The sequence below is a fragment of the Protopterus annectens genome, chromosome 4.part0 (genome assembly GCF_019279795.1).
Source record: "Protopterus annectens isolate FY-2018-M chromosome 4.part0, PAN1.0, whole genome shotgun sequence".
Taxonomy (NCBI): Eukaryota; Metazoa; Chordata; order Ceratodontiformes; family Protopteridae; genus Protopterus; species Protopterus annectens.
In genome coordinates this window covers 369,441,623-369,513,711 of record NC_056733.1, presented here as the reverse complement: position 1 = coordinate 369,513,711, position 72,089 = coordinate 369,441,623, and the positions used below count along the sequence as shown (strand labels likewise).

Here is a 72,089-nt window from a genome sequence, read left to right as displayed (position 1 = left end):
AGATGTTCGAGTGTATTCACTGATGCAGTCATCACATTTGGGTTATCTGCTTGCAGTAGCCCTCAGTCGGCCTGATTATCAAAGTTTTAGGTCCTGCGTCGGTTGCTGCCTCATCTTCCATGACATCAGGTAGTCAGGGGTATAAAGCATGCAGCCGATGCCATTACATCAGTTTTTTCTTACCCCAGATGTCAGGAGCCCCCCTAATGGAAATCAATTAAATATATATACAAGGTTACACCTCCAACAAAAAAGCAAATACACCAAAAAGCTTTAAGCATAGTAAAAAGGAATAGAGGTACAGCCAAAAGAAGTCACGGAGCTGGAGGTAGGGTAATCAGGACTGCAACAGAGAATACACTCGAACATCTACATTTATGGTAATGTACACAACTGTACTATGTTCTTCGTGTTTCACTGTCACGGTCATCACATTTGGGTAGATTCCCAAAGCTAAGGATGGGAGGAGGAATTAAGATAGCATTAGGACCAGCTATAAGGCCCTGCAAGACTGCAGTGGCAAAGCCAGCTCTGGATTTAGTGAAAATTGGCAAATGGTAATGCTTGGTGAAAGTATGTACAGAACTCTAGGTAGCTGCTTCTAGGATGTCCCTGGTAGGGACACCTCTGAGAAAGGCTGTAGAGGTAGATGCAGCCTTAGTTGAATGTGGTCTTATCCCCTGTGGGATAGGTTTTCCATGGTGCTTATAGCAGAAATAAATGCAATGGCCTATGAATTTAGAAATGGTTTGCTTTGAAATGGCCTTCCCCTCTGCCCCTGCAGCAAATGCCACCAGCAGCTGTTCAGATTTCCTGAGAGGTTTAGTCCTGTCCAAATAAAATCTAAGTTGTCTGTGCACATCTGAGGAGTGCAGTATACACTTATCCCCTTTGTTCTGTGGATTAGAAAAGAAGGTTGGCAAATGAATGGACTGATTAAGAGCCACACTGGATACTACCTTGGGCATGAAGGAGGGATTGGTCCTGAGGGACACCCTGTCCGCATGAAAGATGATGAAAGGCTCCACTGCCATAAGGGCCTGTAATTAAGACACCCTTCTTGCTGAAGTGATGGCTAAAAGGAAGGCTGTTTTCCAAGAAAGGAATTTCAACTCTGCATTTGCAGCTGGCTCAAAAGGAGGTAGGGTGAGTTTTTCCAATACAAAGTTAAGGTCCCAGGCTGGAGTTGGGGCTCTCCTGGGTGGTCTTACATTTTTGGCCCCTCTGAGGAACTGCTTGAGCAGTGGATGAGAGAAGAGGGGTGGTTTTGTGTTGCAATGAGCTGAAATGGCTGAGGCATGAATTTTGAGGAGGAAAAGGAAAGGCCCTTGTGAAGCATCTCAGTTAAGTATTGAAGAATCTGAGGTAAATTGGGTGCTGCTGTGCCCATCCACTGAGTTTGGTTCCAGGAACAGAATCTTTTCCATTTTTTAGCATAAGATTTTTAGTACTAGGCCTCCTTGCCTCCAGAATGACATCCAAAACTTGCTTACTGAGGGATGGTAACGGAGAGATCATGTAATTAGCCAGGTTGCCAGGTTTAGGGTTTGAAGCTGAGGGTGCATAATCTGTCCCTCCTGCTGGGACAGCAGGATAGGGGTCTGAGGCAGGAACCATGGTGCCAGCAGTGACACACTGCGCAAGGGGGGGGTACCAGTGTTGGCGTGGCCAGTCTGGTGCAATCAGTATTGTCCTTGGTTTGTCCTGTTTAATCTTTAGTAGTATCTTGGAGAGGAGAGGCAGAGGAGTTAAGGCATAAACTGATAGATTTTTCCAGGTGAAGGACAGGGAATCCACTTTCCAAGCTTGTTTGTGGGGAGTCCTTGTGCAGAATTTGTCCAATTGGTAGTTCTGGGGAGGCAAACAGGTCTATCTCTGGGCTCCCCCATTTGTTTATCAACATGTTGAATGTCTTTGATTCCAGTTTCCACTCATGTGGGTCCATGAGATTTCTGCTTGGTTCATCTGCCAGTGTAGCTAGCTTTCCTGGCAGGAATTGAGCCTGTAGGTGCACTTGGTAGCTCAAGGCTGTGTTCCACAGAGCCATGGCTAGTCTGCAGAGAGGCTATGAGTGGGTTTTCCCCTGCTTGTTTATGTACCACATAACAGTGGTGTTGTCCATCTTTACCATTAATTGTCCTTAAAGAATGTGGTCCTTGAAGGCTGTCAGAACATTCTGTATAGCTAACATTTTTTTTGATTGAATGCAGGTGCATTTGACTTGGGTTCCATTTGCCCTGAATGCACTTCCCTGCCAAGTGAGCCCCCCATGCCTAGTCTGATGCATCTGTTGTTAGGGTTTGGGCAGCAGGAAATAGAGTGAATGGCAGTCCCTTGTTTTGGTGCAGGCCTCTGCCCACCAAAGGAACTCTAACTGTAGGCAAGGTATGATAGGCATAATTGCCTCTAGATCCTGAGAATGTTGACACCATAGGCTTTTTAGATAACATTGTAGTTCCTTCATATGCAGTCTTGCAAATAGAATTAGGAGACTACAGGAAGCCATGAACCCCAAGGCTTGCAGTATTTGTTTTGCAGATAGCAGGGTCTTTGTGGCCATTAGTTTGAAATAAACTGTCAAATGAACTTGTTTCTCTGGCATGAGGAAAGCCATCTGGGAAGTTGTGTTCAGGCTTGCTCCCAGGAATACAATTTGTTGGCAGGGTACAAGATGTGATTTCTTTTCGTTTATGGTGCACCCCAGAGAAGTTAACACCTTTTGTACAAATGCCAGATGGTTCAGAAGTATGTCCTGGCTTTCTGCCTGAATTAGACAATCGTCCAGGTATGGGTATATTTGAATATTTCTTTGCCTGCAAAATGCAATGACTAGAGCTAGGCACTTTGTGAATACCCTGGGCACAGTAGATAAGCCAAAGGGCAGTGCAGAGAACTGATTGTGCATGAAGCCTGCTTTGAAGCGTAGGTATCTTCTGCAAGATTTCCTGATTAGGATGTGCAGGTAGGCTTCCTTTAAATCCAGTGTTGCCAAACAGGCATCCTTGCCCAGCATAGGATGCAACTGGTGAAGAGTTAGCATCATGAATTTTGGGATCACCAAAAAAGTGTTTAGGATAGAGAGATCCAGGATAGGATGCCAGGAGTTGTCTTTCCTGGGCACCAGGAAAAGTCTTGAGTAGAAACCTTGTCCCCTTTCCTCTTCTGGGACAGTTTGAATAGCCTTTATACTTAAGAGAGAGAGAGAACTTGCTTTTGAGCCTCTGCCCACTGATTGGGGGTAGATCTGGCCAGCCATTTGGGGTTAGTAAAGTGTGAAAGTGGAATCTGTATCCTTGGGAAACTATATTTAAAACCCATTTATCCTGGGTAATGAGTTCCCAGTTTTTTGCCTGCAGAGCAATCTTTCCCCCTAAAAGAGCAGTCAGTTGAGAAGGGCTTGGAAGTTTTAAAGTTGTCATTGAAACAGTTTACCATAGGGGGAGTCTTACTTCTCCCTGCTTTGGAAGTGGAAGCCCCCCACTGCTTAGTCCTGTGCGTACCTTGGGACTGGAGCCTGGGTGTCCTGCTGGTTCTGGGTTTGGACTGAGAAGGCTTGGAAGAGGCAAGAAAGGAACAGTTCTTAGAGGACCAATGCCTACTAAATCTTGGAGGCTGTACTTGCAGGAAATCTTTAACAGTTTGCATAGATTTAGCTTTTTCCTCCATCTTTTTAAGTACTTCTTCTGCTTTGTTGCCAGGCAGGTGGTCCTGGTTTAAGGGAGCATCCAGCAATTTAGCTTTAACATGATCTGGCAAAGATTGCTCCTTAAGCCAAGCATGTCTTCTAAGTACAGACCCAGTGACAGCAACCCTGCAAGTTGCCTCTAGTGAATCAAAACCACATTGCAAAGTATGTTTTCCAACTTGTTCAGCAGAATGCATTAAATCCTGTAAATCTTTATTTTCAGCACAGTCAGGAATCAACATAATTTTCTGTTTAAGCAATCCAATAATATGCTGCTGATACTTTAACATATGAAACTGGCAGTTTAAGGCCCTAATGTCCAAGGTTGCAGAAGTGTATACCTTCTTACCCCATCTATCCAGTGCCCTGGAATCTCCATCAGAGGGGGTAGGATTTTTCGCAGTAGTAGCCTTAATGCCCTTGGGTCCCTGTGAAATGGTCTCATGATCCGCAGTAGGATTTTTAAAGAGGAACTTGTGAGAGTCAGGAACTCTGTAATATCTATCTGGTTTTCTGGGAGCAGGAGGTAAAGAGTCAGGGGCCAAGCTAGGTTCTGAAAAGGCATCAACAACAATGTCCAGTACAGGGGGGATAGCTAAAGGCCTGTGTTGGGGCAGGAGTAAGAAATCCATAAGCCTCCTTTTAGAATCAGAGTGATCCTGGCTTTCCCAGCGAAAATGCTCCCTAAGAGTATGCAAGGTTTCACCAAAAGATAAATCCTCTGGAGGGGAAGCAGAGGGAATAGAGTCCTCTGCATCAGAATCCTCATAAGTAGATAAGGGTAAATTCTGGTCATCAGAGGAAACAGAAATTTCAGAATCCTGATCAGAAGAATCATAAGCAAATTCAGTCCTAGGTCTCTTAGAGGGGGAAGGCTGGCTTCCCTTGATTAAACTAATAACATCTTCAGCCATTCTTATCATTTGTTTTTTAGGCATAGAGACCTGACCATGCGGTCTGGGCGTCGTGTTTTTAGGCATGGATCGAGTTTTAGGCCTTGAAGAAGAAGATGGTGTCGGTTTAATATGCAAGTCAGTAGGCCTGAATACACCCTCAGAAGCCGGTGCCTGCACAGCAGCTCTGGACCCATCCAAGTTATAGAAATCCACAGGTTCCACAGTTGAAGCATCTCTCGGCATACCGGACTCCAAATGGGACTCAGTAGAGGCCTGCAAATCTGAAGTAGCGGGTATCAGGAGCTGCAAAAACGCCTCACTGAGTACCGGCGAACTGTTGACTCACTTAGGAAAAGCGTCGTCAGCAGCTTTGGACCTAGGCGGCCTGTCTCTGTCTTTATCTTTGCGTTTTTTCAAAATGTCAGTAGTTGGGTGGCTTACTGAAGCCATATCTGGATAATTGAACTGAGTACCAAAATATTTAGAAGCGTAAATATACTGACGACGAATAGTTTGTTGTTTAAATAAGGCACAAAACCGACAGCAAGGTACGTCATGGTCAGGGCCTAGGCAAGGAATACAGTACAAATGAAAATCTTTGAGGTATTTGTTTTCCACAAGCACAATTACTGACTTTTACTGACATTGGTTTAGAGCAAGAAAATGTTTCCCCAACGGGATACTTAGCTTTAGTTGAAGACTTTGGTTCTGAAACTTGAAAATGAAAATTTCAGGAGTCGGCCGACCGGCATTTGTGAACTGCTTCTGCTTCAGGCACCGCACGGCAAGAAAGACTGGGGTAATGGCGTAGCCTGTATTATACCCATGACTACCTGACGTCATGGAAGATGAGACAGCAACCAACGCAGGACCCAAGACTTTGATAATCAGGCCGACTGAGGGCTACTGCAAGCAGATAACCCAAATGCGATAACTGCAACAATGAAACATGAAAAACATCTGGTCTGGGCTGTGTTTGGAGACAAATAAACTAATAAAAGTGTTTTTCATCTAAGGCGTGCTGGACTTCATACATGCACATACATGCATATCACAGGTGTAGCTGACTATCAAGAAAGGGATCTAGTATGTCAACAAGAACCTGCCTTCACTTCTTACAGATCTATTTGGGGTGGATAAGACCATCTGAAATATTAATAATGGCATGCATCCTCACTTTTCTCCAATCTTATTTAATATGCATCATTACAGTAAAAACACCCATAATCTAACAATCTGTATTGAAAGGATGTAACCAAAGGCTACATAAAAAATTAAAATAATTGTAACTACAGCAACTCAAAATATCTGCACTGTACAAATGCGAGTTTATAGAAGATGTATAAATTAACCATGTTGTGAAACTTGGCTCTAGGTGATGGTTAGTGTTGATATGACACCCCAATCCCACATACAAAACAGGGGAAAGGGGGTTAATGCTGATGTCAATTGCTGATTTTAGCATCATTCTCTTGTGACAGTTTGCAAATTTGTTACCTTACCAGTGATTTTATTATGAGTAGTATCAGCTTTAACTATTAATTTTATTTGGTTTCCAGAACATGACTGTTAAAAACAGAATATGATGGAGTCTTTTAAATAGACAATTTTCATTGTGCCAGTAATGCTTGTTTTAACATTCTTACAGCACTGTTACATGTAGAATTTATGCAATGACCAGTTATTACCATCTGAATCAATTTCCCTTATCCACATCCCATTTATTTTTAATCCTTATCTATGTATAACCTCTCATCTCATTATCATACCACCCCAACTGTCCAGATTTTTGTCTCATATTTTTGATCTGTTCCTCAAAAAAACTGCTTTTTTCCGAAATCACTGGAATGGTCTAAAGATTAAAGTCACCAAATAAAGGCATGTATTTGAGTTCAGACTTCATACCCTTCAGAAAATGCATGCTAACATAAATCCTATTATTCTAGCAAGTTTATATGTTTATAAAAGCAATATTTAAAATGTGTTCCTATTTTTGGGTCTTTGTCCCCCATTATGTGAAGCTTTTGTCCAGACTTTGAGAGGTATGCTCATGATACTTTTTGGAAAATCCTGTTATACCGCTGGTGACAACAATACGGCATTCTTTAAGGACAATTCAGAATGACCTCTATGATTAGAAACTCCTCATGAAAAAAGAACGTTCCCCCTCCCCCAACGAATAAAATCAAAATTCTTATCTTATGGCTTCTTTTCTATTTTGCCCTTTTATTGTGTAGTGATCTGTAGCTGCATCGTTACCACTAGTTTAAATACTACTGTAATAGTAACTACTACTTTAATAATGATAATACTAATGATAATATTAATAATAACAATAATCACTTTAACTTTTCTTGTGTAGTATATTCAAATAAATGTTCTACTGCAGAGAACTTTGAAAGGAGTGTAACCAGAAACTTCCATTTTGTACTACAGTCTGAAAGAGCTATGTCCACTCTTGCATCTACAAAATAAGTATTTCTCTCCAAATATTGCTGCACGTGTCTTAATGTTTGCACAACTTTTAGCTTCTGGTTCTTACAGCTACAGAAATACTTACCATCCCTAGCTCTGCACAACTTAAGTAGAAACCTGTATTGCTGGTGTTAGTTTCAAGAGCTATAGAAATCTTCTGGCCTCAGTTAACATAGCATTTGGAGAACTGGTAGATAGGCAGTGCCATCTTTAAGCTTGCTGTATACAAATTAGCATTATAAGAATTGATGTAAACAGCAGTAACTTAAATATGCATAATGCTTCAGAGAGGTGCACAGAAAAAAAAATCTGTTTGACTAACAGAGTGCAGAAATGACCAGGCTACACCATCTCTAGATAAGCAGTGTTAACTACATGGCATGGTTTTCAGACAACATGTAAGTGAAAGGCAATCCCCAGTATATCATACTTGTTCATTTATTTACTAACTTATCTATTTATTAATATCTTTGGTTGACTAGTTTAATCCCAATAGGGTCTATACATAGCCGGTTTTAGGCACCAGCGAACCCTGCGGTCGCTGGGGGCCCCCCGTTCCCTTGGGGCCCCCAACCACAGCAAGTTATCTTACCTTGATATTGTGTCACATGTCTGTAAAACCAATGAAAGCTAGTACAGCAGTCTTGTATACTTAATAAACCACAATGGTAATAACTCCTATTTATATCTACCTTAAAATTATGGTTGTAGTAACAGTGTTTTGTCAAGTAACAGGCATCAGAATTCCATTAAATATTTTACCACTAACATAGTGCCCCTGGCTTAGTTAAACCCTGCTTTTGGACATTTTCTACACTAAAACTAACTACATAGCCAGCTTTAGGTCCCTGCAAAACCATGGCTGCAGGGGGGCCCCCTTAATCATCTTTGACATTGTGGGGGCCCCACAAAAGCTGCTGCTGGTTGGGGAAAAATGAGGGAGAAAAAATGTATTGATTTCCTAAGTATGCTCTTTAACACGAACAGGGCCGAGTTATGGCCCTGTTAGGATGAAGATCATAATGAACATGAACAATATAAGCACTAGAGGGATCAGCAGCTCAGAGTAACTTACCTCAGTGAAAACTTTGACTTTAAGAAGAGCTTATGCTTCCGATCATCAGGTATAGTTTCTCTTTTAGGTAGTTTTATAAATAATACCAGAACACCAGATACTATAACTATCAATTTATTTGCTTAAGAATTCAGTACAATCCCAAAAATAATAGACTAAAGGCTCAGAATCAGGAATATGTTTAAATATTACTCTAATGCACCTAAAAGTTACTAGAATAACATATTTTGCATCAACATGTATTTTTGGACAATACGTATAAAACTCAGATACCTGGATTGATTGAATGTTTGTAATTCTGAATGATTTACCAGCAAATCAGACTTTTTACGAAGGCCAAAGCAAAAGTATGAATAAAATCAGGGAAGGTCTGTGAAATCAGGAACAGTGACAGGTATGTGAAATAAGGGACAGTGACAGGTATGTGAAATCAGGGACAGTGACAGGTCTGTGAGAGCAGGGACAGTGACAGGTATGTGAAATCAGGGAAAGTGACAGGTATGTGAAATCAGGGACAGTGACAGGTCTGTGAAAGCAGGGACAGTGACAGGTATGTGAAATCAGGGCCAGTGACAGGTCTGTGAAATCAGGGCCAGTGACAGGTATGTGAAATCAGGGACAGTGACAGGTATGTGAAAGCAGGGACAGTAACAGGTATGCATCAGTCCTCAATGAGATAAATCTTACTCCTTCTGCTGTTTGACGACTGCTAAACAGCAGTGACTGATCTGGTGTGGCAGTACCAGTGTTGCACAATCTGTTGCTGTTTGCTGAAATTAAGTACAAAACTCGTACTGCTGTGGCTTATGTGTGTGTGTGTGTGTGTGTGTGTGTGTGTGTGTGTGTGTGTGTGTGTGTGTGTGTGTGTGTGTGTGTGTGTGTGTGTAAAAAATATCCCTGATTTTTATATGTGCACGCACCCAATAATGCCAGGACACAAACATTATTCTTCTGGGTATCAGTAAAAAATATACCTAACAAGTAATTAGATTTCAAAAGTAAGACATAACATATATCACAGAACATTCAGACACTTACATATTCTTGGGGTCTGGTAGCACCCACTCACCAGACTGTCTAAATGGATAATGGGGACTCCCTTAATCATCACTGAATCTGTGGAGGCCCCCACCAAAGCTGTTGCTTGTTGGAGAAAAATGTATCAATTTTCTGAATACGCTGTTTAACCTGAATGGTGCTGAGATATGACCCTTTTAGGAAAAAGCTGATAACCTCTGTTTACAGCCACACCCATTTTAAAACTAGGTTTACCTTTAAAACCTCGAATCACACTTTTGCGAGTGGTCATATCCTTGCATCGTAAAATCGAAAGTGGAAAAAGTGACAGTTTCTAATGTTTGAAAAGCAGCAAACCGAACAGCCGATTCGCTGTTTTTCGAACATGAATATCAACAACAAAAGTATATGCCGTGTAATGCAGGGGGGCAAGCCCCCCCTTCTTTATTATTCTAACTCCGAGATTGCACTACAGCGGGGAATGGAACCATTTCCAACTCCCCACTATAGTGCACTCTGCCCCTAAATGTCGAATGTGCAATGAGCGACTCTCACTGTGCATTCGCTCATTGCACATTCGAACCGTGGCCTTCCGCTCAAAGTTTTCAGAACTTGAAAACTGTCTTTCAACATTTGACGTCGCCTGTGCACAATACGCACATGTAAAGGTAAACCTTAAAACTAGCCCTGCTTAAATGTGTGTGTACAGAAAGCTGTTACAGGTTATGAGGGGCTGGAGATTGTGTAGTTATTACAACTTTAATTTTCATTACGGTCAAACCTTAGAGGTGTGCACATGAAGTTATTATAGCTTGTGTTTGAGCTGAGGGCAGTGTTTCTCACAAACCTCAGAGGTGTACAAAGAAGGTTACTTTAGCTTGTGTAAGAGAGGTGTACTGTCTAGGAGCAACAAATTTGAATATATTACTGAAATCATTCTCACAATCATGTATTAGGCACATATGTGTCTGCCTTTGAGGGCTAGGGGTGAAGAACATGCTATGTATATGCAAATCAGCAGTCACTTGAAATATATGACAAAGGCAATTTAAATCTCTGCTTTCATCCCAGTCTAACACCAGAGGGATGCATAGGCAGTGACTGTCTTTTGTAGGGGGTTATGGAGGTAGGCAGTATTCCCAGATAAGACTTCTCACAACTACTGGCTTGTTAGTTTACTGTAAACTACAATTTTGTCAGCTTTGAAAATTAAGCCTTGGGCACAACTTACGTCTTCCTTGAAAGAAAAAAAAATAAGACTGAAATTCTTTTTTTTCATGATTTTTGTTTAGGCCACCATTGGAGTAAAATGTTGAGAAAATGCTCTAAAATGCATCCCAGACCATCTATAAACCTGTGGCTTCTTGGGCCCTGGCTTGAGTTATTTCCTAAATGGTTATTACTGGGCTGTCTTGTTCAGGAAAGGTGTGTTGAAAGGATACAAGGAAAACTAAAGCTGAACCACAACAGTGAATTTCTTTCCTTAATCATAATTTCTGTTCAAGCCATTATTGGATGAAAAGGTTGTGTAAAATGCATTTCAGAGCATATAGAAAGTTATGGCTTCTTGAAAAAGCTGAGAGTAAGGCAGAATGTGAGATAAGGAAGAAAAAAGTAACATGCATGGTATGGGGAGCCCAAAAGGAGTGCAAATCAGAGGAGAGGACTGGATTGTGTGTGTGTGTGTGTGTGTGTGTGTGTGTGTGTGTGTGTGTGTGTGTGTGTGTGTGTGTGTGTGTGCATGTGGGGAAATGTCAGCCTAGTCATCATTTCACTTTAAGTCCAGACCTGTACATAGACTTGCTGCAATGTATCATTGTTGCAACTAAGTGCCAGTAACTGTAACTGACCCTTTGTTAGACAGGTCACCATAGTGATAGTGTGGTACATAGGTCTGTTGTAATGTAAGTGCTTGTAGCTGCAGGTCTGTCTGTGGCTACTATTCCTAAAAGTTTGCAGCACGCAATAAAAGGCTGCTTAGGATGGATGGCATTGATAGGATGATACTTATACTGGAAGTGCCTAGGGGGCCCCCAACTTGACATTTGCTGGGGGCCCCCAAAATGCTAACACCGGCCCTGGGTCTATATTAAATTACGGAATGCTTAGAAAAGCGAACGCTAATTCATCTACCCCTTTTAAGCGAAAGCTTAAAATCTCGAACACCCGGAACAGCGAATTTTTTTCCTGGGAAAAAATTTGCTGTTCCAAGAAACACACACACAACACAAGCACACCAAAAAAAAGCAATCCACACTCATACACTTAAAATCCTACATCTACCCTACACTAAACTGTACATACACTACTATCTATGCACTTACCTTAACCCAAACCCTAACCCTAAGGTCTATCACTATCGCACATTCATCTGACCAGCGCCCTAACCCTAACTCACCTACCCTGCCCTAACCCTAATGTCTGTCACTATCACACACTCACCTCACCCTTGCCCTAACCCTAACTCACCTAACTCGCACCTTAACCCTAACGTCCACCCAATCACACACTTACTTGAACACGACCCATAACTTTCCACCACAGTGCTGAAAATAGCGAAGCCACAAAAACGGCCAACCGAATTCTTTCCCTAGGAAAAAATTTGATGTTCTGCAGCTTCGCTATTTTCAGCGTTCACTGTTTTAGGGGCAATATTAGAACATTCAAAAGTTTTAAAACTTTGATGTTCTAATATAGACCCTCCCAATAGGCTAGTGGATTTCTTTTCAGGGCATACCTGATGTGGCATTCATACAGAGTAGGAATTTGATAACTTTTCAGGGCAGACCTGAGGTGTCATTCATAATGAATAGGAATTTGGCCAGGGCACCAAGAAAATCTCATGTTTCATTTTGACAAGTGCTGTGGGATCTTTTACATCTGCATGAGCTACCACTACCTCAGACAGATGGGAACCCAGTTTAATGTTTCATGCGAAGGATGACACCACTCTGGAATGAATGCATTACCTCCTTTATGCTGCACCGCAGTGTTAGTACTGGAAAAAATGAATTCAAGTACATGTGGTGGAAACAGAACCCACAAATTTCTGATCGCTCACACTCAAAGGTGAGTGTGTTACTTGTTGAGCTACTGAAACCGACAAATCTAGGTCATGTACCCACTTCTTGTGTTTCTATTAGAATAGTTTTAAATTAATGCAAAATTCTAAAATACAGCATTGTGAAACAAAGTATAAAATACTGAACGTTAAGACTACACATATTCTGATTGCAAAAATCAACATTAACTATAATTCTAGAATTCAGTTCATGGTCATGCTTGGAAAACTTGGTAGCATAAAATACAGTGCTGTATGTAATTTAAAAATCATTAAGTTTGGTTATAGATATTCAAGGTATTATGTTTATTAACTGCTAAATAAAGAGGAGACTGCTCTGGTATGTATTATAAGACATACATATATCAATAATAGTCAACATCACTGGAAAAGTGGAACATTATATTAAGTTTATGTTGTGTTTGTGTCCAACTTATTGGTCTAGAATGCTCCAGTAACTGATGTGAGTTCTCAGTGTTTTGGAGGTCAAGGTGCCACATTTTCAAAAGAAGCATTCTAGTAATTTTAAAGCAATGAGAGGAAAACCTGCACAAGTGTGTGCTGGGCATGGATGAGTAAAGCCTCATCCGCAGTCCAGATGTCTAAAATTTGACTAACGGCTTGGGTGCTCGACAGTGTTTACTATGAGGAAAGGTGTGCCCATCTTGGGAGGGAGGAATTGTTCCCATCTCACTTGCAATGCAGCTCTGATGACAGTGACATGGAAGTTCATTGTGATGTGGACAACTCATGCCAGGAAGATGATGGTGTGGCTACCAAAACTGGTGATGGTATTATATTTTGATGCAAGTGGGCAATCATGTATCAGCAGACTGTGGAGAGTATAGACTATTGATGTGGTGGACCTTTTCACTTCTATTCCCCATAGAGTTGGCTTAAGAGTTTTTTGAAGAGATTCTAAGGTACGGAAATAATTTTCCTGAAAAAGAGATTTATGTTTTTACTGTCTTAATGGAACTGGTATTAAACAACAATTTTCTCTATTTTGAAGGGGAATTTTTTCGACAGTTAAAGGGAGTTGCCATGGGGGGCCATGTGTGCCCCCACTTATGCAAACCTAGTGATGGCTTGGTGGGAGCAAAGGTGTGTGTTTAATTCAGTATTTAAGGATTGTTGGGCACTATACAAACATCATTGTGTGCTGTGGTGTGCTTTGCTTGCTGTGGAACACATTAAATGTTTTAAGGTGGTTACAGCTTGCTGGTGCTTTTTTCCTGTTTATTGGTTTTGTTTTGGGCACCTCATCCTCCTGGACTTTTTTTTTGTTTTACTAAGAGTATAGACAGACCTTCAAGTGACAAAAATTCCATATCACCAGCAAGGATGGGTTTATGCCATTAAACTGATAAAAGCTTTTGTTGCTGGATATCATTGAGAGAGGAATGTGCTTCCAAGGCTGCCTGGATAACAGCCCCTCTGAGAATGCATATCTGATTAAAGGGGGGGACTGATGCCCAGCAAACAAATGGGCAAAAATGACACAAAAAAGCAAACACTGAACAAAAATAGTCATACCTCAAATGTTTACTTTAATACTGAAGTATAGTCAGTAATTCATTCTAATTTGGTAATACCATGTGCACAAGGAAGACAATAAAGGAGTGGATTTTGAGGGAGCAAATGCAATGTGGATGTTTTTCTTCAGTAAGCAAGCTCAATAATTCTGAAAGTAGAGTGATGTTAGGAGTGTGAATGGTTTATGGATGCTATTTTAAAGCAGATCTTCAATCCTGAAAGCTTTACTAACATTGCAATATTCAAACTTAAATATAATTGTCTAGAACAGTGTTTTAGATTGTGCATACCTCTCAACTGTACACATTTACGCAGAATGTCCAGATTTTTGCATCACATTTTTTGGCTTTTTCCTCATACAATTTGTGGTTTTCTGGAAAAGCATTGGGATGATCTAAGGACGGAAGTCACTATATAATGACATACATTTGAGTTTCAGACTTTATATCCTTCAGAAAGTGCATACTAATATAAATCCTTTTTGTTCTAGCAGCTTTCTAAGTTTATAAGAGTAATATTTAAAATATGTCCTTATTTTTGGGTCTTCATCCCCAAATTTCATCAGGCTTTGTCTAGATTTCTTAAGTTAAGAGGTTGAGAGATATGGATTGCACTATAGAATTATTCTGCACAATTTACTTAGCTACTATATTGTACATTCTGCTTTGTTATACTGTATATTATAATTATCTTGGTTGTGTTTGTAAAAGCAAATGTCAAAACTGGAGAAGTGAAGACCACAGCATGTATATCCAAACGATTTTATTTAAACTGATGATAAAACAAGTAAGCGCTTTCTCAGACTTCATTACCACCACACATCACTTCCTTTTAAATACAATTCATATTAATCATTAACCAATTAAGCAATTTAAAATTTTAATTGAACAATCACAATATTTTATAAAAAATATACATATCGGAAACATTTTACTTAAATGAAACTTTAAAATATTTCAAATTTAAAATCTATATATGAATTACTTGAACTACCTAGCAGCTAAATGTGGTTTTATAGAATCCCTTTCATTGAGCCCAGGTATCTTGTCAGCCTGTAGCTCAATGATCCAAGGTAGCTCACTTTGTTCAGTGATATTCCTCTTGTCACCTAACCGTAAATTTAAGTTTATGCAACAGATAACCAAAAATTGAAATATAGGAGTATTATTCATAACTGTATGTTTAGCCAATGCACTTCTCTCTATGTCTCTATTACGAATGGCTGAGAGGTGTTCTCTTGCCCTGTCTCTAATTGACCTTTTGTTCATTCCCACATAATACGCCTGACAGTCATTACATACTGCTAAGTAAATTAAATCTTTTGTAGTACATGTAGCTTTTACCTTAAATTCATATCTAACTTTTGTTGTTGGATGTACAAATATATTATCAGAACTTAATACATGACATATGTTACATACCCACACGGTGTCAGATAGGTTTTCAATATGTCATTCACAATATGTGTATGGTTACCTGAATTACATAATATTCTCTTCAGGTTCTTCTTATTTTTATGCCTAAAACAGGGTATATCGCCCACTATTTCTCTTATTTGTGCATCAGATTGTAGAATAGACCAAATTCTTTTCACTGTGTTCCTTATTGCAATAACATTGCTAGAATAATGTAAACATAGTGAAACTGTGTTCAAATCAGAGCCATGCCCTCTAGTGTTCTTAGAATTATTCTCTATATTATTTACTCTAGAGCTACTATTGTTAGACATGTATGGCTTAGCTAAAAGAGTGTCTTAAACTCTCTACTTGCTTAAAATTCAGATCTATCTCTTCCAATGAATATTTTCGTTCAAGTAATTTGTTTTTAAAATGGTCCATATCTGTATGGAATGCATCTTCTTCTGTATTTAGTCTGGATATACGCATTCCTTGCCCTTTAATTATATTTTTATAAATATAAGATAGATGCATACTATCCCATGATAAAACATTGTTTCTCCGACATGATTTCCTATATAATCTAGTAGTAAAAACACCATTGCAATCTCTCATTATAGTATCATCCAAGAATTCTACTTTATCCATTGACGCTGTAAAAGTAAACTTTAGAAAACTAGTACTTTCATTTTAAAAAGTGATGAATTTTAGCAATTTATCATAAGAACCAGTCCAAATCATCAAACAATCATCCACAAATCGCTTGTACATAAATATATGCACATTATATTCACTGTTGATTAAAATTTCATTTTCTTCCCATTTCGCTAATACTATATTAGCAAAACTGTTCGCACAAGATGTCCCCATAGCAACACCCACTTGTTGTAAATAGTATTTGTCATTAAACAAAAATGCATTGTTTTCCAAGATAAGTTCAAGTAGCATACATATTAAATCTATCTGCACAATACTCTAAGTACTATTCTTACATAAATATGACTTCACTGCATCTATTCCATGCGCATGAGGTATAACTGTAAACAGAGAACTTATATCTTAACTGACCAACCAACTTTCTTTTAATCTCTGTTGATTCCCTGAAGTAATAAGGGATAGATCATGTAAAAGTTGTTTAGTGTCTCTCAGTACATATTTGGACTTCTCAATTATTGGCTTTAAACATTTTTCAACATACATAGATAGTGGGTGGGTGAACCATCCTCGACCTGACACTATAGGTCTAAGCGGTGGGTTGTTTGAATCCTTGTGCAATTTAGGTTGACCTTGAATTAATGGAATGACTGGATAAGGGACTAAAAAATAGTCCAGAAGTTGTTTAGAAATAATATGACTCATAAAGCAATCATTTAACATATTGAACACATAGCTGCATAATAAATCAATATCAAATGAAGTTATACTTTTATAGACTTGTTCATCATTTAACAAACTTATCATTTCACTCATATAGCATTCGGTGTCTAGTGTAAGGATTCCCCCTCCCTTATCAGCTGGCCTAATACATATTGAATTGTCATTTTGTAGTTCATGCAAGGCTTTGTACTGATTGGCTGTTAAATTATAAAACTTTCCTTTCATGTCTCTACTACTACTAAACAACAAAGAACGAATGTTCATCTCACATACATTACAAAATGTTTCCATTGCTGCGTTCATTTCAGGTAAAAATGTTTCCAAATTTTTAATTGCTTAATTGGTTAATGATTAATATGAATTGTATTTAAAAGGAAGTGATGTGTGGTGGTAATGAAGTCTGAGAAAGCGCTTACTTGTTTTATCATCAGTTTAAATAAAATCGTTTGGATATACATGCTTCACTTCTCCAGTTTTGACATTTTTTTTGGTACTTTTTGCTTTGGAGAGGGTGAAGTTTATCGGCAGTGGCTGCATTTTTTCTATTGATTCTTGTGTTTGTAAAAGTCCAGCTTTCTTATGTATGCACATTTAGGTAAAAAATAAAATTGAAACTTGTATCACAGAATTCAGACGTATAATAATTCCACAATCCTGTCTTACAGAATTAAAACCATTTTTCATCCTGATTCTGGATAAGAAAGTTTATTATTTACATTTGCAGAAGTTTCTGCAAAGCACAGCTATTATTAATCTCTCTGATTTCCATGGATGCAAGATTTTTTTCCATATCTCCTAAAGTGCATAATTGTGTGACAAAACATTAAGGATGAAATCACTAAATGGCATTTTTGACTAGAATTACACATGTTACTTAACAGAAAATGTGTGTTAATACATCTGTTTATTTGTGCAGTTTCTAAGTGAATAATACTAGTAAGAACCTATATCAGAGATTCTGGGCCTCTGTCCTTTACTTTACGCTCAGCCTCTGATTCTTGAGTCAAGAGGCTGACAGCCATTTTGCAGTGCTGACCGAACACCTTCTGCAAACTCCCAAGTTTACTAGGCATTTCCATTCTACCTGTTACACTGGTACACAAAAGCCAACATCCACTATTTTGAAAAACAAGTCCCCCATCCCTGGCTTTACCTAAGCCTCAGTTGATAAGCACTGAACCTTACATTTTCTTTCCTGATATCAGTTTTGCCACCACGTTATGTTCTTGTTTGTGGCAGGATAAGAAGCTGGTGTACTATCGAATCACATGCCTTTATTCATCTGCAGCAGCCATTTGCTACACTGCTGTGCTCTGAGAAATAAAAGGATGAGTAGGTAGCAAACAAAGGGAAAAATATGTACGTCAAATAAGCATAGCTTTTTTATTTCTACAGCAGAGTGCGCCTCCAGGCGTTTCTGCAGTTACCTCCTACTGTGCTTCTAGATGTCAAATACTGCTTGTTCATATTTGCATTAATAATTCCAAACCCATTCTACATACAAGGTATCAGGATATTTTATCTTGAAACATAGATTGTGACAAACATGATTGTACTAATATTTGACCTGTGTCAATGAGTATTTACTAAAACTGTAAGGTGATAACTTCATTTTTAAAGGGTCAAGCCACACCCACTGGGAGTTAAAGGTACAAACTCAAAAGGGCTGTACTGGAAGGAATAAGTCAAGTTTGATTTTTTTTGTTACCAGAAATCGTAGGTTAACTGGAACCTCACAGACTCAATAGATAGTGCGGTATACATAGTATCTCCAAGATGCAGCACACATACGTATGTATGCAGACACACACACACACACACACACACACACACACACACACACACACACACATTGAGATCACTCAAATGCACAGATATATAATAATGATTGCAGTGTGCATCAAACATATATTACATTCTAAGGGTGTGTGATCATCTGTTCTGCACAGAATCCTTCTTGTTACTGCACATACAAATTGGCATTTTTTAACTCATTCAAGTTGTGAAAGGATTGCTATTTTTTGATTTGCACTTATACACGTGCACACACACACACACACACACACACACACACACACACACACACACACACACACATACACACACACACACACACACACACACACACACACACATGCACATGTGCACTCATATCTACTAAGACAAGCATGTGTAAATGTGTGTGTGTTTCTGTATGAGCATACAAAGAAAGAGGAAAAAGAAAAACAAACGATGAAAACGGACAAATCCTAATTTAGGATACTGTCTGGTACTGTGTGTTTCATTTACATATGGGTGGACAATGATTAAATCCTCGTGCTTCATTTGTTTGAAATTAAACCTGCTGAAGATCAGAGCTCCTCAACAGTATTACTGTCAGCAAGTTGTACGACAGTGATGTCCCTTTGGGGAAATGTCCCCCTGCTTTGAGTTGGTGCAACCACAGAGGTGGAGTGTGTGTGTGTGTGTGTGTGTGTGTGTGTGTGTGTGTGTGTGTGTGTGTGTGTGTGTGTGTGTGTGTTTGTAAATATATATATATATATATATAAGTTAAGTGGTGTGAGGTGTGAGGGACTTGCCCACCACATTGGAGAGGTGCAGAGGGGCTTGCTCTCCTGCAAAAATATTCTAAAAAGTTATTTTTGAGGGGGGATTTAGTTTTGGGATTCTGATCCTCAGTGGGTTAACTTTCACCCACTCATAGTAGAAATGGTCTATTTACTTACCCCCACAAAAGAATGAATCCTGATTTGGGACATGGTCTGTTTACTTGCTCAGCCCTCTATCTCAGTCTTGTAGTCACCCTTCACTACACACGCTCAGGGAGCTATATTTAAATGTAACTCTCCAAGGGTATCTTCATTAGTTTTGCGCTCTGTTGTCTTAGTCCTGACGCATCTACTGACCTGAATGGTCATACACAGCACAAACACTACATCTACTATTTTATCTGTTTAAATGTTTACATCATTGGGTCTTTGAATTAAATATTTAAATAAAACTAGCTACTGTGGTATAACACTGAACACACATTAAATTGGAAATCATGAGATTCCTTAGTTAAGTAGGTATTATGAAATGAAATCCTTTGTAAGGCCATTTAGCATTACATATATACCTCCTACATATCTGTTGCTTTCTGAGCGTTTTATTTTACTATATGTAGAATTACATATTGAGTATCATCTAAAACAAAACGGCTCATGTACACAAAAGGGAGAGAACAGAATTACTATACGCATATAGTCAGCGTGAGTGACTGACAGTGAGTAGAGAAAGGGAGTTGAGTGACAAGTCAGTGGTTTGGAAACGACTGACATTCACCTTTCTAAGCAAACAATATTGACTCTCATTCCGGAGTGCTGTGTTGCACATATTTATGTCAACAGGAAACACTTTCAGAGATAGAGTGGCTTACAAACAGTTTACTCAATGAGAACAATACTTGTGAGAGTAATCAGGAAACTAAATCTTGAAAATAAATACTTAAATACTAGGTTTTTGCTTACTGCTGAATCAGAACATACTAAGCACAGATATCCACTTTGTGAGAGTTCTTGGAGCTTTCAGTCTAACAGTGGGTGACCAGACACTGGTGGTAGGAACAGAGATGACTGATACCTCTGGGATTAGGATCACTAAGCAAACCTTTCTAAGGCTGCTAAATGCTGCCCACAGCTGCCAAAGAGCATTTCTTCAGCAGCTATGACCAAAGTAAGGGGAGGTGAGACATAAGATCAAAGGAAAGATGAGAGGAAGCTTGCTGCAGCCAGAAGCTGTACTTATAGATCCCGCATTATGGTGAACATTCATATCTTGCACTTGAAGTCATAGATAACTGGGTACTGAAAAAGACAGGGCGGGGTTCCCATCTCAGTACCTTTTAGTAGCTATAATAAGTGAAAATTCTGTTGATAATTGTAGACCCAAATGAAGAGCCTGACTTAGAAGTCATGTCCAATGTGTAAAGATTTGCAAATTTCTCTGGAAGCACAGATGATCTAGGCTATGAGCCACTAGAGGGCTGATTCCAGTAGTCCAGGGAAATATTCCTTTTGCCTGCTGTGCAACTTTTTAGCAAGTCACTTAGTCCTCTGAAGCAAGGCTGGGCTTCTGAGTGGTCTCCTACACTTCATGTCTAGTCAATAATTATGAACCTATAAGCATATACCCAAGCAGCAACTGTGTAAATGCCTTCCAAGGGGTAATTATGGATGAAGACTATGAATGCAGACACAACTGTGACAGAATGCTCTCTAGGATGGATTTCCAAGATTTTTGCAACATCTATTATAATACAAGGAAGTACAACATGAAATACACTTGAAGCACTGTTTGGTGTCCCTTTTGTCAGTGGAAGTAAAGAGATGATTGCCTTTTTCATTGGGATTTTTACTGTCTGTATTTTACTTTAGCTGTGCGTGTATGTTCATTAAGTAAAGGACATCACATCCCTGGTTGGAGTACTGTGGAAGAAAAAAGTGACAAAAGAAGAGAGGGAATTAAATTGGTCTCTTTAGGGAGGATCAATGTGCAGTGAATCTCTCTTTTTGAAAGATCAGCTAGGGAACTTGAACACACAAGGCGTGTAATTTAAAAATTTGTTCGACTGACATAAATCCCAGCAAAAACAATGTATTCTAAGGCATATATTTCAGGATTAAATCATTTGAATCTGCTAAAACAGTAGGCTGAGGAGTAGAAAACTCATTTCACCATACCAGCATAAAATAAATATCTCAAGGGGGGAATGTGTTCTTAATTATTAGCTTGGGAATGAAAAGTGCTGCAGATAAAGGCCTTACAAGCATTTAAGTGAGGCTAAGGGTTTTACATATTGACAGCTAAATGGACTGTAATAGAACAACAGCCAACAAGACAAACAGAAAGCTCTAGAAGTAAATAAAAGAATAGAGAAATAGAGAAGGCAGGAAGGAAAAGAGATCTATACCTCAGTTGCTAACTGAAACTGAAAATATTTTCCAGTTTCCCTACATGGCGTCTGAGATACATACATCCATGCATACATACAAATATTTCAGGCATGGGCAATAATGCCTTTCTAGCCTGCCAATATACCAAAACACTTGTTCCCATAATAAGTGTCCTGGCTATTCATAAAAATATCTAAACTACTGCTTGCTTTAATGTATGCTTCACCTCAAAAAATCTAGATCCATCAGAGCCTGGAGGGATAGATTCATCACCCAAAGACTCGCTGGCCTTGTTCAAGAGAAATCTTGACCAATGGATGGGAGATCGCAGATATACCCCAGGAATTACCTCAGTGTCACTGCTCGACAGAGGCACAGCAAAATAATGGGTATAGTTCCCCATACTAAAGGGCAGATAGCCTAGTATGAACCTATGAACCTATGAACCTATGTAATTTGGTAGTCTGTTCCATCCATCAGCTACTGTCTCGGAGAACCAGTTAGTACAATTCTCATTCCTATCAAATCTTCTACACAGACATGGTCTGATGATTCTCCACTATTTTCTGATAACCCCAAACATTCCCAGAGGTAGTTGCCCCTAAATACCTTATAAGAATAAGATCTCCTCTTAAATACCTATAAGTGACGCTGTACAAGTTCAGATAGTATCAGTCTTTCTTAACAATTTAAACTTTCACATCCATGGATGCCCTTGGTATATTTCTGCTGTACTCTTTCCAGTCTATTCATGGTTATTTTTAAAAGGTTTCCATGTTGTTATTCCAAACTCAAGTTCGTGTCTAATGTAACTAATAGACAACAGCTTCATAATTTCTGATTTTCTAAGACTTTGGTTAAAAACACAAAAAGAAAAATCTAGCAAAGCTAGAATTTCCACTGTGTGATACCTTAAACCTCTTGAATCAGAGGCAATATGGGACATATGTAAATTACCCTTTAAGGATATCAGGTGTTTCATGGCATTTCTGAATGTTCTTGACTTTTTTCTTTTACTTTTATGTCTTTTTATGGACAATTTCAGGCCAATAAAGCCAAACACCTCTAGCTGTGGACATGAAACACCTGATATCCTTAAAGGATAATTTACATATATCCCTTGTTGCCTCTGATTCAAGAGGTTTAAGGTATCACACAGTGGAAATTCTAGCATTGCAAGATTTTTCTTTTTGTTTTTAACCAATTGGTTTTCCTGCGTGACCTTTTTATTCATTATTTTCTAAGACTTTACAAATCTTTTTATACAACATGTAGTTCTAGTACTCTCATTAACGAATTGGTTGATATTACTGAAAAAATTAAAAGTTGGATCCACCATATACTCTGGTCCTCAAACACATCTACAGTTTCAATCACTGTGTGCTGTAAATATTTACCTTTCAATTTATATATTCCAAATCTGATATGATTAGTTTTTGACATTTATCAGTGCTAAGTGAAATGCCATTAAAGTGAGAATGATAGAAACAGCTGGGTTTACTATCAATTGTGCGACAACAAGCTGTCAGCACGTATGCTGCTAAAAATTAGATTGTCATTTTCACAATGTCAAGTGTATGGGGTAGTTGAACACACTAGTGCATTCCCATAAGTGTGTTCAACAAACTGTACGGAGATCGGGTCTATATTATAACATCGAAGTTCTTAAACATCGAATGTTATAATATCGAACCCCAAACACCAAAATCTGAAAACATCGAACAGTCAGAATAGCGAATTTTTTCCGAGGGAAAAAAATTGCTATTCCGAGAAACATACACACAACACAAACACACACAAAAAATAGCAATCCACACATATACACTTAAAATCCTACACCTAAACCTAAATTAAACTTTACATACACTACTAGCTATCCACTTACCTTAACCCAACCCTAACCCTAAGGTCAGTCACTATCGCACACTCACCTCACCTGTGCCCTAACCCTAACTCACCTAACCCGCCCCCTAACCCTAACCTACACACAACTGCACACTTACCTGACCCGTGCCCTAACCCTAACTTACCTAACCCGCCCCTAACCTACACACAATCGCACACTTACCTGACCCACATCCTAACCCTAACTCACCCAACCCACCCCTAACCCTAACATCCACACAACCACACACTTACCTGTCCCGCTCCCTAACCCTAACTCACCTAACCTGCCCCCTAACCTACACACAATTGCACACTTACCTGAATTTGACCCGTAACGTTCCAACATATTGAATGCTGAAAACAGCAAAGCCACAGCAACGGCTCACCGAATTCTTTCCCTGGGAAAGAATTTGGTGTCCTGCACCTTTGCTGTTTTCAGAGTTTGACATTACGGGTTCGATATTATAACATTCGAAGTTTATAAAATTTGTTGTTATAATATAGACCCATGGAGATCACGGTACAGTAGGGATTGGAAATTCATCCATATCCCCACTATAGTGCAATCACAGAGTTGGAATATATTATTAGAAGGGGGTGTGGGGGGCAGCCCCCCACAGGAGAGGTGCAAGGGGGTTTGCCCTCCTCTTGCAAAAATGTGACATGTCGTATAGGATTTTGATTTACATCAGCTCCTATTCAGATATCACATGTTTTCGGTGACAATGTCGACTCAAATGTGTTGATCATTTGGGTCGACATTGTGTAGTAGTCAAGATTCTGCATTCGGTGATTTACTTCGATATTGTGAATGGAAAATGTTTTGCCTTTCACAATATTGGTAGTAAACCAAACAGCTCTGAATGGAAATTCTCCATACTTGACAACCAGTAGAAATGGTATGGCCCAGCCATAGAGAGTAGTGAGCCAGAGAGAGTAGTGATCCAGATAATTTTTATGAGGCAGGAAATTAAATTTATGGGGTTTGGAGGAATTCTGAAGCAAGGGAAGTCAAACCTGGACAGAGCAAATACTGATGTCAAATTATCACTGCTATTGCCCCTGGGGATAGGAATGAGACAGAAATACCTCTTAACAGCCAGAGATTATGGTAGAGACAAAGAGCATTTCAATTACTGAGGGACTTTGCAACCATTCTACAGTATCAGTATGGTCCTTGCACAGTTTCTCCAGCAGTCAGTTGATTACCCTGGAATTATAAACCACATGAAAGAATTGCTTGTGCTATATGCCTGCACAAAGACTCTCACAGAGTCTTTACAAAATGAAAAGAATGAGTCCTTCACTACTTCCATATGATGTGACAGAAGGAAGATGTAGCCTTGTGGAATCCAGTCTTTCAGGGTTTGAAGAGAAAAGAGGACTGCTGTCATCTCTGAAATACTGAAGATCTGATTATTGATGGGACCAAAGCCATTGTGTTTGTGTGGTACTAGCAGGCCTCTCCCACCCCCTAGAAGAACCATCCATCAAGAGCATAATATTGGGAAGAGAAGTTAAAAGGTTTATTACATAATAGATTGGTTGTGGTAATCTGTCTATGCAGTAATCTCTTGTGTGATGTGAAAATCCTGACTTGTGGGTTTGTGTCTAGTAACCACTGAACAAGATGAATACACTGTTAACACCCTCTGGCAGTATCTCAAATACAACCATAAGAATCAAGACTGCCATTGCCATTAGATGCTAAGTTATAGGCCAGCCTGAAGGCAAGTTGTATTTCAACAAAAATGGAACTGTGAAAAGAGGTTTCACATGCTCTGTAATGGTAAAAATGTCTAACAGGTCTTGAAATTGAGAGATACATGCATAAATGGTAAATGCTGATATTGAATTGGATAACGCATTACAAATTTCACAGCTACTGACAAGAAGTGAGAGGTGTATAGCAGCACCTCTCTGTCAGTTGAGACCACATAAACTGTTGTGAAACAACTTTGCTGTAGACATAGACAGACAACGATTACGTATTTGCTGTTTGTGAGCACACCTGGAGTTGCTGTGAAGCTGCATTATAGATATATAAACTGATAATGGCCGTCCCCTACTCAAAAGTACAAGAATATTCTTGACTACATCTCAGCCTTCATGCACAAGTAAGCACCTAGGAAGATGTAAACAGCCAACCTGCTTCTCCTAAACAGGTGAGGAGAGAGACAGACTGATGAGAGGGTGAAGGGCCACCAATTAAAATGACTTTGGATAAATTTGTGTAATGCTGCTTATGTTTAGCATGGTCCTTCAGCCATGAGTTTTCCCTGGGACTAAAACATGAACTAATACCTGAGCCTTCAGTGATTTTGTTGGACCTCCTCAATGGCTCTTTTCTAAAACAACAATTGTACCTCCTTTCTACTTAACACTTTCTGTCAAAATGGGCACCTAGGAAAGGAAGAGATAGCAATGGGGTGAAGAGAATTTTGTAAGACAGCCCTCGGATATCATGTTACTTACTGATACATTAGTAGTAATGTTAAGAAAAGCTGATGCATGAAAGGAGCACCTCACTTCCCTCGCCTCAACTACCTCCATTTGTAATAGCCAAGATGGAAGTCAGGAATTCCTTCTGGCCACAGTGGGCCTGCCTTTTGCCTCCCTGAAAACACTGAATATGTCAGTCCCCAAACCAGTACCTTGGTAGGGTTCTACATGCCCCGAGGTGCAGTTAAAAAATTTTTTTCCAACATTCTGATCCAATGATGTTTTAAACAAAAATCACAAGTCCATTCAGTCTTACTTCAAGAAAAAAACAAAAGTAAATTCTGTCCAAGACTTAATGTGCAAATCATAGAAGATAGTATTTCTCAGTAAACAGAGAAAACTATGTTTCCAAGGATACGTATATAATGTCTAGGAAAAGTGCCTCCCTCCTTATCCCCTCCCCAAAAAAATTATTGACTTTTGTGTTACTGTCTAGAGAGGGATGGAAGTAAAAAAAAAAATTGTGAATATTGTATTACATGTTCAAACTGCTGATATGGTACTTCATGTTGCTGTTGTCATAAATATACACAGCATGCTTCCTAACAACTGCCATCAAAAGGCAGCCACGTTCTCTATACCTCTCTAATATTAGGCTGGAAATGAAAGTGAAAGAACACATGCTAAAAACCATATATTTCAGCGTGTTGCATTCAGATGTATATATTCAGTATGTCTCCTTATCCCTACCTCAAAAGATACCCACTTGTATACACATATGATTGAGTGTGGGGAAAGTGAAAAAAGTAATGATCACAGCAATGTATTCCAGTTTGTCGTAGAAGTGCGATACTCATTCATATGTTATAGTGCCCTTCTGTGCACATATCTGAGGTTTGATTGTGAGAAAACTTAAATAATGACCATACTATCCTCAGCTTCATACAAGCTTTAGCAATCTTCTCTGCACAACTCTGAGCAGGGATGGTTTTAGACCAGGTGCTGATCAGGGCAGAGGATGAGGACGACAGTCCTTTTTATAAGTCAAAATATCCTTATGCAGTTGGATGTCATGAGGCCATCAGGTCATCAGAAGCTATGAGGATCTAGACGTTCTGCACTGTACTTCATGCCTTGGTGTGAAGGATAATTACTTGTTAACGTTCTTTTTTACTACTAGACAGAAGAGTTATGCATATGCTCCCAAATATTGTGCATGTCCATAGGCACACATATACTGGCACCACTGCCCCTGACAAGCTAGGTAGCCAAGTCTATCACAAGATGCACACATTTGCATACACTCTTTCTCTTGATTTCTCTTTCTCTCTCTCTCTCTAACACATGCAAACACACACATGCACACACACACATATGCACTGCATGCTCACTAACATGCAAATTGCAGGGACACCAGCCTACCTATGACATGTCTTTTGGCTATAAAGAGAAAAGAAACTGAGAACCTGGATAAAACCTACACAGTGACAAGGACAGTATGTAGACTCTGTACAGAAGGAATCACAACCAACAACTCAACCAGAGAAGCAAGCACTGTCAGATGGCATTGTTATTTGTTGTGTCACTGCTCCAGTACTCAGTTGCCAAAACAAGCACTGGATGATGGCATTGTTACTTGTTGTGTCACTACTCCAGTACTCATTTGCCTTTACACATATCTTTCCCGTCCAATAAGGACAACCACTGATCGTGTATAATGATGATGGCTGACCATGATAGAAAGCATAAGATTATTATGTACAACTTGTTACTCTTAGTTAGACTGCAAGCCCCCCAACACACACAAACTAAGCATGCATACATACAGTCATAAGTCATGGCAATGACAGTTTACACCAGTTTAAGCAAATACATTACATTGTGTGACACTTCTCCTGCCAAGCTATATCACTGATTATTTAATTGTGAACAAACAACAATACCTGTAAGTCAGTTTTACACACAGTCAACTACAAAATCCATTGCTTTCAGACAATTTACTGACTGTGCACTCCTCAGATGTGTTATTGTGATTTAAAAAAAATAGCCACATTAAAGTATTACAATTTAATCCACATGAATGCACATTAGTTCTGTAAATCAAGATTGATGACTGTTTAACTTAATCATGACACAAAAGTCACTCATTTTTCCTAGAGACATTTCCCTCACACCCAACAGTTATAGCTCCTTTGCTGACTGTGTACACCTCAGGTACCTGACTGTTGTAAAAAATTAATAATCATAATAATGTCAGGTTTGTTTCTCATAAATACAAGCATGACAGCTACAATAAAGTATTCCAACTTACTTCAGAGATATGCCCACCAGACCAGGAAAACACGATTAATGATGGTTTAACCACAGCAAATGAAAGCAGGACATGCCACATTCATATAGAGACAACTCTTATACCTAGCAGTCACAGTCACTTTGTTGACTGTACACCTTGGATGTATGACTGTGGCAAAAAAAAAGAATGGTCACAGTAATGTATTTCAGATTTGTTTCACATAAGCACATAGTACCCACAATGGAGTACTCCAGCATACTTCACATAAATGTTCACTACTCCTGGAAAGATAGACTAATGGTCCTTTATCCTAAGCAAATGATAACAGGGTCCATCATTTTCATCCCACAACAGTCTTTGTACCCAGCAGTTATAGCCATTTTGTTGAATGCGTATCCATCAGTTATATGATTGTTATAAGAAAATAATGATGAGGGGAATGTATTTCAACTCTGTTTCACAAAAAAAGTAGCCAAAGTAATATTCCTTCACACAAATAAATAATAGACATGCAAAGCCAGTATGCTAATCATTAAGCCTGAGCAAATGACAGAGAAATACAAGTGCTTTTCATTCCAATGCAGCCCATTCCCAGCAACTATGGCTATTTTTTGACTGTGTATCCCTAAGATGTATGGTTGCAATAAAATGAAAACTAAATAAATTAAATAAATAAATAAATAAAATTGTCACAATCCTGTTTCATTACCAGCCACAGGACAGTATTACAAAGTGTTTCACACAAATATACATTAAACCTGCAAAGCCACTTCCACTGTCCATATTAAATTGCCAACTACAATCCAGATCATCCTGAGTGAACTGCACCCTAACCACAGCATTGTTTTTCAGATCCTCATGATGTCATCAACTATATCTCTCACCGAGTTTTTACTGCACCTATCAAATCCACTTCCTTGTTCAATTTTTTGAAACTTCTGTTTCTTTATATCCAACTTTTAATCAACTACTCAAACAGCTCCAAAGGCTCTGGTTGTCATGATCTAGAGTAGGTGAAAGCAGAAAACTATGTTTCATCCGAGGACAGTTTTTTGGTTAACTGGTCTAGCATAAATTCTTGATACTGTATCATGTGAAATTGACAGTTCAAGGCCCTAGCTGAAAGAGTAGCAGAAGTGTAAACTTTTTTACCCCATCTCTCTAAGGATCTGGATTCCCTTTCAGAGGGGAGGGGGTTTTTGGCAGAGGTAGCTGCTACAGCCTTAGGTCCTTGGGAGATAGTCTCTGGATCTGCAAAAGGAGCCTTATACAAGTGGTAATGTGTGTCCGGGACCCTGTAGTATCTATCGGGCTTAGCAGGGGCCAGAGGTAGAGAATCAGGAGCAGTACAAGCATCATTAAATGCATCATCTACAACAGACAGAACTGGAGGTATGGCTAAAGGCCTATGTTGTGGTAAATGCAGAAAAGTTCTAAGCCTTTTTCTGGAATCTGAAAAATCCTGGCCCTGCCACTGAAATTGTTCCCTCATAGCATGCAAGGTTTCCCCAAAAGAAAATTCCTCAGGCGGAGAGGCAGAAGGGATGGACTCTTCAGCATCAGAGTCTTCATAAGGGGAGTAAGGAGCCTCTGGAGGGTCTGTATCATTTGAATCATCAGAGGAATCATCTGTAGACACTGGCTCAGGGGGCTCTGCTCTAGGCCTCTTCTCTGGAGGCGGGTGAGAGGCCCTGTCTGGTTGGGGTTGTATTCTCTGGTTCTGACCGACCGGCACTTGCGAACGGCTTCTGCTTCGGGTGCCACGCGGCAAGAAAGACTGAGGAAGATGGCGTCGGCTGATGCCTTTATACCCGAATAACTGCAGCTATGACGTCGGGTGAAGTGCGACACCAGCCGAGGCCAGACCCAGACTTTGGAATCCGGCCGACCGAAGGGCTGCCTGACGACAGGACAACCCATTTGTAAGGACTGCAGATGCATCTTTGAAGGACATCTATGCCCCAAACAGGGGACCATAGTTGTGGTTGCTTTGATCAAGGGTGCTGTGACATATGCAACAGCATTCTTTCCCTTAAATGTAAACACATAAAAGTAGAAGAAAGTGCCCCTAAAATTAATGGTAAGGCTACTAGGTTTGCTTATCCTTAAGGCCAGTCCTTTGTCAACAAATCATTTCTGTCACAAAATAAGGGAAAATGCATCTCAAATAATGTGGATGTAAGATTTGACATAACTTTACAGATATGTACAGAAAAGACGTATAAAATAAAATTGAGTACATTACTTTCTACTACTCATCTGGACAAGATATGACTTACTGTGTGCTCATCTTTAATTTTTTACTATTTACATATTCTGAGTATTTTTACATGTGCTGCCTATACTTAAAAAAACACTAGCCTCACTTCCACCAGGTAACAAAGACAATACATAATAAGATGCTATACTCAGACATTATTAACATTTATCATGGTTCTGATTGCCTGGTGTAAATGTGATTTTATTTCATGGGAAGATAATATCCAAATAAAGTTAGGCATACCTCTCAACTGTCCAGATTTTCACAGAATGTCCAGATTTTTGACTCAAATTTTTAGTCTGTTCCTAAAATGTGTGGTTTTCTGGCATATCAGTAAGGATTGAAGTCATTGAATAATGGTATACATTTGATTTTCAGACTTTATTCCTTTCAGAAAATGCATGTTAACACAAATCCTGTTATTATAGCAACATTCTATGTTTATAAGAGCAATATTTAAAATCTATCCTGATTTTTTGGCCTTTGTCCCCCCCCCCCACCATTATTTCAGGCTTTGTCCAGATTTCTTGTTCTAAGAGGTTGAGGGGTATGATGTTAGGCGTTCCAACAAGTACAGACCAACACTAAGGGACTCCGGATAACAAAGTTCACAGATGACTGCAAACTGGGAGCCATTATTGAATCCGCAAATGATGTGGATACTCTACAAAAGGGCCTTACAGAAACACAATGCTTGGTGCCAGAGCCATGGGCTCAAGCTCAATGCCAAGAAATGTATAGCGATCCCCTTTGGGAAAAAACATGTACCCGTGAATTATCACATAGGTGGCAGTACACTAAACACCGAAAGTGTGATGAGAGACTACAGGTGGACAGTGGTCTCACCTTCAATAACCACATCACCATAACAGTCAGGAAATCTTTCTATGTGGCACACCTCATCACTAAGGGCTTTTCATCCAGAAAAAAAGGTAATTGTCCCACTGTACTCATCCCTCATTAGACTCATTATAGAGTACAACTCCCCATTTGGTATGTACCTCTCAAGACATCTGCAACAACTGGAAAAGCCACATAAATACCTCACTAAAAGAATCACAGGTCTAAAGCAGCCTGCCTTAAAAAACTCCAGCTATACTCTGTCGCATATCGTCTACTCCGAGGCGATCTCTGCTTAACATACAAGGCCATGTCAAACCCAGAGCTGTTGGACATGCTACACTTAAAGAAATCCCAATCCCTCAGAGCCACATGTTCCAGGGATCTAAATCTTGTCATCACAATAAACAAAACATGCTGGAGGGATAAGTTTCTGACCCACAGATTCCCCAGACTCTGGAATAGACTGCCCATACATGTCAAGCAGAGCGCCTCTTTGTCCCTCTTCAAAAAAAACCTTGATGATTGGATGGGTGAAAGGAAATTCACCCCGGGATCATGTCAGTCGCCCTGCTTGACAGGTGTCCAGTAAACAGTGTGGGAAGAAATAGCCAGGGAATTGTTATGGCTAGGCTTGTGAACCTATGAACAACACCCTTTTCTACCCTTAATCATAGTACTCCACAGATGGTACTCAGAACTGACACTGACTGGCTTCTTTTAGGGATGTTTTAGTCACAACAAACATTTTCCCACATTATCAGTGTGTCACTAATAGGGTGGCCACAGTGGTGCAGCGGTTAGCATTGCCACCTCACAGCAAGAGGTTCTCCAATTCGATCCTTGGCTAGGGTGCCTTCTGTGCAGAGTCTGCATGTCCTCCCTGTGGTCACTTGGGTTTTCTCCGGGTGCTCCGGTTTCCTCCCAAAGACATGCTGTAAGTGGACTGGACACTCTAAATTGGCCCTAGGCGTGATTGTGTGTGTGTGTGTGTGCCTTCTGTGGAAGGTTGGGTGCTGGGCTGGCAACTCAACACTGTAAAACTCCACTGCCAATCATGAGCGGACAGGTGATCTGCTGTGGCAACCCCCTAACTGGGAAAAAAGCCGAAAGAAGAAGATCAGTGTGTCACTATTGCAGTAGCTTTGTTGTAGAAATCCTATATGTTTAAATGCTTCTTACTATAAGTGTATGTCTCTTTCTGTGTGTGCAGTATTTGAAAAATGATGAATTCAGACATGTTCCTCAATACTCTATTTTGTCTGATTCCTCTAGAATATTCTCCAAATCGTACATTATTGTCCAAGAAATGCTACTAGTAACTTTTCTTATCTTTAACATATTGCAAGCAGTCATTTACAGCAGCTTAGAAACATTTTGGTGCCTGAGCATAAAAACGACAGCAGTATCAGAAAAGTTCAGTAATCATTGCACAAAATTATGTCATCCATACTGTGAAAGGTAAAACAATTTGGCAAGACTGCTGCATTGGGGGTTGTGCAAACACTACAGCATACAGATATCTGAAAAGTACCTGTAAATATGAATCATAAAGAATGACTGAAAATGAAGTTATGACCACTCAAGGTCATCCAAGACTAGCAGGTAAGAAAGTAGAAGCAAAAAAAACCAGTAGTTTAAAAAAAGGACTAACATTACATTAAACTTAGAAACAGCTACAACTGCCGATTAACAGTGTCTTGTATATGGAAATATGCAACATCATAAAACACAAGGATATCCATGCAGAAATTACAGCAATTTGGGATAAAGACACCCAGATAGTTCTAATAGTAGTAGGAGCAACAGGGCTAATAAAGAATGTTCGCTGACAATGCACATAACTTAATATGGATCACAGCAGGGGGCATTTTGCTCTGTGGGTGTTCGGAAGTACAGTCTTGGCAAACAACGAGGACCAAAGCTAGACTAAATTTGTGAACTTTAGTCAAGCCCTGACTCTGGAATGGGGTCCATTCCTGCTATAGTATTATAAACACAAAACATTTAAAGAGAATAAAAATGACATGAACAAATGCAGTAACTTTTTTTTAATAACAGTGGACAAGTTTAAGCATCTAGTCATGGAAATGTATGCCTTTTCTCCAGATGGTTTGAGAACCTGTCTGATATAATCAAGGATGCATCTACCAGTTATACTGTTTGTTTAGACAGGGCTATAAAGCAAAGAGCAATGCATTGTATACGAGTCTTTAGAATCCCAATGTTGACCAATTGCCTTCACTTCTTAATCTTAGAGCTTCTGTGATTTAAACTGGATACAACTACTGACAGAAAAAAATCGGCCCCTAATTTTTATTGGTAAAAAAAAGATCAGGGAAATTTCTCCTGTGTCCAGTTGATATTTCCCCTAGTCTGTCTGAAAACCATCCCATGTCTTGTCTAAAACCTAGTACACAAAGTTGAAACAAATCTGCTGTGTCTTTCGGCTTATCCCGGTTAGAGGTCACTACAGATAACAATAATATGCACAGCTTTGAAGCCGAGCATACTGCCTCTTATGACCCATTGGATGCTTTACTTGTGTGAAGATATTCTTAGAATCTGTTTCTTGCTATTAATAAAATAAATTCTGTAAAATTTAAAAAAACAGTAAGAATGTACTTTACACACAACATACCGACTGCTGCAGTTAAACCTATTGGTGTCATTATCTGAGCAAATCATTACTGATTAGTAGCATTAAAATATCACCACTGTCAGTCACAAATTAGCACACAAAGTGAGAAAAGTGTATGGCATTATATTTTGTACCAGGACAAGTTCAAAAGGGTAACAGATAACATTTTCTAGTTATTACATGTTGCGCATCAACAATATTAAAACTGCAACCCCCCCAACCGTCACCACACAATCAACATAAAACACTTCCTTGAGATAATTTCTATATTATTGGATTACCTGCTGACACATCATATGGCATTTCAATACAAATTTATTGAAATTTAAGAACATTTTAAAAACAAAGTAATACAGGAACCAAATGACTTCTGTTTTTTTTAACATAATTTTGGGTACAATTATCTCCTTAAACCCCAGTACAATTTTACAAGCAAGTACCCGCAACAAAATGTGAATTTTTCACACATCATAATAACTGAAGTAGCTATTCAGCAAATTTACGAGTGCCTTAACTTAGTGCTTATTCTCATTTGCACTGGCATTTTGTCGGTTTTGGTTCGATAGCACCATGTCTAACACTGAAACAAAAGTGAAAGCTGTAATGGCACTTTTTTTCACTCCGATATCTCAATTCTCCCTTAGGTAGTCTCTTGAACAAATGCTGGAGTGAACAGTGAACACCAAACCAATGCAAAGGAGCAACAGAACACACTTGAAATGCACTGAAGCACAAGGTATTGGGCTACTTACTATCATATTTACAGAGGTATGTACAATGTCAATAAATTAAACTTTAATTTTCAGTATTCTAACTTCTGATATTTACAAGAGATATCAAATAATTATATAAATACCTTTGTTGCAGCCCTGTTTACACTAATTTCCTTCGTATTTTATTGCATATAGAAGGCAGTGGTGGTAATGAAGTGTACTACCAACCATAGACTGGGGATGAAACAGAACAAATGATGCCAACTTCTTTGCAGCCATGTCTGCAATCAAGACATTACTTACTGCTTTTAGAATAGCAAATCCATAACAAAAAAAGGACTATTAAAGGGCAAACAATTCCTTGCACTGGCATTTCCACATCATCTTAGCTGTCTTTTGATACTTTACTTCCCACCTACCAGCTGCTAATCTTATAACTTCTCAGATATGTAAAGGATATGCTGTACATTTTCATTTTACAAACACAGTTGTTGTAGCAGCTTTGAAATATTCACCTCTAAATTATTTTCTTAAATACTTGTGGTGTTGAAAAAAAGGAACAAAACAACATACAGATGGACAGCTTTTACAAAGTGCACAGAGAAGACAGGTTTTAAAAGTTCATAAAAGAAAGCCAGAGATAAGCTGTTGATATCCAGATGTTAAGGTGAGCTATTGATTGATCTGTCTTGTTTTGAGTCAAGCCCACTGACCAGACGTTGAATGTTTTGCAGTTCATTAGTGGTTTCTTTTTCAGAGCATAGTTTTGGAGACAGAGAAATTGATCCTGAAGAAAAAGTTGAAGATCTGCTGTTCACATCGGATCCAGAGTCCAGAGTAACAGAAATTGGACTGGTTGCCATGGTTCCCATGCCATTCGTCTTGGTTTCAGCTGTGCTGCTGGCCATAGTAGGGAGGGCTGTAGTGAGAAGACTGCTGTTGTCAGGCAAGGACATTGGTATTGAATAGGGGCTATACCTCAGGCGAGGGCGCACTGCATTTAGTAAGGGGTGACGGTGCATGGCTGAAGAGGCGGCAGAAGAGGCTGCAGCTGCTGCTGCCATGTAAGTGTAGGGATAGGGGAACAGACTTCCAAAGGGTGACATCGCCAGACCCTGAAATACACAAAACATAAAACATATCAAACTCTGCTGTTCGTTAAACCCTTCGCAGTTTACTGGCAAACAATTTACAAAATATACAGTGACAAAAATACACTAAAACCTGGCATGAACACCCACAACTGATTTACGCTGAAAACTGGAACAAATACCAATAACTGACTGAACATGCACATGCATATAGACAGGTAGACAGACAGAGATAGATACAGATATATAGATATAAATGTAAAATACATATGTATATAATAAATAAGCGGCTGTGTATAAATATATATATATATATATATATATATATATATATATATATATATATATATATATATATATATACACACATTCACACACACACACACACATATATATATATATATATATATATATATATATATACATACACACACACACACACACACACACACACACACACACACATATATATATATATATATATATATATATATATATATATATATACAAACACACTCATATGTATGTATGTATATAGGTTTGATTATACTAATTATACTATATTTGCTGAACACACTTTTTTATGGAATGTATCCATGCCAATGCATCTCCATTAAAAATAAGCAAAAACCTGGAAATCCTACCTCAAACCAATCACACAATACACACACAACACTTTTTTTAAGTGTTTCTTTCAGGGGGGAAAGCCCCCTGGCTTCCACTTTCTCACAATCCTAACTACGTAGATATATATATATATATATATTATATATTATATATATATATATATATATATATATATATATATATATATATATATATATATATATATATATATATATATATATATTATACACACATATACACACACACACACACACACACACACACACACACACACATATATATATATATATATATATATATATATATATATATATATATATGTGTGTGTGTGTGTGTGTGTGTGATTCACTTTATAATCCTGAAATCCTGAAATACCGAATTTCAGAATTTCAAGATCATAAAGCCGAAACCTGACAATCCCGAAACCCCAGAAGCGCGAATTTTAAAATTGTGAACACTACACTAACTATACACCACACACACACACACACACACACACACACACACACACACACACACACACACACAGCTTCCCCCAACACACAAACACTCAAACTTACACTACATACAAGCAGGGGGGAAAGCCCCCTTGCACTCCCCCTACTTAAATATACCAACTCCACAGTCAAATTACACAGACAAACACACAAAAACACCACCATACAAGCTACATTCCCCTCGCACACACAGATCACAGTAACCGAACACACTGACACACACTAAAGCCTCTAAGCAAATCCCTTAAACATAAACAATTACCTGAACTTCCAGCTATCCCTTCACAGAGAGCAACACCAGAAGCGCTACTTCAAAATATCTGTACTTCGGGATTTTGAAATTTGTGCTTCTGGGGTTTCGAACTTTTGAGCTTTCGGCTTTAAAATCTTGGGATTCTGAAATTCAGTATTTCAGAATTTCGGGATTATAAAGTGATAAAGTGTTCCTATATATATATACATATATATATATATATATATATATATATATATATATATATATATATAAACATCATACAACAGAGGAGTAAGGAGATATGAGATATTACCGACTACCAACAATATGTTATTTTGCTCCCATCAAACACTGTCATTCGACCAACGTGATATTCAAACAAGTTACCATCCTTTGCCAAATTATCTGTGAGTATGCAAAAAACCCTCAAAAATATATATTGAGACAATACATAACTCCACACAGGGAAGGTAAGAAGTCAGTGTGGTGCGAAGACTAAATACCAACAAAGTTCAAGAAAAATAGTTTATTGGTATGTACAGCTCTAAAAACACCACAGAATGGTTTCTTCTCCTGGTCCTATCTTTGTGAAATAAAATATTCAGTCATTTCAACATTAATTCAGTTTAATAAAATGTGTCACTAGCTTAACTAATAAAGACGTAACTACTACAAACATTCATGAGTGAATGGTATGAAACAAATTTCAATGCATACCAAAATATAGCAAAACAAAAAGCATATAATAAAAATAATATGGAAAACAGAAGAGTGATATACTCAAGGGCCATATCTGGTGAACCAAAAGAAAAATGAAAGCTTTTCAATGAAATTATAAATACCCATGTAAACCTAAATTATGTAATGCTTTTACTTTGATACTACGCAGGCATTATATTGCACCTAGTTGATACTTTCTCTGTGTGATGTGTGTAATAAATGTGTCTAAACAAACACACAGTGGTAAAAAACAAAGAACAGGAACCAAACAGGACACAATGTCCAGATAAGCACTTTCATCCTATCACATACTCAGGACTTCATTAGATAATATACAACAGTAAATGTAACCCAATATATCGATCCCAAAAAAATCATATGATAAAAGTACATCCAATCAAAAAACTAGCTTAATTAAAAAGTACTTGCGTATTGCAAGTCAAGGGTAAATAATCCATATTCATATAAACAAATGTATTAAAAAATATATGCATGTGTTTTTAAAAACTATATATATATATATATATATATATATATATATATATATATATATATATATAAATTAAAATTTAAATAGATATAAAACATATAAAACACAGGTTTTAAAAAATCAAACAAACAAAACTAATTAAAAAAAAAACATCATATGAATAACTGTTAAATAACATGGATCTCAATTGCAAGACCCATTCAGTGGTATCTTGTCATTTAACCCCAGGGGGGTGCCACATTGAGCTTAATCTGTCAATACAGTTCTTTGGTTTCAATAATCACACCCAAACAACCACCCCAAGTGGGCATCAGAACTTTCTCAACTACATAAAATAATTTTATTTTTGAAATGCATACAAACAATAGAATGCTTATATAATACACTACATAAATCTTTATTCTTTAATGCATAATAATGTCTATAAATCCTGATCCTTATTTGCCTCATGGCTTTACCAATAAAAAAACTGTCTCAGGAACTACACATAGCAATATAAACTACCCCCAAAGTCTTACAATTACATCTGAAGTTGTTCCCAATACTCCTGGGGTATGAACACTAACACTGTTGTATATATCCCTACATTCCAGACAAAAAACACATTTGGACATACATAATGTTTGTACACCTTACAGGGTCTTTCCGAAACATTTTTTATGTTCATATTTCTCTTGTATAAAAATTTGGGGGTGAAAAGGTACACAACCAATCCCTCCACAAAATGTTCATTTCCATTTCTTTATAATAAACTGTTTAATTTGCTCACTCTGATTCCTATAAGCTAAAATCATGGTTTTTTTCCTATAAGCTAAAATCATGGGTTTACTGAACCCCTCACCAAGAGCTTTTGTCACTGGTAGTGCCCCCAACTGTTCCTTTAAAAATCAGCATATACATATTCCTTTCACTTAACACTCTGTTCTTAATATTATTTACAAGATATTCAGGACACCCCCTTTCTGTAAACATGGCACTTAAATTTGTCAATAAGCTAGCTCATTTTCCTGTGTGGTGGACATTATCTCCTGTTTGGTTTCTAATGAATGGATCTACTTTATCAATGATCAGAAATGCAGTAATAGCATTTTGGTGTACCACTACAGTTTACTTATATTCCTGTGGAATCTCAGATCACTCAAATGAACCACAATATGGTACTTTCAAGGGCTTCCAATTACAAGTATTTTGCTAATATTATAAAGACTTATTTAAACCTGGCATATATAATGCTCCTAAACAGATAATCCAATGGCATTTTCTCATGTCTTCTTCATTCTTGCTATGATGTAATAAACCAAAGGCTATTTTGTCATTGTCCAGAAATGTCAAAACATCATGTTGATGTATCACAACATATTTATATAAGGCACTTATGTAGTAAAGGTATGGCTACTTTCTCAATGCCCAGAAATGTGAAATGGCATTTTGGAATGCCAAAACAAATTTATAACACTTCTACAGTATAACACCTTAGATCATTCACATATGGCTTCCTGCTGGTTTCCTAGTACAGAGAAGCAAACAATATTATCACAAAAAATTGTGATCTACAGTTTGATACCATAACTTGCTCTATACCCCTTCGTGAATGTCTTAAGACAAGATAGTACAAGCTGTAAATCATTCAAAATTAAGAGAAATCAGGTTGCTGATGTACTCAGAGATGAATCCATCCATCCATCCTCAACCCCTTTTCCCATTTTGCCCACATTAAAAAACATATACATGCATCATAAGCTTAATGGTTTATAACAGCCTTTGCTAGTAGCACTTTTAAAATAAAGGAAATGATAAATGAATATTAGCACATACTTAAAATGTTTACATTTTGGAAGGTTGCTATTATGAGAAGATATTTATTTTGCTTTAAGAAAAGTAGAAACATTACTAGATATTTAGCAGGATATAAAACATCCATACAAGACTACAGGCATTCACACTATGTTAGGAATTAAGCCCACTGGCTTTTGTCCCCGTGGGAATTGTTCTTACTTCAGAGCAGTCATATCTGTAAATCAAAAATATATTCTTTGGTGAATATCCCTAAAACAGCTGAAATAAGGGAGTTAATTACTTGTGGTCCAGACTGGGTTATACACATGGTCATATGTACCTGCAGCTCATTTTATACTGGAACTGACAGCATGCCCTTGGAAGCATTGTACTGTGGTGCTGTTACCCGAGAGATAGAAATGCTTTATGACAACATACTTTGACATATCAAAACGCTACTATATTTTTGGGCAGTTACAAAATAGCTATACGTTTACTACAGAGATTACTGTTGAAGCAACATCAGCTAGAGGTGACAGGATTCCTGATTATCAGTTTAAAGTTTAAATGAGTCTATAATTTCAGTGATATGTTTGTAGTTTTCTTTTGGCCACCAGATGGGGCACATGAGTAATTTATCACTCAAGAGCTTGTGAAAAGTATTTCTACTGAATTCTTATACAAACTTTGATTCTTCTGCATTCTTCATTACTTCTTATAATATACTTTTATTTGTACTTTTTGGATATTCAATAAAACTTACATTTTACACTGTTCCTACTACCTGCCTGTTCATTTGTTGAATTGATCAGGTTATTTTCTTGAGCATATAATTTTTGAAGTGATTTAATACTTTATTTCACACACTGACAATCCTGAGAAGAAACTACAATGTGTTGTTTTTAGAAACATACATATTAAAAAGAGTGTTTTTAATCTAAGGAGCACTGGACTTTGTTTTTTTGTATATCAATAAATAAATAAATAAACAAATACATGTGAGTGTGTGTGTGTGTGTGTGTGTGTGTGTGTGTGTGTGTGTGTGTGTGTGTGTGTGTATGTGTATGTTTGCAAACACGGGACACACACAAACGCACACAAACACACACACACACACACACACACACACACACACACACACACACACACACACACACACACACTGCATTACCAAGGCAAGTGTCTAGCAAAATTAAAACCGGATTGTCTCCATGTCGACTGATTTAGATGAGGTTAATATGAAATTTTATTTAGTATGTCTTCACTTTTCTTGGCTCTTGTTTAAAATGCATTACTACACTAGAAAGATTAGTTAGCAAATGTTCTATTTTAAAAGAAGGTAATCCAAAGATTTCCTATAATATATCACTTCTGGTACTCAAAGCACATGTACTGTATTAATGATTGTTTGCAGCAGAAGCACATAATTAAACATTTGAATAAGGAACAGAAAAGTTCACATGAAAAATGTGGAATTAATTCTAGTGAGTTACTGGTGATTTAAGAATCATTCCCTTGTGACAGTCTGTGGTCTTGTTACAGAAATAGTCAGTGGTGTTAGTATGAGTACAAGCAATTTAAGTTATTATTTTTATTCGGTTTCAAAGATATGACTGTTAAAAGCAGAACATACAAGTCCTTTAAATACACACTTTTCATCATCAGTAATGATTGCATTTAATACGTTTGCAGTACTCTTACAAGTACACATTATACAATGACCAGTTATTACCATCTGAACCACGTTCCCCTCATCCACATCCCTTTTATATATATTCCTTACCAATGTAAAATCTCTCATCTCATTATATTTTTAGGGAAATGCAGTCATATCCCTGTGACCAGAGTACAGCACTCCTTCTAGAAAATTCAGCATGACCTCTGTGATTAGAAACTCATAAGAAGAAAAGGAAGCATTTCTGTACAAATTACAGCACCAGGTTTTGTCCATGGGCTGGTTTACCTTAACACTTGGTTATTTGGTTATATCTGGATAATAATAATAATAATAATGATAATAATAATAATGTCACATAAACTCTTCCTGTGTAGGATATTCAAACAAATGTTAACATTGCATCTCGGAAGAACTTTAAAAATTAAGCATGTTTTGAGAAACTTCCATTTTGTATTACAAAGAGTTATCTTCATTCTTGCATTTATAAAATAAATGTTTCTCTCCAAATACTGCAGTACCTGCCTTAATAAATGTGAACACAAATTTTAGCTGCTGGCGCCTACAGCTACAGAAATGCTCACCATTTCCTTTTATATGCAACTTAAGTAGAAATCTGTATTGCTAGAGTTAGCATAAACAGCTGTAGGCATATTCTGACCTCAGCAAACATAACATTTTACTGAGATGGTTGATAGGTAGTCGCATGTTAAGTACATTACCATACAAATTTCTATGATAGGAATTAGTAAAGATAGCTGTAGACATTGTAGCCTAAATTAGCACAATTCTTCTGAGAACTGTACAGAAAAAAAAATCTGTTTGACTGACTGAGCACAAAGGAGGACTACAGAAACCTTACTGCATAACTAATGTTAACTGCATAGGATTAAAACTCTCCAAGATTACAGAGAGCATATACGTGAAAGGGAAATCCCGAGAATAATATTAGGTGGTTGATTTTTAAATCTAGGTCATGTACACTTTTCTACAATTAATGTTAGAACAGTCTTGATTTATGCAAAATTAGACATAAAGGCATTATGAAAAAATGTAAAATTTTCTGCATGAATTCCAGTGGCAAAAGTGAACACTGACTACAATTCTATTCACTTTATGATCACTTTGTTAGCAGAAAAAGGCAGATGTTTAGAAGACTAAAATGAGGTACCATATACAGTGCAAAGGCTGCTAGGCTTCACTGCACATATTTAAAGCACTGTTTAATAACTGCTTCTTTTAACGGGAAACTAGTACTTAACATACAACAAACTGACATTAATACATCAGACTTCTCGAGCAAAGCAGAACATTAGATTAAAGTTGAGTGCGTTTATATCTAACTCAGCTGCATCAAACATTCAGCAGCTATGTGCAATTTCAGCATCTTGCAGGTCAAGACAAGACAGTTTGAAAGAAATCACTTCAGTACTTGTTGAATTGTGTAGAAATGACCGTGTATCAAAATCTTTACTTCAACATCAAAGCATAACCGGCAGTTCATTCCAATCTGGTAATACCACATATACATTTATTATAAAGGATTTTTTTTTTCTTTCAGGAAATAGATAAGACAAAAGGAGTGGGATTTTTAGGAAGTAAATGGGATATAGATGTGATCCAATAATGCTGACTGCTTTGACTGTAGTGCCAAGCTTGGACTAAGACTTGACGCTTAACTGAATGAAGTGTAATTTCATTATAAATTAGACTACACTGTTGAATTACTTGCACACCATAAAGTTAATAAGTTATATATTCTCTTACTTTACTGTACATTACCTTTCCCTTTGGTGCCATTGAAAAAGGCCCAGTGTCGTATGTAGGCACTTCACACTCGTACTAAATAAAATGTGGACCTGAGGCACAGAAGGCAGACATAATAATTCCACTATCATATCCACTGAAATGAAATACATTTTTATCTTGGTTGTGGATGAAATCCTTGCAATTGATCATTTGTTCTTCTTTCTTATTGATGCCAAAATTTACAGTTATCTAGTTGAAATGTGGTTCCTGATTTTGTTACAAAATGTTATTCCAGCTCTCATAAAATTTGTGATTTTGTTACAAAACAATATTAAAATCACTAAATCATTTTTCTGGTTGTAATCAGTCAAATTTTACTTGTATTTTCTTTAAATTCATGTTAATATGAAAGTAAATAATACCAATAAAACATATCCCAGATTTTTGTCTTTGTCACTTATTATTTTAGGCTCTCAGAGTCTGATTACTGGAGTCAGGAGGTTGAATTTTTTTTTTTTTTTTTGCAGTGCTAACCTCATACACTCTGCAAATTCCAAGCGTACTAATCATTTGCACAACATGTAACATTTTACAGCCTGCTACTCTGGCACAAGTATGTTGTCATTCAATATTTTCAATATTGTGTTCAGGCCTACACTGACAGTAAAACAAACACTGTATTTTTCTTTCCTGGCATCAGTAGCTTTATATTCTTGTTTGGACAACATGAGAAGCTAGTGTGCTGTCAAATGTCATGCCTTTTATATATCAAATAATCATTCTGTGCACAACCCAGCATGGTACTGCACTTACAAATGGCATTTTTTTAACTCATTTATATTATATAAGGATTTAATTTTCAGGTCTGCACTAAAAACATTTTACACATTCCCATTAGCAAAACATCATACACACATACACATACAAAATCACACATAGTCATGTACATGCATGCATACACACACATGTGCATGCCTGCATGGGAATTACCGCGCGCGTGTGCGTGCGTGTGTGTGTGTGCGTGTGTGTGTGTGTGTGTGTGTGTGTGTGTGTGTGTGTGTGTGTGTGTGTGTGTGTGTGTGTTTATAGACAAAAACAAAAGCTGAACACAAAGTTAGGACATGATCATCTGGCTATCCACCACCACAAAAATCTTGCAGTTACCCAGTGCTAAACACACTCAGACAACAATGTTTTAAACTTATTTTCATAAGGTTGACCTCATTATTTTTTAGGTTTACTGTCAAAGACTTGCTTCATCTACTGACCTGAGTGTTCATATGCAATCAAAACACTACATCTGAAGCTTTATTTAAGAGCTCACAGGCCTTAGGGCCCACTAGGCCTTGTATGACACAAATGATACATTTCCCTACATCTGTGGACTGCTAGTTTTCACATAAGCTGGTTCATATTGCTCTGTGCCAGCCAGAGTAAATCTCGCAACTCCATAAGCAAATGATCTATCCTTTTCTAATGAAGACAGTGTGCTGAGCAAGTTGGAAACAAAGCTATATCTAATGATGGAATACTGGAAAAAAAGAGTTAGTACAGACTAACCAAAGTCTGCATCTGAAGCCTTTTGACTATATCATGATGTACTGCCTTTGACTTAGGACATTGATGATACCAGCTTCAGTGGATCATTCTCTTTACTTTATAGTTTATATCAATAAATAACTGCAGACGAAGAAATGCTTGAAGTTATATGTGCACGTTTAAATGTTCTACCCATTTTTTTCTTTTTCCTACCATTATGCATTGCTCTGTTGCACCTCTTACATTATCTACTTATGGAAATACTGGTCAGAGCTAAACAGATGGCTCATTAGAAACTGTAATGTCTGTCCAACCTCAAATGAGATTTTTTTTGTTACTCTCCTCTTGAAACAATATCCCTCTTTCTCTTCTTCGCCATTTCTCTGTGCTAGAATGGTTCTTTTTGCCATCAGTTATACTTTTTCCTGAGTTTTCATTCATTTTTAAACTTTACTGTATTTCATATTTACAAAAGTACATTACAAAGGTAGGTTTTTGTTTTCCTGGGCTCAAAGATCTCTGCAAATAGTGATTACAGCCATGAAATTAAAAAGATATTGTTTCTTTGGTGGAAAACTATGGCAAATTTGGATACAATATTAAACAGCAAAGCCATAAAACTGTCAGCAATCTATGGTTTTCCCAGTAATAACATATGCCTGCGACAGTTAAGACTAAAATAAAAGCTGTGTGCCAGAAAAATGATGCTTTCCAATGCCGATGTTAGGAGAAAACTTCTGAGAATTCTATTGACTGCAAGGGGATTAGACTGAACACATCAATACTTAAAAAAGTAAATAGAGAATGTTCACTGGAAGGTCTGACAAGAAAACTGAAACAACACTATCAGGGAATAAAGCAAAGATAGGATTCACCAGAGAAGGTACTGATGCTGGGAAAGACTGAAGTAAAGAGAAGAAGATACAGCAAAAACTAAGATAGACAGGTACTACATTAATGAACATGATGGATGGGCACTGAATTAATGAACATGAATTTGCAAGCTCTTAGAGAAGCAGAAGTGGGAAGACAGGCCTGGTGTGCTAAAGTCCTTGAGGACTGCAAGGGGTTAGATTCAGCAACAGCACCAACAACAACCAACAGCAAATCTACAAATTAAATTTAAATTAACTGACTTTTGATTAATCAGGTCACTGAAAAAGCATGGTGCAAAATGCACCCAAAGCCATGACTAATGTATAACATGTTGTTGTCTGCAATGCAGTAACTGTAACACAGGGTTTGGATTTCTATAGTTACAATAGTATTTTCAGTTTGGGGTGAGTTCTTCTATGAAGTACTGGTGAAAATGCTCAAGCGTCAGCGGCATGCAGACAAAAAAACATGAATAGCATAATGCTGACCACTGTTTACCGTAGGAGATTATTACTGGTGCAGTGTGTGTCAACAATGATTCACTTCTTTAGAGAAATGTCTACATTTGTTGATATGGTGCACTGGAGTTAGTATATATAAGTTCAAGATGTGTAGGTGGCTTGCACCCCACATCTGGGTTGCAGAAAAAAATTATCCCACTGACAAGAAACACTTTAAATGGATTTTTCACCTTTCCAAGTTTTGCACATTTTTTTCTCATCTTTTCAGCTTGTCTTCTTCTAGTAGCACAAGACTTGGTTCCTTCAGTGCCCATCTGCCTACTGTCTGACACTAAGCATATCACTTAATCAGAGATCAAAGACTGCTCTGGATCAACTGGGAAATTGTGATAGGCTCCTCAATAATCTCCTGGACTGCATGCCTAGAAACTACCTATGAACCTATTATTAAGTAAAGAAGACAACTGTATTCTAGGATGGCTTTCCATGATTTTGCAATATTTATCATAGTAGAAGACAATTCAGTTTGAAAACCACTTGGAAAAGCACTGTTTGGTAACTGCTTTGTCAAAGGAAACAAGAACTGATTTTTTTAATTACTACTGTTTTTTCTGTCTACACTGTACTTGATCTGTGTGCATGAACACCCATTCAATGAAGAATATGACCTCATTGATTAGAGACTGTGAGAAGAAAACTGACAAATGAACATAGTGACCGAAATTGGCATTTGTGCCCCCAATAGGCATAAAGAATGGATGGTACAGAAAGAAATTGTTTCCTATTTTCTTTTTTTCAAAAGTCCGTGTATACAGATTGAATACACAAGGTTTATAATTTAAAAAATGTGTCTAGCTGAGGTAACTGCCTCAAGAAACAATGTCTTCCAAGGCATACTTTCCAAGACAAAATGCTCAACTCTGATAAAAATGTGAGCTACGGGGGGGCGGGGGGGGGCGTAGTTTTGTCAGCATGACATAAATATCCCATTGAGCAACGTTGTCCCTAATCATTATCTCAGGAATAAAACGTATCCCGGACAAAGGCCTTATAAAACTTAAATTGAAGCTAAAGGTTTGAAGTTTTAGAACCGATAGCTAAGAAGATTAAAAGAAAGTTTTAAACATTACTGAAAGAATAGGGATTCCCTGGTGGTAACCAAAACTGAAAATATTTTCCATTTCTTCCTCCTACATGTCTTCTTGATGGAAGGCCACTGGAATGAGAGAATAACAGAAACCACATTAACTGTCAGTCCTCCACATCTACCAACTGGTGGAACTGGTGAACTGGTGTGGCCATGTTATCAGTTTGAGAGAGTGGGAATTCATATTTTGATTTTTTTGTTTGCTTTTTTTATTCCAGAATAAAAAGACTCGACAATGTCTGTGAGGCAGGAAATTAAATTAAAAACATGGGTCTATGAGGAATTCTGAAGCATGGAAGACCAAATCTTCTAAGCTGGTAAGGGGATGGAGAACTGGTTTGGAGGACATTTTTTTACCAGTAAGAGGAAAGGGACAGAACAATTCACTGGGTTAATACCCATGTCGAAGCATCACTGCTATCATCACTGGGGATAGTTTTAAGACAGAAATACCTCTGACACCCAGAGATTATGGAGAGACAACGGGATCACAGATGTGGCTATCCCACTGGCCACTCTTGGTGTATCAGTACAGTTATTTCCAGCTTCTTCACCCGTCACTTGATTCCACAGACTTGCTGACCATGTAAAAGAATTGCTGGTCTTACTAAGTGCCTGCATATAGACTCTCGGGAAGGAAAGAATGAGTCCTTCATTGTTTAGGTTCACAGGTACTTACTAGGCTATTGACCTGTGAGGATGTTAAGAAGCCCAGCCTTACATTCCCATGGTAGTTTTTAGCACTTACATTCCACATACATATAACCAAGACATGGTACAAATAAGGATGTGTTGGGGCAGTCACATGCTGCCCCTATCCATGAGGTGCAGGGGTGCTAAACAGATGATAAATTTGTGGTTACCCACCCGTTCATCCAAATTACATTTTAATGGTACAAGAGAAGTAATCTGATTTATGTGTAGGGCAAGATGGCTCCATAAAAGCAGTACTGCTCCATGTGATACAAGCCCATCCCTCTAACATGATCCATTTATTTTACAAAAGAGGTTGAGATCCCTTGAACAAGTTTTTAAAGATGCCATTGGACCTGTGAATATATTAAGTCTGACAGAGTAGGGTTTGTTGAGGCTCTATACACAAAGAAGAGGACCCCTCCTGGTTCCTTTATTAGATGTTCTGCACTGTTTTTTTTTTTTTTTAGTGAGAAAGCACTGAGGTTATTACAGAGAGGTACACATTGAAAGGGGCAATATACTCAGTGATCGGCATAACGGGCGTCGAATGTACTAGAATGATTACATACCCTGAATCTGGACACATTAGCTTTAGACATAAGTTGTACAATTAAAAATGGCTTATTTACAGCAATGAATGTGTGGTTGTCAAAAGATAGTTCATTGTTGATATAGATTCTTCGATCTCTAAAATAAGAGATCGCTTTTCGGGGGGATGTTGTCAATGTGACAGATACAAATGGACTCATGTTTGCTGAAATACAAAGTTATACATTTACTGGCAGTTACTTAGGGTCCATGGTTTTGACACCAGCTATTTGTTCTGAGACAGGCCCTCTTGGAGTATATTGGTGTCCTCTGGGGAGTTAATGAATAAGCATCTTTAAACAGTGCTTTGAAACTAAGATCTATTCATTTGTAATTTAATATTTTAAATATTTTTGGATGTATTTTTTTTTTGTTTTGTTTTGTTAGAATAGTACTTAGAATTTTTAGCTTTACATAAACGATTGACTGTTTTTAGTACTTAATTGTTTTTGGCTTAGAACTTTTAGTTTTACATAAACGGTTGACTGTTTTAGTACTTAATTGTTTTTGGCTTAGAATTTTTAGTTTTACATAAAAATGGACTGTTTTAGTACTTAATTGTTTTTGGATTCTTGAATTATTCATGCCACATTTTGATTGGTTTGAATTAGTATTTAAACTTGGCTTTGTAATAAGAATTCACACTCTGATGAAGTCCCTTGTAAGGACGAAACTGCTTAGCACAAGTTATATCCTGAATTTTACTACCTGTTTCATTACATGCAGCCTTCTAAACTGTTTTGAAGGTTTGGGAGACTTTTTTGATCCTGCATTTCACAGCCTCCTTGCTCTTATGGTTATTAGTAATTTTCCAGGAGGTTTCTGTCTTGGTTTTGTTTCATCTGCAAACTTGGTCAGCCACAAACTCTGACCGCTAACTTTGACTCTAGGAAGTAATTGCCAAAGAAAACACAACTAACATACTTGTTTATGTAAAACACTGCTGCCATACCTTCTGACAGAACAAAGTCCAAATCCATTCCTACAAGGCTTGAACAGAAAAGAAGACCGTTGTCATCTTTGGAACTCTGAAACTTTCACGTTTGATGCAATCAAAGTCATTGAGCTGCATGATATTAACAGGAATCTCCCAGCCCCCTAGAGTAACAATCCACACTGACTATAGCTAAGTGTGAAGGGCATGCTAGACAAAGATGTTGTTGTGATCAGATATCTCTTGCATGACGTGAAAATCTTGAACAGTGTTTTCCAAAAGAAAAATTACAGTACCTTCAGGTGGTATCTCAAACACCCATAAGAGTCGAGGATGCTGTCACTCTCAGACTCTGATACATAGGCCACCCACATGTCGGTATCTCAACATGTAGCACACTAGCCTTTGGTGCTGGAAGCTCAGAAGACTGTGGGTTCTATTTCCACCCCCATGTAAATGGGAGTAATTTCCATTACTCACACTGCATTGCAGCTGTAGGTTGAGCTTTACTCTTGGGTGATTCTTTGGGTGAGATGTTAAGCATAGGCCCAATCTGCTTGATCTGTAGCTCAAAACAGATGTAAAAGATCTCATGGTATTTATCAAAACATGAGTAGGAGAATTGCCCGGTACCCTGGTTAAATTTCCCCTAATCAGTATGAGCACCACCTCTGTTTTCCTCTGAAATTAGGCCATTGGCCTAGTTTATGAATCTATTTAACAAAGTTTAAGTAAATGAAATAAATAAATGTTACAAAATTGACAAAGGAGCCTGTAAACATTGAATCGTAACTGGAGGTGACAACATTTTGCAAATGCTGTACTTATTCATAATAAAACTTGTTCATTAGAGAAAATTCCTTTGTTTCCTGTAGACACTGATAGATGTTACTAACTACTTGGTGTCTGAATAAACTTGAAGCAGAAGTTAAGATGAATGGTTGACATATTCATAACTGTAGAATTTTTTTATTACATCTCTGTCTCCATGCAGAAGTAAGCATCCTGAAGAATTAAAGAGCCATCTACTCTCAAAATAACAGAGGGAAGAGAAACTGAAGGGTTACAAAATAAAAATGACTTGAGGTAAAGGTGTGTAAGGCTGTTTATGTCTAGTATATCTCCAGTATATGTCAGAATTTTTCTCTGGTACTAAAAAAAATGCAATAACATCTGGGGTCTCTGATTTTGTTTGACCTCCTCAGTAGTTCTTTTGTGAAGGAACACCTGCATTTCTTTCCTGGGTAATGATTTTTATCAAGGAAGAACTCCTAAAAACAAAATAACTGGGTAGGGAAAGAAAACTTTGTAAAACAGAACATGGTTATTCTGTTCCTTACTGATGCAGTAACAATAATTTTAAGTAGTTGACACATGGAGGGATCATCTCACCTTGTCTCAAATAACTATTTGTGATTATTGGGATATGAGTCATAATTGCTACTGACCAAAGCTGGGCCATCAAGATATCTCCTCAAAATCAGTCACTATGTCAGTCTCCAGGCTAGTACCCTTATTGGGAATCTACCATTAGAAAATTGTCAAGTACTGCGGGAAATGCGAAGCTGGGACTGCAACACCACTACACCTCAATGAATACTGTGAAAGATGAAATTTCAAGATCCTGAAGGGAGAATCTATTAAAGATGCATAGATATCCTAAGTGAAAGTAGTACTGCACAGCTAGGAGTACAGCAATTGGTAAAGCCAGAACATCTTAATCTGGCAGGCCCATCTGTTGTGTCATACGCCACCTGGACTTTTGGACCAGTGGTAGATGTTGTGGTAATGATGTTGCCTTACGCGACAACAAATTCGGTGAGTTCTGATCCAGTGAAATGGTTCAGCTGAAAACTAAGTGTAAGACTGAATCAAATATAAAATTTTCTTGCAGGGCGACAAGCTCTCATATGTCCTCCATCGATTAAAACACCCTCCGTGCCCTGTATTCATTAAAACACCCTCCATGCCCTACATCAATTAAGTTGTGTGTGTGTACATATACTGGATCTATTTGTTTTCAGCGAATGCCGTTTCACCAAAATGGGACATTCGCGAGTGAATTTATGCGAAAGTGCATTTTCGCATAACTTAGTAGGTAAAACATAAAACTAAATTATGTAAATAAAGAAAAACATGCAGTTTGCATGTTAACTTAGTTGTACATCAAAGTTTAGTGTTGATGTACAACTAAGCAGACTGTTGTTGAGATCGTAGTACAGTGGGGATGAGGGAACATTCCCTTTTCCCCACTGTAGCGCGATCTTGGAATGAGAATATTAAAGTAGGGGGGTGTGGGGGCACAGTCGCCAACAAGTGTTATTTTTTTTTGTTATGGATTTACACGAAAGTGCGTTTTTGTTGAAATGCACCTTTGTGTAAATGCATTTGCGGATTTACGTTTTGGCGAAATGCAAATTTGTTAGAATGCAGTAGATCCCACATATGATATATACACACACACAAACACACACACACACACACACACACACACACACACACACACACACACACACACACACACAGACTAGTGCCAAATCTGCACAACAGAGGCAGAAGAACAAATTCATAGTAAGTGAAAATGTAAAACAGTCATTCAGCTGTCAGGATGCCACATTATGGTGGGCTGAGCCTTAAGTCTTCTCTTTAAGGTTACTGTCAGGCACCTCTATGTGCTTCATCTGGAAGGTCCAGCTGAATGTACAACATTTACATAAAACAGTTTAATAACAACATGGAGTAGCCCAATGGCAATGAGCAAAAAAAAAACAGTATTATGGCACAGATAACCTGAGTTTGAATAGCAGCTGGGGTACTTGATAGAGCTAGCAGGAAGGATGGATATGCTGGTCATGAAAAGGATGAGACAGAGCTGGATGCATGTTACTACAGTGCTTCATGTGAATGGTTGGGGCGCATAACCTAGGGATGGGGCATGTGTCTCACCAAGATGCTGAGTGGTGCTAGTCTTCACTGAGCAAGTGCAGTGTGTTCTTGTGCAAGAGGAAGGCACTGTGGCTATGTGTTAATCCAGCTCAAATGTCCCACTCCGAAGGGAGGGATTAGGCTAAGGAAAAAACACCTTCATATCAGGATGTTGGTAGGTGCAGAAGCAATCCTCATGGCTTCATGAATTGACACCCCACACCCACCCTGATGGCTCTGCCTTAGTAGTTCTGGAGATGATCCTCACCAATAGAAAATGAATTGGATCAAGTCTAGTAGGAGAAGGTTTGATGGTCAGTAACCATGGTAACCAGTGGTAAAACATATAGAAAAAATGGTGTGACAATGGATGATGTGCATGATAAAAAAGCATACTTTACTAGTCTACCCAGACTACAATTTCTGAACTCAGAGAGACAGAGAGAGAGAGACAGAGAGACAGATAGATAGAAAGATAGACAGATTGATTGATTTGATTGATTGATTGATTGATTGATTGATTGATTGATTGATTGATTGATTGACAGATAGAGCAGGATTCATTTGAGGCCAATACAGACTGTTTTACCAGACTTGGAAGTCTCTCTTCACAGGAAACACCATTTAGAAAACTTTAGATGAGATGGCACCATCCATCCAATTTATTTTATTTTATTTTACATTTGTTAACCGGGGGTGTCTGACTGAGCCGAAAGGGCCCTTTTTCAGCAGAGGCCTGGGGAGAAAATCTCCACATAGAAAAATTACAGATACATTTAGACATGATCAGTATACACACAAATTACAAAAGACATGTTTTTACAGTGGTACGCAACACATCAGCAGTTACAGTGGAGAGAACAAACAAAAAAAATATTAATTTAAAAATAAAGGTACTTAATAGATTTGTGGTGTGCAGCTGAAATTTGGAACATAGGTAGAATACATACATAGTACACAGGTACAGTGCATACACTGTAGATTTGTCAGTGTTTTTGAGAATAGTTTTCAATCTTAATCAAGTACTCTAGGTTTAGTATGTGTACCTTATCCGCTTTCACTAGCCTGGGGAGCAATCATGGTACTGCCAACTTTGCTTGATATGTTGCCTGATGAGGTCTTTAAAGGAGGCTTTGGATGATGTGTTTTGAATGCTAGTGGGGACAGAGTTCCATTTTTTAGCCACTGAACTACTATATAGTGCATCTCCAAAGCTGCTGTAGCTGTTGGTGACTTCTAGTAGTAGTTTGCTTGATGATCTAAGAGGCCTTTTGGCTGAGTGATGTTGTACGAGGTTTTTGAGGGCAGGAAACTTATTGGGGAGGAAATAGATAGAATGACAGAGGCAGAGCTGATTGTAGGTTAGGAGGTTGGGCAGGTCAAGCCAGTGGAGCTGTCTCAAAGCAGTACAGTGATAAGTTCTATATGAGCAATTTGCAGCAAAGTGGGCAATTCTGTTATAGTAGGCTTCCATTTTGCTTAGTTCAGTTTTGTTGAGATTAGTCAGAATGGGAGATGCATAGAGTAGGGTGGATAGAAGTTGGGAGCGAACAATGGCTGATCTTGTGTTGTTGGTAAGAAATGGTTTGATACTGTAGAGTGATCCCAGTTTGGCATGTACTTTTTTAATAGTTAAGTTGAGATGACTATCAAATTTTAAGTGGGAGTCTATGGTTATTCCCAATAGCTTAGCCTGTGCCACTGGAGCGATTAGAGTAGCATTTGTGGAGTAGATAGTGAATTGACTGTTATCAGTGTTTTTGTTAGAACCGGTTTTAATCATAAGCTGAGTTTTCTTTGGATTGAGGATAAGTTAGGCTTTGGTTAGGTAGTTTTCAATGTCAGAGAATGCTAGTTGAGTTGTTTGCAGGAGGGTGGGAATGTTTTGTGCAGCACAGATTAAGGTAGTGTCATCTGCATACTGAATGATAGATGCATGCTGTGTGGAGGTATGAAGGTCATTTGTGAAGATTGCAAATAGTAGTGGTCCTAAGACAGAATCCTGCGGGACTCCTATAGTTATGGGCAGCTGAGGTGAGAGAGAATTTTCCCATTTCACAGCTTGGTACCTGTCAGTTAAGTAGCTTTGGAATGAGTGGAATTTGATAGGTGACATTGGTTTAGTTCATTTAGCAGGATTTGGTGCGAGACTGTGTCAAATGCTTTGGACATATCCAAAAAAAGAGTTGACACCTGCAGGCCTTCATTTTTGAGACGGTTTACTGTGTCTATGAAGCAGAGGAGGGCTGTAGTGGTACTATGGGCAGGTCTGAAACCATGCTGAGTAGGTGACAGGACATTCTTGTCTAGGAGATATTTTAGCATCTGGGTATGGATGCATTTTTCTAGGATTTTGGCCAGGGGAGAGTAAAGCAATGGGTCTGTAGTTATTAAGTTCAGTGGAGGTCCCACCTTTATGTATGGGTGTAACATAGGATATTTTCCAGAGTTTGGGCACATAGTTTTCAACAACTGATCTGTTTATGAGAGTGGAGATTGGGATAGCAATAGCATCTGCTGTGAGTTTCAAGAAATAGCTGGGGAGTAGGTCGGCTGCTGTTGGTGAGGTTTTTAGTTTGGAGAGCATGCTTGTGATTGAAGTGGTGGAAACTGTTTTGAGGGTAAAGCTTGTATTAGTGTTATTTGTGTTGGGGGGACAGTGAGGAAGGAACTGTCCTGTGATACTAAGGATAGAATTGAGTTCACAAAGTGGGAGTTGAATTGTGTTTCGATGGGAACTTTAGTGTCAGGCTTGGTTGGTTTGGGGGTAGCTTTTTGGGTGGGTTTTAGTAGCTGGTTTACATTTTTCCAAAATTTTTGGGGGTTGTGTTGGTATTTAGTTTATAATGTCGTGTAGTAGGATTTTTGTCCAGCTTAATGCATTTTTTGCACGGTCGGACAATTCTTGGTACTTAGTTAGGCTTTGTGTTTCTTTGTTTTTTTGATAGTAAAGCCAGGCAATGTCTCTGGACTTGAAGATTTGTTTGGTTTCTTTACTGAGTCAGGGGTTGTAGAGGTTCTAACCTTGATTTTGTGCAATGGAGCAACAGTGTCTAGGTGTTGTAGAAATGTTTTGTTAAAATATGCTACAGTCTGCTTTAATTTGCTTTAAACAAAAGTTCCAGTCTGTTTTTTTTTTTTTGGGGGCACAGAAGCCACAGTATTAGTGTTTCCCCTTACATAATTAATTCCTGAAAGAAGTTTACCAGGGAAAGAACCACCAAGACTTCTGGAATCTTCCTTGAGATGATGGGGAAGGCACTGCACACTGTTAATTTCTTCTCTCCCTCATTCTCTCCTGCACAAGTTTTAGGACTTCACCAAATCTGGGAATGAAGAAGGGAGGGGACACTCTTCCCCTCCATCTGCATCCTCAGAAATGTTTTCATAATCTTTTGGGAGGCTAAACTGTCTTATTTTCATATTTGTTTCCAGCTGTTTAGCTATCTGTGAGTCCTTTAAGGAGGCCCCTAAAACTTTTTTTTTTCTTTTGGCCAGGCTTGGTAGAGATAAAGAAGGCTCCAAACAGAACAGTGGTATTGTTTACTAAAGTAAGGGGTTCTGGTCTTGCCAACACCTGTGTACTTGTCTGACATTTTGTGGCACAGGGAGATGCTAACTCCATAGAAGCACACAGCTGTAACATAACTGCATAGAGGCAAGCAACTGTAACAAGAACACTGGTGCTAGCAGACGAGACACCTACAGAACACATGCTTTTCCAAACAGGCACTAGCAGAACAGATATTAGGTAAATTGATATCAACTAGGTGAATACTACAGGAGGGGCTGCTATCAAGTAGGGTGACAGATGAGGCCAGTACCACAAGGACTAGTACCTCTTGCACAGACATCTGATGAACTATTGTCCACTATAACTCATTCCTTTCAGTACAGCTCTTTTGAGTGTGTACTTTAACTTCCAGTGGGTACAGCTTGAGCCTTTAAAAAATGAAGTTAACATCTTACAGTTCAAACAAATATTCATATCTCTGGAAACACAAGTGTTAAAAGAAAACTGTAGATGCCAAACTATTCAGGAAAAATTAATCTTTGCATTACTGGCATTCATTTAGCTTGATGCTTTAAACTGGATTTTATAAGCCAAAAATAAATGCAGTGAATATGAATTTTGTAATTTTGTATAAACATCTTAGGAACCATTCAAACAAGACACATTTTGACAGCAGAATTTTCTTCATATAGCTGTGAGCTTTCATATGCGGTTATGCAGTTTTGTCTGTGCTACCTGAATGTTGAGATATTTAGAGAAATATAAAACTTATTACAAGACAAATAAACATATACAAATAATATTCAATATCTGTTTAGCTGCATTAGACCGAGATCAAATATCAATACAATTGTGTTTGTCAATCATGTATGCTTCAAGATGAAATCTTTTGATGTCTTGTATGTAGCATGGTTTTGGAAATATCAATGCAAATATGAACAAGCAAAATTTAACTCCTAGAAGTGGGGGTAGGAGGTAAATGCAGACACGCCTGGAGGCACACTCGGCTGTAATGAGTAAACATTTATCAAAACACAACTGCTTGACATAAACTTTCTTAGCTCACACACCAAGTACACATATCCTTATAACATGTATTCAGGACTGCTGAGTAATCGGTCAAATCCACCGACAACAAAACACATAAAAAGTTTAGTACACAAGGTGCAATCACCTTGTAGCACCATGTGGGGGCACCATTACTAGTTCAAGTATTCTGACTCCAAGTTGCTGCATGCAAACCAAGGAAGCAGCAGGTATTTTGAAGACCAGGGCTTTCGGGACTGAGTTTAACTGAGACTGGGGATGGACACCTAGTTAAGAAGTCAGTTTTTTGATTCCTAATAGCTAACTTTAGCATACAAACTTTTTTTTTTTGGGCAAGAAACTGGTCTGATGGATAGACGGTAGTGACTCAAAATTTGGGGACTGGAGCATGGTGAGCTGTAGGAGCAGAGATGACACTTTGAAAAGGCAGGTTCCACTCCATCAGTACAGAAGCCATGATGACAAGTGTAAATATGAGGAACTTGCTTTTGGTACAGTCTTGAGACCTTTTTCACTAAAGAATTCACTTGACTGCAATGCTTCCTTTGTTGGGTTCAGCAAGACTCTCACATTCTATATGAAAGTCTTTAGGAAATTTAAAATATATGTGGATTTGGCAGAAGAAGTGGAGATTCCTTGCTCTAACCATTGCAACTTTTGACACATCAACTTGTAGTGCCTGTATCTAGTTCTCTTTTTAAAAATCACAAAAAAGGCACTAAATAATCTGAAAAAAAAAGCAAAGTTTACCTTTGAAAATATACTTACTATAGAAGCAGCCTACAGCTAACGGCTACAGCATTTTTTTCATGTAGGAAAGAACTAGAGTACTCTACTGCAGAAGTGCATTGTGGGAGTTATGGGCATACCCTGGAAAAATGGGTGCTGAGTGGGCATAATGTCTGAGGCATCAGTCCTACCTGTTCCTGCAGCTGTAGCCCATTATATTCAGATTATTACTATCCGTTTGTATGACTGTACATCATATTATTTACGTAATTTTATTTTAATTATATTCTTTAAGTCGTTTTTCAATACATGATTGGATCTCCCAAAAACAAAGTTTCCTAGATGAATGTATAAACTGATAATAAGATCATGATCTGTACTTTTCTACAAAGATGACAGAAAAGAAAAAAATGTATTATCAATGTTTTACTGTAGAATGAAGCTCGTTAGTATATTTGTAAAGGTGTCTTGATTTTTTTTTTCCTTTGGAAAAAGAAGATTGTGAACGGACATTTATGTTTAGTTAAATATGTAAAGAATCACCACACCCAGCACAGTGTGCTGCAGTGTACTAGTACAACCTCTGCTGCTTGCTACAACCATCTCACTGGACAGCATTATTCAAGAAGATACAAGAAAATGGATTTTGCACTGAAACTCATCTGTTTCCCTTTGTCCTTTTATTTGTAAATTCAGACGAAATGCACTGTTTTCAAAACACAGTGCTTACGTTAGTAGAGCTGGAGCACTCAGGTTCCAGCAGAAGACGTACCAGCCTACCAGACCACACACTTTGAGCATTGCCTTATTTTCATAATCAAGGGGCACAAATATTCCCTAGTACCATATTCAAGATAATTGAACTGTTGCGGTTGGAATATAATTTTTCATCAAGATATCTAGAGCAGTTGCCATTAATGCAGTTAGAAAAACTGGGACTTCTGCTGATAAAAAACATAATCATAATAGCAATAATAATTATTATTATCATCATCATCATCATCTCTTCACTGTTTGCCTCTTTAGTCACTGCCTTTTCAGTACTTTATGTTACAAGTTGAATGCTTCTTCATCACCACGGTCAGATATAAGTACATTTTCTTACATGTCTAATGTTAATAGTTTATAGCTGTAACCTGAAATTATTTCATCCATACATCCATATTACAGTTTGTGCTCACAAGCACACATACACAAAAGATTGTTGTACCATTTTAAAAATGAATAACAACAAAAAAGAGAAACACCAAAATAATGTGTGTGTGTGTGTGTGTGTGTGTGTGTGTGTGTGTGTGTGTGTGTGTGTGTGTGAGCAAAGAGAAAAAAGAGAAACAGGAAAATTTGCTGAGCAGAAATAATAAAAGTGAAAGAAATCAAGGAAAGATAAGAAAGGTCTTCAGATGGTTTTAGTCATATTTTACTCGCTGTTGAGTATTCAGCAAAACAGCGCACATAAATAGGGATGGACCCAGTCATATTTCACCACCACCATTCCTTACTCGATGAATGTGGATATCTTTTATGGTTATATATTCTATGATCAACAGGCAAGGTATCATTGTCCCTGTAACTGCAAAGGAAGCTCAGGGCACAACTGATTTGACAATTAAAATAATCAGGCTTTGTCCTACGATTTGCTGACCTGCTGCAGTACATAAGATGTAGCACAGAAGATTCTAGTCAAACCACCCAGAGAAACATAGGGCACAGACAGCCATGTAGTACTATACCTGCTTATGGCACCTGTTTGAGGATAGTTGGCCTGGTGCTACCATGGAAATTACTTTTAAATTAACTGACTGAGCCTCATTTTGAAAATCTGATAAAGTAAAGCATAACACTCTGATAAACTCAGATATTGCTAACACTACTGGCTCATCTAAACAAATGCTATGCTTGTTCTATGACTGGCAGGAACATCCCGGAAATAGATGAATTCCATTTTGCTTAATACAGAGTTGTATGCCACCAGTCTGAGAGAGGCCTGCTTAATATAAAATTATAGAGGAAAAAATGCATCTAAGAATTACACAGAATAGCAAAGCACACACACAGTAAACAATTGTGATAACTCCAGTAACAAACACTTGTGATAGTCCCAACAACACACACAACCCTTACTGCAATTAATGTAGCTCCATGGTAATGGAGCATTTTTTTTAAACTACATAATAGCTGATGGACTACTGAATTAAATTCAGAACCAACTCAAGCATGCCTCTTGCCAAGAATTGTGGCTCAATTTTTTTGAAAGATGCCAAAGCTCTTACAGCAAAGATTGAAACAATGTTAATTTCATGAAATGTAATGATACCCTGACTTGGGAATGGTGTCCTTTTCCATCATGGTATTAGAAATCCAAAAGACGGGAGAAATTAAACTGAGTGAAACCACATATATCCTGTACAATGCACACATGCTCACAACCACATGCAGATATGCATATATTGCCATGTCCACCAAGAAGATATGATTTCACTTCTGGCTTTTTTAAGTATTAATTTTAACTTTGTCTGAAATACTGCATGAAGGAGACTTGTGCAAGTAAAAGGTACTTGACCTCTAATTGTTTCTAACGTTGTCATTAAATCAGGCATATTTCCGTGTTTAAAAAGATACATTTTATACTACAGTACGTATGCATGTTTCTACTGTTAAAAATTATAAAATGTATACTATGCCAGAAATTTAGCTGAGTAGTACATTACCTGAGATGCGAGGATGTGCTGCTGAAGGTGAAATGGAAGGGCCGCAGCCGATGCGCCTGACAGCCCCTGCGCTGACGTCATAATGCTCGCTGTGTCCATTGCATTAACTGCTGAAGTTCCAGACACATTTGCTAGCAAATGGCCCATACCTGCTGCCATATTAGAAAAAGCCCCACCCATAGCAAACTGCCCAGGATGGAGTAGAAATGGATGCCCACCACCCAGGGGATTGAAGAACTGCTGTCCATGAAGGCCATGAGGGAAGCCAAAGTTCTGTAGATGTCCCGGACTCAGATGAGAAGTGCTGTCCGTATGAATTGTTAATGGAGTAAATGTTTCCTTATTCAGAACCCTAGGCTCCTCTGCTTTGAGGGGATCTGTTAATGGACTTTTAATCCTCTCTCCATTGAGGGCCTTGGTGTTTGAAGTGATGGTTGGTGTACTTTGTCTGGACTCCGGAGAGTTCTTTTCAGTTCTGGAGATTTCTTTGTTTTTGTTGACAGAATCCAGAAAAATAACACGAGATTTGTGGGCACTATCTTCTTCTTTTGCTTCTTCCGTGGTGGTGGAAATTTTTGTGGAACTGCATTCATCTTGGACTTGCTCATCTCGGACTTCTTCATCACTTTCACCATCGCTGCGGCAGAAACCTGGTGTGAGTGACAAAGCAGATCATTAGTAACGTCTTCAAATTTGTCTTTAAAAGAACTTACAACAACAAATAATGGTGATGCTACTACGGCTGCTAACAATCATGACGATGAAGACAATTAAGAAATAATAATTATTATAATTATTATTATTACTGCCGTTGTTTGCTGGGAACTCCCATCACACATTCTTTAAAATTAACTGCTCCTAAGAATTGCTCATTCTGTGCACTCTTCCATAATACGATTTAAGCAGATAAAATGAAATATACTTTAATTACTATCACTGCATATTTGCTTATACCATTGGACACTATTCAAAAACACAACCACAATAATGTGTGCGCTACTATATACTATAACATATTTCCAATCGAGGAGACGAACCTGCGGAAGATTTGGTACTGCTAAAATGTATAGATTAGTGTTTCCGGTTCATTTCACCACGCCTTAAACTGATAATGAAAATAATGAACACCGAAAATGCATGCTGCGCCCCAAATACAGGTCTGTCGATTTTACTAATTAATACGGCTACCATTAAAGTTTTTGCCTTTTAAACGCCTAATGTGATGTTTGAACTTGAACTGAAACAGCCTACCAAGAAAAGTTAATTAGGCGACAGTGACTAATTTTCCTGAGATGTCTCCGATTTCCCGGGATGTATTCGATTTTTTAGTCAGAATGTTTTGTGTCCCTCCTAAAATCGATTTTTTTTTTAAGAAAAAAAAAAGTGTTTTCCAGTTAGATAATGACAGTCATTACTGTTACCTAGTTATTTAATTCAGAAAATGGACGTTAATTGGGGTTCTCTTACTATTGTAAATGGTGCAAGTTAGTAAGTACTTGGATTAAGAAGTGTCATTGATTTATCATCGATTACTGTTGGATTTGCCCCTAACTGTGGATATATTATGTTGATAGCTATGCAGCCTGCATAATGCAGGAAGGTATACATCTAACTGTTTTTCCTCATAATTTTGCCCTGTTCCCCCATGACATTTTTTTCTGGTAACTCATTGAGGATTACAAGTCAGTCCATAAATAATGCTACACATTTAAGTTTTTAATAGTTCACGTTGCTCAGAAAATGCAAGTTGATGCAAAGTATATTGCCCTGTTAACTTTTCAACAAATTATAGTATTTAAAAACTGTTTCAAATTTAGGTCCATTGCTCCCACGCCATTGTAAGTCCAGAACAAAGGCGCTTTCAGTTACCTAGGAATGACAATATTGATAAGGAGTTTATCACAAGGAAAGAAGAAAAAACGCAATGACAGTTTGAACTTTTGCAGACTTGCATGTGAAAACATGAAACGAATTTAGTAACAAACATTTTAAAAGTAAGTAACCTTTCAGGTTCCCGGGCCCCGCTGTAGAAACAGTTGGGGAGGATGCCTGCACATGGCATTTGAAGGGTGTCTGTTCACTGGAGGAATCGTCCGAAGTGCAGTTGTCCTTCTTTTGCTGATCCTCATAAACTCGCATGGATTGTAGTGCTAGTTGTTTCCTGGCAAAGGAATAACGCATTAAGTACTTTACTTTATTATTTTAAGTTTACCTAAAAGCTAGAGGCGCACACACACACACACACACCAGTTAATACAAAATATGCACTTCCAGCAATAGGCTGACTTTACGCACACACACACCTTTTCTCTTTCTAGATTTACGATTTCCACCATCTTCAAGTATAAAATCATTCCAAGGTGAGAGGGAGAAAGATGAGCAACAACGTGTCTGAGCTGCCTGTCCTTTATCTTCTGGGATAAGTTCCGTCTTGCTACCAAAAGCAAGCCTCTGAAAACAGTCTCATACAAGTGCTAAAGTACAGTTTGCAAGACTTGTTAAATGGGTAGCACCCCCCCCCCCCAACACACATTAGATTTTCAGCTAAATTTTATTCATCATATATTTTCTTTTGTTATGGTTGGTAAGACATGTTACAATTGGCTACATTTTCAAGTTTGGTTTACTGCAGCAAAACAAGTTGCTGCAAACTTAATGATCCAAGTATGACACACCTAGCCTGCACATGGGAAAGAGTCAACAAGCCAAGCACATGTGCGCGCGCGCACACACAGACACACCGATATAGATAGACATAGATATAAATATAGATTTATAGTCTTTTACATACCTCTCAACTGTCACTGATCTCAACTGTCTCTGATCTTCCAGGGATGTCCCTGATTTTGACTGAAACTTCATCTCTTCCCCCTCTTAACCCTTCCTCAAAAGATTGCTGACTTTTGGAGGAAAGGTGGTGAATTATCCTCCACAAATAATGGCAATAATTAAGAGTTATAGATTTTCTTTACGTCACAAAATGTACACTAATTAACATTTTTTTTTATTTTGCCAGTGTCTTAAGTTAATAGTATTAATATTTTAAAAATGTCCCTGATTCTGGGTTTGCCCCTAATTCTGTTGAAATGTGTCCCTGATTGGTTGACACACACACACACACACACACACACACACACACACACACACACACACACACACACACCATGTACTTCACGGGTGAATGAAAACTGAGGTACACTCACGGCTATTTTAGAAATGGTTATATTTGCTATTAATGATGCCCTGATCTGGATTTAAGATATTTATGAAGAAGCAGCAAGCTTTAGAAAACTGCAGAAATGCACAATGACTCTTACCTTTTCTCTCGCCTGCCATTTCCTGTATCCCGAAAGCCTTTTGCAAAGGGGTTATTGTCGATTTTCAGCTGTGTAATCTGAAAGGGGGAAGATTTGGATTGGGGAAATAAAAATTATTTTATTGACAAACTGGGGGTTATTTTATTTTAGTTTATTTGTTGACCAGGGTAGAGCACTGATCCCAATGAATCATTTTCTGGCTCTCCGTCCAGTGATTACAGCCACATGAATTCACAGCATTTACAAAAAAAATTAAATAATTAAAAACAGAACAGTATGCCAAAGTTGTTTATAACATTTACAGAAATTATATTTACAGAAATTGTACCTCTTAAATAAGCTTTTATGTTGTAAATCTCAAAACCACTACAGCAAACCAACTGAATCACAATTTAGCTTCAGGTGACCCGTTCAATAAATTCATTTCGGAATACTATCACAGTTGTTAACAAAACAATAACTAATACAAACCCTGAGACAACATTTGTTTTACCCTAAGCTTACAGAGGTTGCGGCAGAGTTCATTATCAAAGTTCACTTTAATACATACTAAGGCATTATTTTTTAATATATTCAATTACCAAGCCCCCCCCCCCCCAAAGTTCTATCATATCTTTAGAACATAGTCCATTTATTGCAGATTGGCGAATTAAGGCATCTATAAAGGTGAACTCACACGCAGATTACTTAACCTTCCAAAAGGCAAGCAAATGATTCCTGCTACAGATGTCATCAATCAGTCAGATTTGTAAACAGATCATAAGCCATGTACACGTATATAACTCAGGTGTGTGTGTGTGTGTGTGTGTGTGTGTGTGTGAAAGAGAGAGACCACTAACTTTCTTTGCTCAATAATCCTGGACAAAGCCAAAAATTATAGGGAGATACAAAAGGCAAAAATTGGGGACAATTTTAAATATTACTCGGATTTACACAAGAGGCTAACACAACAACACATTTTACATCGACATGAATTTTCTAGACAGTAAGAGGTATGAAACTCTCTAATTGATGTCTGTCATTACTGACCGACTGTAATCCCAAGTTATGTACCAAAAATCAAAAATTTTAGAAGAGAAAGGACAAGAATAAGACGCAAAATCAGGAGCAGCTTAAATAAGCAAGAACCAACTGCAAGAGAAAACGCAATTAGACACACTAAAATATTTATTTTTTTATCTATATTTCTATTGTATTTAATCAGGTAAGTGAAGTAAACCTTTTTAAACAGAGGTCACTCAGTGCGCCATGTGGTAATGGTTCCCTTCCTGCAGTTCTCCTAGAGACAGAAATGTAGTACATTTGTTGGTAAACTCTTTTACTAGAAAAGCATAAGGCCTCTTTAGACTGACAGGCATACAAACTATCAAGCCAAATAACTGTTACTTTGCTTTTCCTTGAATCTGTTTAAAACACAGACTCAGAACATATCTGTCTTTCTGGTTATAAAAGAGGACGAATAATTTAATTGCCCCCCCCCCCCCAACACACACACACACACACACTCACTCACCTTATCTCGGTTATTTCAGCCATCGCTATGGAGGTTCTCCTTATCAGGCTGTTGACAGCCTTAAGTAAGCACTCATCTCTAACCTCCTTTCTCAGATTTTTTCAATTATGACATTGCAAATGAGACGCATAAAAAAGCAATCCCGTCTGATAAAACATATAATTATTTTAATATGTCTTATTAAAACAAAGTTTAAGACCTTAAGACTAGTGGGGCATACACAAACATAAGAATATCCTATAGGAGAACAGAAGTGTTCATAATTTAGCAGCATTTACAACTGAAGTTCCTCGATAATTATGATAATTTGCTGTGAGTTCCAGATTGTACGAATAACCTAAAAATAATGCTTCATAGGGTTGCCACCTGTCCCACTTTGCGAGGGACACTCTTTGGGAAGTTGTGTCCCTGCAAAGAAATCGTAAAAAAGGCAACTGTCTAAGATTTTAGGACAAATATATTTCCTATATTTTATGTAACCGCTGCATAAAACAGTTATTCTGTATCTCAAACACCTAAATGTTATAAGAAACAGAATAAGCAACTAAAATGCTACAAGAATAAGCTTTTACTTAGGGAAAAAAGTGAAGTTATGTCCTTTGTACTGGCTGTGGATATGTTTTGCCCTGCAAAATCTGACGTTTCTACCAACAATGCCCCACTTTGAACATTTGAAAAGGTGGCAACCCTATGCTTCAAAATGCCTTGATAAAAGCACAATGCCCTTTTCAAACATTTTCACAAGTAAACGCCAAAATATGTTACAACTAAAAAGAAGTCTACAATTTTTTAAGCAATCTACAAAGACAACTACAACTTCAACTAACCAAACTAAATTAAGAAAACATAAGGTGTCGCGTCTTTATTTACTCGGTATATATGATTCGGTCCAGAGTCCACCAAAGATATAGTTGATGGTGATTTAATCAAACGAAATATTCATTACAATCAATCAATAAATAAATAAACGTCACAATCAAAACACCCTAACCAACTGACGATTTTTTGCCATCCTTTACCAGCAAAACATGCATAATCTGATATAACTTTATTACCTTATCATTCTGGTATGCAGTCACGGCTATAAATTCAGTTTCAGGGAACACATACGTCCTAAATGTGCTGTACGGGAGCTTCAAAATGTCATTTGCTCTCACAATGTGAAATCTTGGCTGATACTTATGCATGGAATTTAGAATTGTCTGGATTTAAGAAAAAGAAAAGAACATGGTAGAAACCGATTAAGTAGTGTGACCAACACAGAGGCATGCATATTAACTGATGAGCAAGCATTCGATGCTATAACTCTGAATTTCAAGTTTTCTTGTAAAACATGCAAGCAGCAAAACAAAGTAGCTTTATCAATTGTTTCTTTAAGTGAAATAAAGAATATAAAGAAACTTGGAACAACAAGTAAAAGCAATTACACTACATTTTATTATAAAAAAGGCTTAATCAAATCACGTCAGCAAGCTTTAACTGGTGTAAGATTCAAAAAAGAACACTTTCTGATTACACACTTCTTCACAAAACGGATAACATTTATCAGACATAGGTATTATTTCCTAGAATGCTTTACATTTTGTTAATTGGGGTAGAGCGCTGGTCCACCTTGAGCTCATTCCAAGCTCAGCCCAGAAAAAAATGCAAAGAAAAAAGTATCAGTGGAAAACTGGTGGAAACCATGCGGGGGTGTGTTGGGGGGGGGGGGGGCACAAGTAAAGTTGGCATGCAAATTAATTATACACAATCATTCTTACATATATATGACATAAGAATTCAACAATCGAAACTGCCAGGCAAACCAGATGAACACCATCAACGTATTTATGATAAAAGAACCCCGCAGTGATTGAATACAGACGGTGCAGGCTATTTACAGTATTTTCAATTACTGAGAAGTGAAACAGAAAAGAAAGAAGCAAAATGGGAATCATACCTCTCAACTTCTAACAGCAAGAAATCTGGACAACGCCGTAAATAATAGGGGAACAAATACCTAAAAATAGGGACGCTTTTTAAATATTGCTCTTACACGCTTAGAAAGTTGATAGAATAACAGGATTTGTGTATGAATTTTCCGAAGGCTATGAAGTCTGAAATTCAAATTTCTGTCAATGTTTGTCAGTGATTTGCCAAAAAAAAATTATGAGGAATAGACCAAAAATATGAGGCAAAAATCTGCACAGTTGAGAGGAAAGAAAATTGGGTAGTAAAATTGCGAAAGAAGTATGAATACTTCTTTATTAGCATGAATTACACCCTTGAGCTAAAATCAATGGGTGTGGGGATGCAAGCCAGAGTGGAGAGCAAAATGAGACTCAACTTAACACATGAAATGGAAAACAAAAATAAAATTAAATGCATTAACAGGGCAAAACCTGTTTTCGGTGTTCAAAGTAACCAGCTGCTTTTGAAAAACCGAAAACGCTTACCCTTCAGACTATCCAGTTTCTGTACTACTCAAAAAGAAAACAAAATCACATTTAACTCCAGCTGGGACTGGAACTTGTACGCTATTAAACATCTCTTTGTAGCACTGTTTGCCATATCAAAAATGGCTAGGATGCATCGCCCTAAACAGCAGTCCAGCCTGCATACAGATTCACAAATATAGTTGCTATTAAGGCTAGGCGGACTTCACTGCCTGTCAAAATTAGTTGCAGAAAAGGAGGTAATGGTATTACTGAATGCAGAACAATAATAAACTTACAAAGCCATGCTTATCCGAAATGTTGTTCGTCAACTTGAGTTTGTGAAACGTCACGACTTTGGACATCCACTGCTCGCCTGTGGCTGGACTATCCGGGTGGATATACATTCTCTTTGGCATTTCAGGATCAGCTTTTCCTGCTACCATCCAGCGAGAGTTGTGGAACTTGTATCTGCAGTCATCAGCTGCCACAATATCCATCAGCAGAATATATTTGGCTTTTTTGTCCAACCCAGTACATCTGACTTTAAATGGAGGGAACATTCTCCTGCAAAATTGCAACAGATAAGGTGCTGAGTTCAAATATCCAAGCATCTGATTTTTTTTTTCTGAATCTATTTAAAAGTTTATTTTGGGAAAATACAGACACAATTTGCTTTACATTTTATAATAATGTTTGTTATCCTAAAATAATTACTACAGGCGTTATACGCATACTTTGACAGTACGCTGCAAGATATATCTTGGTATGTTTTGTCAATGCCACAGTAAAATGCTGTGTTCTGTTTTAGCAAGAATAGGATCAATTCTTGATGTATATTCAAATTAAAATTTAGTTGTTGCAGAAGTTACCTAACCGGCTTCTATGAAGTGTGGTACAGTTGTACGTTAAATCGCGTTGTAAAAACATTGCAAACTTGCAAACAGAACATTCTGAAAGCACTCGCATATTTAGTTATTTATTTCCCACTAAAATGCAAAATCATTCACGTGCCAACTCCCTCTAAATGCACACGAAAATGAATCCTAGCATTTCAGAAAGTGTGTGTTATTTCGTAAAACCATTCACATGTGCAAATAAGACATTACTTATAAAACACGCTGTCACCTCAAAGAATAAGAATTCAACAGTGAAAACAGTATGTTCAGCGCAATTACTGTAACACCTTAGCCATAATTAATACAGCGATAGAGTGTGATATAGCACTCCATTAAAAGTAGTAAGTTACCAGTGGTAAGATCACAGCAGCGTCACAGTACACACACAAATTGAGATATACCACTCCATTAAAGTTACCATTTACCAGGGATCACAACCGTCTCAGCATTTATGGTTTTCTAATCGCCAATTGGTGTAATAAACTGCAAGTATTAGTTAAAATGTCACCATCGAGGGTGCTGTGAAAATAATATACAGTGCGCACCCAGCCCCCACCCTGATGTTTATCTTTTCTCATAAATCCCGAGTGGGCTGACAGACTAAACCAAGAAACAATGCACGCTGCTAAAGTTTAAAATCTGGGTTCGAGTCTCTCATCACCCCCTCATGCAGCATATAAAATGGTAAAACTATTGCACTTTAATTCTTCCTTATCATATATTTCTCATAACAAAAAATGTTCAACACGATAGCAGCAAGATATGAAAGATATATTAGTGTTGGAATTCCCAGACTATTACACTGCTAAGAACTATAAGCAATGTGTTCCGTGAACGTGCAAGCAACCTTTTTCCCTAAGCTTCTCTTAAACTACCCTTTTCACTTGGTCAGTTATGAAGACGAAGCAGATGTTTCATCATTAAAGTTACATTTTAAATGACATCTACAAACAATTCTGCATTCAAAAGCTGTCAAAATGCACGGAATACAATAAATAACATTTCAGATTTACCTTCCAGATTTTGTTATGACCATTTCTGTGCCACGCTTGTGAAACTGCTCCCAGAGATCCTTCGCTTCCAGATGCACTTTGGGATCATCTTCTACTTCTTCTTCAGGCTCCAATGTTTTGAGAGGCCTCAGATGAGCGGCAGCTTGATGTCCCAGAGACGAGAATGGTATGCCAGTTTCAGCTGCCCCTACCAGCTGATCCATAATCGGCTTGGCTAGGGCGCCAGAGAGAGAAAGAGCAGCAGCTCCACTAGGAGGCAGGGCAAGGGTCGGGAAGAAAGGGGGCTGGTGACCTAGCATGGCGCTCATGGTAAAGTCAGGAGCCCGGTGTGGCAAGAAAGGATGATAAGCCATGCTTGTCCCCGGAATGACTGGTTCTCTCATCGGGGTAAGTTCAGCCACACCACAGGCGGGTCTGGGCTATGGCTAATATAACCCTTGCGTTCCCTTTTAGAAACGCACAATGCAGCCGCAAATGATAAAAAGTTACAGACGTTGCACAAATTAAAGCCAAGTTGCATCCCAGTCCCTGCCGACTAATTGCTTGCACATTGAATTAAATAAAAAAAAAGAAAGGGGAAAATCCACTGCTGTCGTGGCTCGAATGGTAGATAGGTCTTTGGATCACTGTACCCAAGTCCAGACTTAATGCAGTTGTAGAAACTGACGTGACAACGACTGTTTTTTCATCCTTGGAAAAGTATAAAACCTTTTGACTTGCAAAATAACCCACTGGGAGACTCAAACCTGGTTAGTAAGTATTTCAAGAACACTGTATCGAATCAATTCTAACGCAACCTCTTTGCCATAAACTATTGACTTTTATTTGCGTTCTATGGTAATCATCCAGTGTATCGCTTGCAGTCCAATGGAGCCTTCATTAAAAGAGAGAGAGAGCGCTTCAACTCTGCACTGGCAGCCTAGTTAGAAAAAAAGACGTCTGCTCCAAGAATCCCCTTTGAGTTTCTGTTCCCTATGCAATGGATTGCAATGGATGTGTTGTGTGTTGCAAGTTGCAAGACAGCCGAGCCTTGTTGATTGGCTATTTGACGCTTTCGGACCAATTGTGTAGCTCCATAGGCGTGGTTTTGACAGGTCGAGTGGAGGGGGACAGAACAGAGTTATAAAAAGAAGGTGTCGGAAACTGTAATGTTGCAGCAAAGCATCACTACTACCTCATGCCGTGTGAACATGTCAACATCACGGCAGTGGGAGGGGGAGCATGGGCTGAGCCACTGGAAGGCAAAGAAAGAGCCGCCTGTAGGTGGCTTATCTGCAGGAAAGAGTCAAGAAACAGCTGTGTGTGTGTGTGTTTGTGTGTGTGTCTGCGCGCGCGCGTGTGACACTTGGAAGAGACTGAGCAGGAGGGCAGAGGAGAGAGAGAGATAGAGTAACAGCGAAGCTGGTGTGTCTCGATATGAGAATTTTAGCATGTGCAACTTTTAGTTATAACGATATATTTAATTGTATAAACCATTTCTGCTCCCTCCGCATCTTTTACTAAGCTTATGGTCTGTATTAAGCTGTTTTGCATGTAATTTGGTTGTCTATTTTATCTTCTTTTAACGTCTGCGTTTTGTGTCATGCTACATTTGCTGCCACATTTTGTGTGTAATATACTAGAAAGAGGCTACATAATGGTGTCAGATGAAATGATGGAACAAAGGAGAGTTGTGAAAACACTGCAAATGAAGATGCTCGGTATGTCCTAGTGTTACCCTTCATTCTGCATTCTTTGGTTCGAAACCACTGTGTCGGTCGAGATTAATAATTAGGTTTCAAAAAATGCAGCGTTTTGCCTGCTAAGGACGATTGGTATTGAAGTGACTGAGCTGCAAGGTCCATTCAGGACATAAGTGTGCACACCGAACGAAACTTACACACAAGTACCCTCACTCCCATCTCTTTCACCAAATATAACCTGAACTTTAACTAGAAATACGGAGGAAAAGTCACCCAACAATCCTCCCACGCCACTAATTCTCGGGATCAGGGTGACTACACTAAGGGCAGATCTTATTTTGTTCATTTATTTATAAAGCTATCTGTTCTTGGTTTGTAGGACTTTAGCCAGGTATTTGAATTGTTTGGGCATATTTCGTTTTCAGAATATTGTTACTGAATGATGTTCACCAAGGCTGTGCAAAAGATGTTTGGCGGCACTCATCTAATTACTGATTTCCAGAAGAATGACAAGAGCTACTTCGAATGAAGAAAGCATTGATGCCGAGTTTTGAAACGCTTGAAGACAGGAGCGGAACATCTAAAACGATTAGCCCTTCTAACATTGCATTTTTGACGCACATGTTTAAGAGCGCTTGGCGCCAGGCTGCTGACGTCCATGTGGAAACTAAAGTCTAGGATCAATTTTCATTCAGCAT

At 38.1% G+C, this 72,089-nt stretch overlaps 1 protein-coding gene across 1 annotated transcript; it reads right to left on the bottom strand.

Moving 5' to 3' along the window:
- Positions 1-33,211: 33,211 nt before the first annotated feature.
- Positions 33,212-70,682, bottom strand: TBX3 (T-box transcription factor 3). Its single transcript, XM_044068335.1, has 7 exons — positions 69,710-70,682; positions 68,097-68,364; positions 66,439-66,585; positions 63,871-63,947; positions 62,557-62,714; positions 60,554-61,203; positions 33,212-35,644 (listed from the first exon to the last, which is right to left on the bottom strand). The coding sequence occupies exons 1-7, from the start codon at positions 70,090-70,092 to the stop codon at positions 35,192-35,194; spliced, it is 2,136 nt and encodes a 711-aa protein (XP_043924270.1). The 5' UTR covers positions 70,093-70,682; the 3' UTR covers positions 33,212-35,191.
- Positions 70,683-72,089: the final 1,407 nt, after the last annotated feature.

Excerpts from the sequence above, each read along its gene's own strand:
- TBX3 (XM_044068335.1), bottom strand. The coding sequence starts at position 70,092 with ATGAGAGAACCAGTCATTCCGGGGACAAGCATGGCTTATCATCCTTTC. Across the intron at positions 63,948-66,438 it reads CTGCATACCAGAATGATAAG|ATTACACAGCTGAAAATCGA; the intron begins GTAATAAAGTTA and ends TCCCCCTTTCAG. Across the intron at positions 61,204-62,556 it reads GGGGCCCGGGAACCTGAAAG|GTTTCTGCCGCAGCGATGGT; the intron begins GTTACTTACTTT and ends CACTCACACCAG.